This window comes from Oncorhynchus gorbuscha, linkage group LG22 (assembly GCF_021184085.1).
Source record: "Oncorhynchus gorbuscha isolate QuinsamMale2020 ecotype Even-year linkage group LG22, OgorEven_v1.0, whole genome shotgun sequence".
NCBI classification, from domain to species: Eukaryota; Metazoa; Chordata; class Actinopteri; order Salmoniformes; family Salmonidae; genus Oncorhynchus; species Oncorhynchus gorbuscha.
The window spans coordinates 45,040,956-45,112,372 of record NC_060194.1 but is presented as its reverse complement, the minus strand read 5'-3'; the positions used below and the strand labels follow the sequence as shown (position 1 = coordinate 45,112,372).

The 71,417-nt window shown below is 46.2% G+C and overlaps 3 protein-coding genes across 4 annotated transcripts in view; 2 read left to right on the top strand and 1 right to left on the bottom strand.

The window, feature by feature from the left end:
- The first annotated feature begins 14,512 nt into the window (after nt 1–14,512).
- LOC124009996 (cysteine/serine-rich nuclear protein 1-like) lies at nt 14,513–30,981 on the top strand. Its single transcript, XM_046322292.1, has 5 exons — nt 14,513–14,683; nt 19,259–19,477; nt 22,243–22,517; nt 28,280–28,612; nt 28,911–30,981. The coding sequence occupies exons 2-5, from the start codon at nt 19,288–19,290 to the stop codon at nt 30,012–30,014; spliced, it is 1,902 nt and encodes a 633-aa protein (XP_046178248.1). The 5' UTR covers nt 14,513–14,683; nt 19,259–19,287; the 3' UTR covers nt 30,015–30,981.
- Nucleotides 30,982–33,906: 2,925 nt separating this feature from the next.
- gorasp1a (golgi reassembly stacking protein 1a) lies at nt 33,907–47,832 on the top strand. Its single transcript, XM_046321918.1, has 9 exons — nt 33,907–34,102; nt 35,217–35,297; nt 40,555–40,758; nt 40,945–41,031; nt 41,166–41,296; nt 42,305–42,413; nt 42,753–42,882; nt 44,491–44,640; nt 44,889–47,832. The coding sequence occupies exons 1-9, from the start codon at nt 34,040–34,042 to the stop codon at nt 45,383–45,385; spliced, it is 1,452 nt and encodes a 483-aa protein (XP_046177874.1). The 5' UTR covers nt 33,907–34,039; the 3' UTR covers nt 45,386–47,832.
- A 5,615-nt stretch (nt 47,833–53,447) lies between these two features.
- The window catches only part of LOC124009943 (WD repeat-containing protein 48-like), an 18,084-nt gene continuing 114 nt past the window's right edge, over nt 53,448–71,417 (bottom strand). Inside the window, exons 1-18 of one of the 2 annotated variants that reach the window (XM_046322197.1) lie at nt 71,406–71,417; nt 70,413–70,553; nt 70,150–70,228; nt 68,719–68,801; nt 66,579–66,708; nt 66,152–66,240; nt 65,389–65,490; nt 64,931–65,155; nt 64,471–64,545; nt 64,243–64,345; nt 57,828–58,033; nt 57,600–57,696; nt 57,330–57,425; nt 57,027–57,135; nt 55,531–55,618; nt 55,345–55,421; nt 54,184–54,382; nt 53,448–53,818 (exon numbers count right to left, since the gene is read on the bottom strand). The exon at nt 71,406–71,417 is cut by the window's right edge and continues 114 nt beyond it. In XM_046322197.1, the coding sequence (XP_046178153.1) occupies nt 53,723–53,818; nt 54,184–54,382; nt 55,345–55,421; nt 55,531–55,618; nt 57,027–57,135; nt 57,330–57,425; nt 57,600–57,696; nt 57,828–58,033; nt 64,243–64,345; nt 64,471–64,545; nt 64,931–65,155; nt 65,389–65,490; nt 66,152–66,240; nt 66,579–66,708; nt 68,719–68,801; nt 70,150–70,228; nt 70,413–70,553; nt 71,406–71,417 (2,007 nt within the window). In that variant the 3' untranslated portion in view covers nt 53,448–53,722. The remainder of the gene's footprint in view (nt 53,819–54,183; nt 54,383–55,344; nt 55,422–55,530; nt 55,619–57,026; nt 57,136–57,329; nt 57,426–57,599; nt 57,697–57,827; nt 58,034–64,242; nt 64,346–64,470; nt 64,546–64,930; nt 65,156–65,388; nt 65,491–66,151; nt 66,241–66,578; nt 66,709–68,718; nt 68,802–70,149; nt 70,229–70,412; nt 70,554–71,405) is intronic. The other variant, XM_046322198.1, reaches the window with a different exon arrangement.

Below are 71,417 nucleotides of genomic sequence, written 5' to 3'. Positions count from 1 at the left end.
CAATTAATTGCAATTCATCTGATCACTCTTCATAACATTCTGGAATATATGCAAATTGCCATCATACAGACTGTGGCAGCAGACTTTGTGAAAATTAATGTTTGCGTCATTCTCAAAACTTTTGGCCACGACTGTACATAAAAAACTGTATAATTCTTGAATCAGCTGTTATAGACACTTAGAATCCTTTGGATTACACCAATTACAGAAAAAGGTTTTTTATTTTATTTTTTAAGTTCCCTGCAGCTCCACAGGGAACTTCAACCTGCAGCTCCACAGGGAACTCCAACCTGCAGCTCCACAGGGAACTCCAACCTGCAGCTCCACAGGGAACTTCAACCTGCAGCTCCACAGGGAACTCCAACCTGCAGCTCCACAGGGAACTCCAACCTGCAGCTCCACAGGGAACTCCAACCTGCAGCTCCACAGGGAACTTCAAACTGCAGCTCCACAGGGAACTCCAACCTGCAGCTCCACAGGGAACTTCAACCTGCAGCTCTACAGGGAACTCCAACCTGCAGCTCCACAGGGAACTTCAACCTGCAGCTCCACAGGGAACTTCAACCTGCAGCTCCACAGGGAACTCCAACCTGCAGCTCCACAGGGAACTTCAACCTGCAGCTCCACAGGGAACTTCAACCTGCAGCTCCACAGGGAACTTCAACCTGCAGCTCCACAGGGAACTCCAACCTGCAGCTCCACAGGGAACTCCAACCTGCAGCTCCACAGGGAACTCCAACCTGCAGCTCCACAGCTCCAGCTCCACAGGGAACTTCAACCTGTAGCTCCACAGGGCTCCACAGGGAACTTCAACCTGCAGCTCCACAGGGAACTTCAACCTGCAGCTCCACAGGGAACTTCAACCTGCAGCAGCTCCAACAGGGAACTTCAACCTGCAGCTCCACAGGGAACTCCAACCTGCAGCTCCACAGGGAACTTCAACCTGCAGAACTCCACAGGGAACTTCAACCTGCAGCTCCACAGGGAACTTCAACCTGCAGCTCCACAGGGAACTCCAACCTGCAGCTCCACAGGGAACTCCAAAGCTCCACAGGGAACTTCAACCTGCAGCTCCACAGGGAACTTCAACCTGCAGCTCCACAGGGAACTCCAACCTGCAGCTCCACAGGGAACTCCAACCTGCAGCTCCAAAGGGAACTCCAACCTGCAGCTCCACAGGGAACTTCAACCTGCAGCTCCACAGGGAACTTCAACCTGCAGCTCCACAGGGAACTTCAACCTGCAGCTCCACAGGGAACTTCAACCTGCAGCTCCACAGGGAACTCCAACCTGCAGCTCCACAGGGAACTCCAACCTGCAGCTCCACAGGGAACTCCAACCTGAATGAGCTGAAAGACCAGCAGGGAATGCCATTAAACAACTATTCAGCTCCATGAGGGGAACTCCAACCTGCAGCTCCACAGGGAACTTCAACCTGCAGCTCCACAGGGAACTCCAACCTGCAGCTCCACAGGGAACTTCAACCTGCAGCTCCACAGGGAACTTCAATGAATGAACTGAAAGACAAAGCAGGGAGGGCTTTCTATGCCATTAAACAATCTATTCAATTAGACATACCAATGAGGATCTGGCTCATAATATTCTAATCAATAATACATTTACATTTAAGTCATTTAGCAGACGCTCTTATCCAGAGCAACTTACAAATTATAGAACCAATAGCACTATATGGCAGTGAGGTGTAGGGTAAACTATATAGCAGTGGAGTGTGGGGTCCACTATATGGCAGTGGAGTGTGGGGTCCACTACATGGCAGTGGAGTGTGGGATCCACTATATGGCAGTGTGGGGTCCACTACATGGCAGTGGAGTGTGGGGTCCACTATATGGCAGTGGAGTGTGGGGTCCACTATATGGCAGTGGAGTGTGGGGTCCACTATATGGCAGTGGAGTGTGGGGTCCACTATATGGCAGTGTGGGGTCCACTATATGGCAGTGGAGTGTGGGGTTCACTATATGGCAGTGGAGTGTGGGATCCACTATATGGCAGTGGAGTGTGGGGTCCACTACATGGCAGTGGAGTGTGGGATCCACTACGTGGCAGTGGAGTGTGGGGTCCACTACATGGCAGTGGAGTGTGGGGTCCACTACATGGCAGTGGAGTGTGGGGTCCACTATATGGCAGTGGAGTGTGGGGTCCACTATATGGCAGTGTGGGGTCCACTATATGGCAGTGTGGGGTCCACTATGTGGCAGTGTGGGGTCCACTATATGGCAGTGTGGGGTCCACTATATGGCAGTGTGGGGTCCACTATATGGCAGTGTGGGGTCCACTATATGGCAGTGGAGTGTGGGGTCCACTATATGGCAGTGGAGTGTGGGGTCCACTATATGGCAGTGTGGGGTCCACTATATGGCAGTGTGGGGTCCACTATATGGCAGTGTGGGGTCCACTATATGGCAGTGTGGGGTCCACTATATGGCAGTGGAGTGTGGGGTCCACTATATGGCATTGTGGGGTCCACCATGTGGCAGTGTGGGGTCCACTATGTGGAGTGTGGGGTCCACTATATGGCAGTGGAGTGTGGGGTCCACTATATGGCAGTGTGGGGTCCACTATGTGGCAGTGTGGGGTCCACTATGTGGAGTGTGGGGTCCACTATGTGGCAGTGTGGGGTCCACTATGTGGCAGTGTGGGGTCCACTATATGGCAGTGTGGGGTCCACTATGTGGCAGTGTGGGGTCCACTATGTGGCAGTGTGGGGTCCACTATATGGCAGTGGAGTGTGGGGTCCACTATATGGCAGTGTGGGGTCCACTATATGGCAGTGTGGGGTCCACTATATGGCAGTGTGGGGTCCACTATATGGCAGTGTGGGGTCCACTATATGGCAGTGGAGTGTGGGGTCCACTATATGGGGCAGTGGCAGTGAAGTGTGGGGTCCACTATATGGCAGTGTGGGGTCCACTACACGTCAGTGTGGGGTCCACTATATGGCAGTGTGGGGTCCACTATATGGCAGTGTGGGGTCCACTATGTGGCAGTGTGGGGTCCACTATGTGGCAGTGTGGGGTCCACTATATGGCAGTGTGGGGTCCACTATATGGCAGTGTGGGGTCCACTATATGGCAGTGTGGGGTCCACTATATGGCAGTGTGGGGTCCACTATATGGCAGTGGAGTGTGGGGTCCACTATATGGCAGTGTGGGGTCCACTACACGTCAGTGTGGGGTCCACTATATGGCAGTGTGGGGTCCACTATATGGCAGTGTGGGGTCCACTATATGGCAGTGTGGGGTCCACTATGTGGCAGTGTGGGGTCCACTATATGGCAGTGTGGGGTCCACTATATGGCAGTGTGGGGTCCACTATATGGCAGTGTGGGGTCCACTATATGGCAGTGTGGGGTCCACTATATGGCAGTGTGGGGTCCACTATATGGCAGTGTGGGGTCCACTATATGGCAGTGTGGGGTCCACTACACGTCAGTGTGGGGTCCACTATATGGCAGTGTGGGGTCCACTATATGGCAGTGTGGGGTCCACTATATGGCAGTGTGGGGTCCACTATATGGCAGTGGAGTGTGGGGTCCACTATATGGCAGTGTGGGGTCCACTATATGGCAGTGTGGGGTCCACGTCAGTGTGGGGTCCACTATATGGCAGTGTGGGGTCCACTATATGGCAGTGTGGGGTCCACTATATGGCAGTGTGGGGTCCACTATATGGCAGTGTGGGGTCCACTATATGGCAGTGTGGGGTCCACTATATGGCAGTGTGGGGGGTCCACTATATGGCAGTGGGGTGGGGGTCCACTATATGGCAGTGTGGGGTCCACTATATGGCAGTGTGGGGTCCACTATATGGCAGTGTGGGGTCCACTATATGGCAGCGTGGGGTCCACTATATGGCAGTGGAGTGTGGGGTCCACTATATGGCAGTGGAGTGTGGGGTCCACTATATGGCAGTGTGGGGTCCACTACATGGCAGTGTGGGGTCCACTATATGGCAGTGTGGGGTCCACTATATGGCAGTGTGGGGTCCACTATATGGCAGTGTGGGGTCCACTATATGGCAGTGTGGGGTCCACTATATGGCAGTGGAGTGTGGGGTCCACTATATGGCAGTGTGGGGTCCACTATATGGCAGTGTGGGGTCCACTGGGGTCCACACGTCAGTGTGGGGTCCACTATATGGCAGTGTGGGGTCCACTATATGGCAGTGTGGGGTCCACTATATGGCAGTGTGGGGTCCACTATGGCAGTGTGGGGTCCACGTCAGTGTGGGGTCCACTATATGGCAGTGTGGGGTCCACTATATGGCAGTGTGGGGTCCACTACACGTCAGTGTGGGGTCCACTATATGGCAGTGTGGGGTCCACTATATGGCAGCGTGGGGTCCACTATATGGCAGTGGAGTGTGGGGTCCACTATATGGCAGTGTGGGGTCCACTATATGGCAGTGTGGGGTCCACTATATGGCAGTGTGGGGTCCACTATGTGGCAGTGTGGGGTCCACTATGTGGCAGTGTGGGGTCCACTATATGGCAGTGTGGGGTCCACTATATGGCAGTGTGGGGTCCACTATATGGCAGTGTGGGGTCCACTATGTGGCAGTGTGGGGTCCACTATGTGGCAGTGTGGGGTCCACTATGTGGCAGTGGAGTGTGGGGTCCACTTACAAAGCAAGAATTTGCCAAATGGGACAAACATCCAATTGAAATCCTGCATGTGGATTTCTGTAAGAGCATCCAGAGAAAAACTCAAAACAACGCAATGCAGAGCAGAATTAGGCCAATTCTCTCGTCTGATTAATATCTCCCCCCCAAAAAATATATATATATATATCCACCACATGTTATAATAATTTAAAAACAAGTGACCCCACTCCTTTACAAAACCCTCAAATGCCGAGAGTTGACTCTAAAAAAAATAATCCCCTCATACAGCTGGTCCTGAGGCTCAATCCTACCAACCCAATAAAGCATCTGGCCCAACCAAATCATCACAAAACAAAAATGTAAATATATCACCCTATTGGAAAGACACCACAAGAAAAATCGAAGTAAACTTCAATGCTATTTGTCTCTAAACAGACAGTACATGGTGGCAGACTATCTGACCACTGTGACTGATAGAAAACTGAGGAAAACACTGACTAGGTACAGACTCAAGGCCATTGTGACGGGTCATCACAGAGAAAACCTGGCTGTCCAGAGAGGACAGGGCTCGCTCATTCTGCACCCAGGAAGAGATAGAGACAGCTGTATTTTCTGTCAAATTGTGACAGATATAAAAAAAATATAAAGCAATACGAACAATTTGAAAACCTAAATGATGAAGATAACTTCAATATATAGTTGGTGAAAAAACAAAATGGCAGCCAAATGTGTGGCCTCCTGGCACAAACTGAGGAACAGCCAATGAGAAGTAGAGGGTGATTATTCAACCTGAGGGGACAGCCAATGAGAAGTAGAGGGTGATTATTCAACCTGAGGGGACAGCCAATGAGACGTAGAGGGTGATTATTCAACCTGAGGGGACAGCCAATGAGAAGTAGAGGGTGATTATTCAACCTGAGGGGACAGCCAGTGAGAAGTAGAGGGTGATTATTCAACCTGAGGGGACAGCCAGTGAGAAGTGGAGGGTGATTATTCAACCTGAGGGGACAGCCAATGAGAAGTAGAGGGTGATTATTCAACCTGAGGGGACAGCCAATGAGAAGTAGAGGGTGATTATTCAACCTGAGGGGACAGCCAGTGAGAAGTAGAGGGTGATTATTCAACCTGAGGGGACAGCCAATGAGAAGTAGAGTGATCATCAACAGTCTAGTCTTTTCCTGTCTTTGGCCATCCTTGTTATATGTTTACGGAAGTGTTTTACTTTCCACTATTGAATTGAATTAATTTTGACTCTCTCTCTCTCTCTCTCTCTCTCTCTCTCTCTCTCTCTCTCTCTCTCTCTCTCTCTCTCTCTCTCTCTCTCTCTCTCTCTCTCTCCTCTCTCTCTCTCTCTCTCTCTCTCTCTCTCTCTCTCTCCCTCTCTCTCTCTCTCTCTCTCTCTCTCTCTCTCTCTCTCTCTCTCTCTCTCTCTCTCTCTCGCTCCCTCTCTCGCTCTCTCTCTCTCTCTCCCTCTCTCTCTCTCTCTCTCTCTCTCTCTCTCTCTCTCTCTCTCTCTCTCTGTCTCTCTCTCTCTCTCTCTCTCTCTCTCTCTCTCTCTCTCTCTCTCTCTCTCTCTCTCTCTCTCTCTCTCTCTCTCTCTCTCTCTCTCTCCCTCTCTCTCTCTCTCTCTCTCTCTCTCTCTCTCTCTCTCTCTCTCTCTCTCTCTCTCTCTCTCTCTCTCTCTCTCTCTCTCTCTCTCTCTCTCTCCTCTCTCTCTCTCTCTCTCTCTCTCTCTCTCTCTCTCTCTCTCTCTCTCTCTCTCTCTCTCTCTCTCTCTCTCTCTCTCTCTCTCTCTCTCTCTCTCTCTCTCTCTCTCTCTCTCTCTCTCTCTCTCTCTCTCTCTCTCTCTCTCTCTCTCTCTCTCTCTCTCTCTCTCTCTCTCTCTCTCTCTCTCTCTCTCTCTCTCTCTCTCTCTCTCTCTCTCTCTCTCTCTCTCTCTCTCTCTCTCTCTCTCTCTCTCTCTCTCTCTCTCTCTCTCTCTCTCTCTCTCTCTCTCTCTCTCTCTCTCTCTCTCTGTCTCTCTCTCTCTCTCTCTCTCTCTCTCTCTCTCTCTCTCTCTCTCTCTCTCTCTCTCTCTCTCTCTCTCTCTCTCTCTCTCTCTCTCTCGCTCTCTCTCTCTCGCTCTCTCTCTCCTGTGTTGAGGCAACAGGAACTGGGGCAGTGTAGTTTCGCACACATGCCTCCAGCAGCTTTGTAGAAAAAAAACCGTAGTGAGCATCTCCCCGTGCTGTGACTGTGTGGTGCTGTATGTAGGCCACGGTTGGCCCAGCTTGACGAGAGGAAGGAAAGTGGGGTACAAGAGACCGTGGCAGCCAGCTAGGCAGCAACCTGAGAGGACTGGAGAGAGACGGGAGCCTGGCTGCCTGGCTGAATGTAGCTTAACTATGAGTTATGCAACATGGTTACAGCAGTGACCGCATTGGAGAGTAACGATCTAGACTCCAAGACACTGGCTGTCTGGCTAGAGTAGCTGTCCAGAGTAGCTGGATAGAGTATCTACCTGGAGTAGCTGTCCAGAGTAGCTGGATAGAGTATCTACCTGGAGTAGCTGTCCAGAGTAGTTGGATAGAGTATCTACCTGGAGTAGCTGTCCAGAGTAGTTGGATAGAGTATCTACCTGGAGTAGCTGTCCAGAGTAGTTGGATAGAGTATCTACCTGGAGTAGATGGATAGTAGCAGGATAGAGGTTAGAGTAGCTGTCCAGAGTAGCTGGATAGAGTACCCACCTGGAGTAGCTGATAGAGTAGCTGGATAGAGGATAGAGTAGCAGGATAGAGGATAGAGTAGCTGGATAGAGGATAGAGTAGCAGGATAGAGGATAGAGTAGCAGGATAGAGTATCTGCCTGGAGTAGCTGGATAGTAGCAGGATAGAGGATAGAGTAGGTGGATAGAGTAGCAGGATAGAGGATAGAGTAGCTGGATAGCGTATCTACCTGGAGTAGCTGGATAGTAGCAGGATAGAGGATAGAGTAGCTGGATAGAGTATCTACCTGGAGAAGCTGGATAGTAGCAGGATAGAGGATAGAGTATCAGGATAGAGGATAGAGTAGCTGGATAGAGTATCTACCTGGAGTAGCTGGATAGTAGCAGGATAGAGGATAGAGGATAGAGTAGCAGGATAGAGGATAGATTAGCTGGATAGAGGATAGAGTAGCAGGATAGAGGATAGAGTAGCAGGATATAGTAGCAGGATAGAGTAGAAGGATAGAGTAGCAGGATAGAGGATAGAGTAGCAGGATAGAGGATAGAGTAGCTGGATAGTAGCAGGATAGAGGATAGAGTAGCAGGATAGAGGATAGATTAGCTGGATAGAGGATAGAGTAGAAGGATAGAGTAGAAGGATAGAGTAGAAGGATAGAGTATCTACCTGGAGAAGCTGGATAGTAGCAGGATAGAGGATAGAGTAGAAGGAGAGAGGATAGAGTAGCTGGATAGAGTATCTACCTGGAGTAGCTGGATAGTAGCAGGATAGAGAATAGAGTAGCAGGATAGAGGATAGAGTAGCTGGATAGAGGATAGAGTAGCTGGATAGAGTAGCAGGATAGAGGATAGAGTAGCAGGATAGAGGATAGAGTAGCGGGATAGAGCTGGATAGAGTACCTGCTTGGAGTAGTTGGATAAAGCCCCTTGAATAGAGCTGGATAGAGCACAGAATAAAACAGGTGTAGACCTTACTGTGAAATGCTTACTGACAAGCAAGCCCTTAACCAACACTGCAGTTCAAGATGAATTAGTCTGTATGTTCATTGATTGTTGAGAAATGATATGATATTGGGGGAAAAAATAGCTTTTGAAAATCACTTGATGATAATTTTGAGAAATGTGCTGTGAAACACATTAGTATTATAGAAAATTCAGTGGCTATCCTTGACCGGGATTCACAACCTGTTGTTAATTAACCCACTACCTTATTGCCAATTAGACACCCAACCTCTTGATGAGGCCACTAGGTGTTGGGTTAAGGTTGCTAAAGTATTCATACACTATGTGGGCTATTCTTTAGCAGTCGCAACATGTCTTTGTGCTGTACTGTAAAAACAAATACACATTACAGTGTGTAGTCTTGGTGGGCCATCGGCTGGCAGTCAGACAGACAGACCATATGCAACATAACTGTGATTAGCTATAAAAAAAGACAGTGTGCACAGAAGAGAGATGAAGGAGAGAGAGAAATTACTCTCTTTCTTTCTCTTTCCAGCTACGGTTTCAGAAAGGCAGCTTGTAAATGTTTTGTTTTGTTGTCAGTGTTTGAAGTAAAACTGGCCCCTGTGTCGTGTTTGAAGTAGAAATGGCCCTATGTCATGTTATAAGAGTCTATAGCAGATCATATTACATGGGCATCTGGGAGCTCCTCTGCTATGAGTCATCTCCTTCTCCCTCTCCACCCCCCCCCCCACTGCTCTCCACCTACTCCTTCCGCACCTCCCTCTCTCTGTTGCCTCCTGGGCAGCTTCCTCTCTCTGTGGCCTCCTGGACACCTCCCTCTCTCTGTGGCCTCCTGGGCACCTCCCTCTCTCTGTGGCCTCCTGGGCACCTCCCTCTCTCTGTGGCCTCCTGGGCACCTCCCTCTCTCTGTGGCCTCCTGGGCACCTCCCTCTCTCTGTGGCCTCCTGGGCACCTCCCTCTCTCTGTGGCCTCCTGGGCACCTCCCTCTCTCTGTGGCCTCCTGGGCACCTCCCTCTCTCTGTGGCCTCCTGGGCACCTCCCTCTCTCTGTGGCCTCCTGGGCACCTCCCTCTCTCTGTGGCCTCCTGGGCACCTCCCTCTCTCTGTGGCCTCCTGGGCTAAGATACTCTCTGACTAAGGGGAAATCTGAAGCATAAAAGGCTCCTCACTGTAATTGCCCTGCAGCTAAGTATGAGACATACATACTACACTGTGGTGTATTGCACTGTGGTGTATTGCACTGTGGTGTATTGCACTGTGCTGTACTGTACTATGCTGTATGAGTCTAATGAGTCTAAGTGACCTAATGCTGTAGTCATAGTAATTATCCTCATATAACCCTCTGAGTCTAAGTGACCTAATGCTGTAGTCATAGTAATTATCCTCATATAACCCTCTGAGTCTAAGTGACCTAATGCTGTAGTCATAGTAATTATCATCATATAACCCACTGAGTCTAAGTGACCTAATGCTGTAGTCATAGTAATTATCCTCATATAACCCTCTGAGTCTAAGTGACCTAATGCTGTAGTCATAGTAATTATCATCATATAACCCTCTGAGTCTAAGTGACCTAATGCTGTAGTCATAGTAATTATCATCATATAACCCTCTGAGTCTAAGTGACCTAATGCTGTAGTCATAGTAATTATCATCATATAACCCTCTGAGTCTAAGTGACCTAATGCTGTAGTCATAGTAATTATCATCATATAACCCACTGAGTCTAAGTGACCTAATGCTGTATTGGTCTACACGGACATGTCTTATCTGTCGGAAAGATATCAGTTTGTCTCTGTGAATGGTTTGTCCTCTGACAAATCAACTGTAAATTTCGGTGTTCCTCAAGGTTCTGTTTTAGGACCACTATTGTTTTCACTATATATTTTACCTCTTGGGGATGTTATTCAAAAACATAATGTAAACTTCAATGAAACATGGTGAAGCCCCAGAATTGCCCTCGCTAGAAGCATGTGTTTCAGACATAAGGAAGTGGATGGCTGCAAACTTTCTACTATTAAACTCGGACAAAACAGAGATGCTCATATAACCCTCTAAGTGACCTAATGTTGTAGTCACAGTAATTATCCTCATATAACCCTCTAAGTGACCTAATACTGTAGTCACAGTAATTATCCTCATATAACCCTCTGAGTCTAAGTGACCTAATGCTGTAGTCACAGTAATTATCCTCACATAACCCTCTGAGCCTAAGTGACCTAATGCTGTAGTCACAGTAATAATAAAATATGCCATTTAGCAGACGCTTTTATCCAAAGCGACTTACAGTCATGTGTGCATACATTCTACGTATGGGTGGTCCCGGGGATCGAACCCACTACCCTGGCGTTACAAGCGCCATGCTCTACCAACTAGTTACCAGTAGAGAAGGGGAACATCTGAAAATGGATAAACCATATCTGTCTGTCACTCTCCCCCCCCTCTCTCATTTTGCCTTGAGGTCAGGAACAGTACTGTTTCCTATGAGAACCAGAGGATTTGGATGCGCAGGAGATTTCCTAAATGGTGTAGACATTATAGTCTATATGCTCCTTCACCTCACACCTATACTGTGAGGTGAAGACGCACACACACACACACACACACACACACACACACACACACACACACACACACACACACACACACACACACACACACACACACACACACACACACACACACACACACACACACACACACACACACACACACACACACACACACACAAAACCCTCCAGGCACTAGGCGGTCCCTTGTTTTGGGGGGTTGCCGGGCAGACTTTAGTCTGCAGATTTTCCTCTGCTCCCTCCTGTCACAATAGTCCTATTGTCACCTAGAGTCAGGGTGGATGTCTCTCTCTCTCTCTCTCTCTCTCTCTCTCTCTCTCTCTCTCTCTCTCTCTATTTCTCTCTCTCTCTCTATTTCTCTCTCTCCCTCTCTCTCTCTGTCTCTCTCTCTCTCTCTCTCTCTCTCTCTCTATTTCTCTCTCTCTCTCTCTATTTTCTCTCTCTCTCTCTCTCTCTCTCTGTCTCTCTGTCTCTCTGTCTCTCTCTCTCTCTCTCTCTCTCTCTCTCTCTCTCTCTTCTCTCTCTCTCTCTCTCTCTCTCTCTCTCTCTCTCTCTCTCTCTCTCTCTCTCTGTCTCTATGTCTCTCTCTCTCTCTCTGTCTCTCTCTCTCTCTCTCTCTCTCTCTCTCTCTCTCTCTATTTCTCTCTCTCTCTCTATTTCTCTCTCTCTCTCTCTCTCTCTCTCTCTCTCTCTCTCTCTCTCTCTCTCTCTCTCTCTCTCTCTCTCTCTCTCTCTCTCTCTCTCTCTCTCTCTCTCTCTCTCTCTCTCTCTCTCTCTCTCTCTCTCTCTCTCTCTCTCTCTCTCTCTCTCTCTCTCTCTCTCTGTCTCTCTCTCTCTTTCTCTCTCTCTCTCTCTCTCTCTCTCTCTCTCTCTCTCTCTCTCTCTCTCTCTCTCTCTCTCTCTCTCTCTCTCTCTCTCTCTCTCTCTCTCTCCCACCCTCTCTCTCCCCACCAGGTATATAAGCAGTTTATAATCACACCTTTAAGTAAAGTTGATGATGTCATAACAGCACGCCTGCAATCCTCGTGAGCAGTGTGAGCTGTTACTTTGTCAAGCAGCTGGAGGAACATTCTATTCTAGCGTACCAAATTGCACCCTATTCACTATATAGTGCACTACTTTTGACCAGGGTCCATAGGCTCATAGGGCTCGAGTCAAAAGTAGTGCACTATATACTTAATAGGCTACTATTTGGGAGGCATCCTCTGTCTTTGTATCTCTGCCTTACATGTGACCTCTATGGTCGGCTGCTTGGACATGGGGCTCAGCTCACTCCTCTCTGCAGTCAAAACAGGAACATGTTGTACGATTATCCTTAGAAAGCTCAGTGAGCAGGGAGGGAGGGAGGGAGGGAGGGGGAGGGAGGGAGGGAGGGAGGGGGAGGGAGGGAGGGAGGGAGGGAGGGAGGGAGGAGGGAGTGAGGAAGTGAGGAAGGGGGGGAGGGAGGGAGGATGAGAGGCAGGGAGGGAGGAAGGCAGATAGGCAGGGGAAGGGAGGCAGAGAGGCAGGGAGAGAGGGAGAAAGAGAGGGAGGCAGGGAGGGGAGAGGGAGGGAGGCTGAGAGGCAGGGAGGGGAGAGGGGGGCAGAGAGGGAGGCAGAGAGGGAGGCAGAGAGGGAGGGAGGTAGGCAGAGAGAGAGGGGGAGGGAGTCAGAGAGGCAGGGATGGAGGGAGGCAGAGAGACAGGGAGAGAGGGAGACAGAGGGGCAGGGAGGGAGGAAGGCAGATAGGCAGGGGAAGGGAGGCAGAGAGGCAGGGAGAGAGGGAGAAAGAGAGGGAGGCAGGGAGGGGAGAGGGAGGGAGGCAGGCAGGGAGGCTGAGAGGCATGGAGGGGAGAGGGGGGCAGAGAGGGAGGCAGAGAGGCAGGGAGGGGAGATGGAGGGGAGAGAAAGAGAGGGAGGCAGGGAGGCTGAGAGGCAGGGAGGGGAGAGGGAGGGAGGGAGGGAGGCAGAGAGGCAGGAAGGGGAGAGGGAGGCAGAGAGGGAGGGAGGCAGAGAGGGAGGCAGAGAGGCAGAAAGACAGGGGGACTGACAGTGGGACTGACAGGGGGACTGACAGTGGGACTGACAGGGGGACTGACAGAGGGACTGACAGGGGGACTGACAGAGGGACTGACAGGGGGACTGACAGAGGGACTGACAGGGGGACTTACAGGGGGACTGACAGAGGGACTGACAGGGGGACTGACAGAGGGACTGACAGGGGGACTGACAGGGGGACTGACAGGGGGACTGACAGAGGGACTGACGGGGACTGACAGAGGGACTGACAGGGGGACTGACAGAGGGACTGACAGGGGGACTGACAAATGTAAATCCTGTTGTAGTTTCCGTTTGTAGTTCTACAGAAAACAGTGTTACTTCATTTTCCATTATCTAATTTATACTCCATTGTCATGTCTGTGTGGACAACTTTGGTTCTGTACTTAGTTTATTATTATTAATTATTATTATATATTATTATTATATATTATTATTATTATTATTATTACTTAGTTTAGCTTGTTTGTGTACAATAGCTTCATTACACAGTGGTAGACTAAAACATTGTGGCGACGTTTTGGTTATATCCACCACTGTCTGAGATAGTTTCACTTTCTTAATCACTTTTTTCTTAAACATTTATTGTCATGGGAAACATGTGTAAACAAAGCAAGTGACAAAGCAAGTGAAGTAGATAATAAACAAAAGTGAAATAAACAATAAAGATTAACAGTAAACATCACACATGTAGAAGTTACAAACTAATAAAGACATTTCAAATGTCATATTATATATATATACAGGGTTGTAACGATGTGAAAATTGTTAAAGTACAAAAGGGAAAATAAATCAACATAAATATGGGTTGTATTTACAATGGTGTTTGTTCTTCACTGGTTGCCCTTTTCTTGCGGCAACAGGTCACAAATCTCTCTCTCAAGGCAATATGCTGACAGCACCAGCTGAAACTGGTTTGTAAACATGCTGAGGCACAGGGTTAATGACCTTTGAACTCAGAGACAGCAGACCCCTCCCCTCCTTTTACCCCTCAGGAGAGGACTGTCTGCAGAGTATGGGAGTAGAAAAACTACCTAGCAACAAGCTGACTAATCAAGCACAACATAATCTTGGGTAATGGTTTCATAATAACATGCATCAACTAAATTCTAATAGTATGAGTTTATTTAATATCATGACAATGAGAGACAGAGAGACAGAGAGAGAGAGAGAGAGAGAGAGAGAGAGAGAGAGAGAGAGAGAGAGAGGATGAGACATTGTGTGTTGCACCTTTCTTCACAGTGTACTCAATGGCTTTCCCTAACCCAATCCATTACCTACCACAACGGTTTTCTGCTCTATGACCAATCCAACGAGCTGAATATGGAAAATCACAATGTCTACATCTGAGAAGGCAACACACACATCATTAAACAGAACAGTAGGCTACTTGTTATATCTCTCTTATGTGTCGTGGGCAAGGCATGAAGACATAGGTAGTGGCAGAATGTTCTATTATATTCTATCTGGACCGATAAGGTAATGCAGGAAGCTGTAGGCAGTAGCAGAACGTGAACAGCAGCAGGAAGAATTGTGTGTCGCTCCCCTTTCCTGTGCGACCGCCTGCGTCAGCGTCGCGCAGTGGGAGTTTTCCGCTGACGAACACACGGTTGATGTGCGCACTACACTACAGTAGGCAAGTCCAGAGAGACAGATAGAGGGGAAACAAGAGAGCAGGCATCGTCAGCGATCCAGTGCCACGGAGAAACAAAAACCCTTGAAGCTTTTACAAAACCGTCAAGTTAATAACTGATCTATTGAATTTAGGAGATGGTGATCTCATATTCTCGGTGAGTAGCCTAACTAATGACCGCGTCTTTTGATCTATTTAGTGGCAAAGCTAAAACATATTTCAACATCAGCGGTTTTGTAACCAGTCCTTAATGCTGAGTGTTTGATAAGCCTCTTTGTGTGAGAGAAAGTTGTCTTAAAGTTATATAAGAAGTTTTTTTTAATTATTAGACTACACGAATGTTAAAAAGATAAGCATAATAATATATTGTTTTTAGGCTTTAAGTTTGGTTTTGGTTGTATGAAAGCTATTTATATCGATAAAAAAAACCTTTTGATAGTGTTTTCCAGTAGTTGTTTTGCTTGCTGTAGCCTAGTTGGGTCTTGTAATAGAGACCCCAAACAGCAACAGCTGAGTGTGACTAGCTGCTGGGCTGACCAGCACAATGTTTTCATTGTAAAGGCCTAATTACTGACCACATGAAGCTCGCGGAGTGACGAGGTCAGTGGCGGAAGTTGGGTCGCGTTTATAACGGGGTGGAAGCCAAATAGTGAGGCAGTGGGTACTTAGTAGTAGTGGCAATTTGAGTTGAGTAAAATATTGGTTGGTTGGTTAGTGTGTGTGTGTGTGTGTGTGTGTGTGTGTGTGTGTGTGTGTGTGTGTGTGTGTGTGTGTGTGTGTGTGTGTGTGTGTGTGTGTGTGTGTGTGTGTGTGTGTGTGTGTGTGTGTGTGTGTGTGTGTTGCACAGTGCTATGCAACACTGCAATTCAGGTATTTCTGCTGTTGTGAGTCATTGAATTATTTATATTAGTCACCCCCCCCCCCCCACACACACACACACACACACACACACACACACACACACACACACACACACACACACACACACACACACACACACATACACACACACACATGCACACAAGCACACACCCACCTGTACACTCACCATTAAATTTGACCTAAGTGAGAGGGGATGTCAAGGAACAGAATGTCTCTTGGAGAGATTTTCATCAAATTGCAGAAGAAAACCATAACTCGTTCTGAAACAACATGTTGTATTTAGGCAATAAGGCCCGAGGAGGTGTGGTATATGGCCAATATATCACGGCTAAGGATGGTTCTTATGCTCAATGCAACACGGTGTGCCTGGATACAGCCCTTAGCCGTGGTATATTGGCCGGATATCACCATCCCAGAGGTGCCTTATTGCTATTGTAAACTGGTTACCAACATAATTAGAAAAGTAAACAAGTCATTTTATCTCATACCCATGGAATATTGTCTGATATACCACAGCTTTCAGCCAATCAGCATCCAGGACCCAATTTACCCGGTTTATAAATACACATATTGTAGTGCAACTTTTGCAATCACTACAAATGGATAATGCAGTTAGTCATGCAACCAGACATGAGATAGTTCCTTCTCTGTAGAAACTGTGCGTTCTTTCTTTTAACACCAAGACAAATTCCTAGCAACCATGTGTTATATAAATTAGTCTTGACTGCCTTGTCCCGATAGTTATATCTGTGAGTATGACACTGAGTACTGTGTTGTTACCTGGGATACTGTCAGATTTATTTTTTATTTTTTTACCTTTATTTTACTAGGCAAGTCAGTTAAGAACAAATTCTTATTTTCAATGACGGACTAGGAACAGTGGGTTAACTGCCTGTTCAGGGGCAGAACGACAGATTTGTACCTTGTCAGCTCGGGGGTTTGAACTTCCAACCTTCCGGTTACTAGTCCAACGCTAACCACCAGGCTACCCTGCCGTTATATAGTGGACACTGACAGGGCAGTCTGTTCTCGACTTAATTCTTCCTAGTAGTAGATACCTCTTATTCCTTCCTAGTAGTACACTCCTCTTAAACCTCTTAAACCTAGTAACAGATTCCTCCTATTCCTTCCTAGTAACAGATTCCTCCTATTCCTTCCTATTAGTAGAACAGGGGGGGGGGTGGTCAAGAGTTCAAATTACTAGAATAGAGAGCTTTTCTGCGACAACAAGCCTCTACACCAGGTGTATTCAAGCTGAAGTACACAACCCCCCAGGGGTCCTACTGGGGGTTCTACTGGGGGTCCTACTGGGGGTTCTACTGGGGGTCCTACTCTGGGTTCTACTGGGGGTTCTACTGGGGGTTCTACTCTGGGTTCTACTGGGGGTCCTACTGGGGGTTCTACTGGGGGTCCTACTGGGGGTTCTACTGGGGGTTCTACTGGGGGTTCTACTCTGGGTTCTACTGGGGGTCCTACTGGGGGTTCTACTGGGGGTTCTACTCTGGGTTCTACTGGGGGTTCTACTCTGGGTTCTACTGGGGGTTCTGCAAAAATATACAAATATAAAAGCAGGATAAAATATTGTTTTTGTTATTGTCTTTCTGTATATCACTACAAAACCAACAAAATTCAGCTCATTTTGAATGACATATCTATAGTATAGAAGAGGGTCATTTCTTATTTCTAATGGTGATCCAACTTTATTTCTCAACCCCTAATATTAATATGGAGTGAAATAACACTCGCTGGAGTATCTGACAGGCTTTGAAAATGTACCCTTGAGTACCGCTCGTGGCAAGGCGGTAAGTCTCCTTGACTTGGACATGTATGTTTGCCAACACACGGCTAACCGTTGTTTAACCAGCTGAACAGCTACTTGCACAAATGCATTTGGAGTTTATTTTTTTATTTTTTTTATTTTTTTAACTGATAGGCTGATGATGTCTTCTAATTTTAACCATAGGTCAAAAATAATGAGAAAATGATTTACTCAAATCTATTCATTTGAAAATGTTGATTACTTCTCCTTGCCATTATCATTCACAAAAATTAAACATGGGTAAAATAAACGTGCAAAAAAAAAGTTGAAGACCACTGCTCGACTCTCTTGTATTTTACACTTGACGTTAGAGTCCAGTTGAGCCTATTTAAGTATCTATTTACAGTAGTATTCAACACAAGCTAAGTTTGTAATCATTAAACAGACCTGTATGTTGTTTGTTCTGTGTGGGCTTGGTTTCCACTGTACCTCCCTGTTTCACTGGGGCCAAAATAGCCTGCTCTAGACATCATTTTCCCTCAGAAATATTCCTTCCTGGACTCCCTCCCTCCCAGTTTCCCAGCCCTCCCTGTTTCCACGTTTTCTTCCTGATAAACGTCCCTGGAATCATTGGAATGTTAATGACGAGAAGGAAAGAGAGAAAGAGCTATTGACATTTTTAGCCTAGCCTGCAGTTTCCCTTGTCTTTCACTAAAGCAAAAAAAAAAAAAAAATTGGATTGCAATAGTTATTGAGCATGTTTCTGACACAGGTTATCAATATCTCAGCTATGTAAGTTATCAGTGATGGTTGGATAATCTGTAGGGGCGGCTTTCATTAGTTTAAATAAGCAGATGTCCTCCTTTTAAAACCTGTCAAACCGGTACAGGTACCTCAGTCAAGGAATGAGGTTGGAAAACAACGCTCCTAACCGGTGAACAACAAAAGCAGTATCAGATTACTCTGCTGTGGTTTTTTGCCCATTGACAACGAGACATAGATCTAATTTATTGTTGGCGGTTTGTTGAAATGTTATTGGAAAGGAAAGTCCCAGTGATGTTTTTTTTGTTTTTGTTTTTCATATGTATTTTGATGCCTGTTTGACATGTAAATGTTGTGGGTGAAATTGAGCAGTGTGTATGTTACTGAGTAAATACCACACTTTGCATGACTCAACCATGGGTATTGGTAAACTCTGTTTTCACCAGACTGATATTAGCTATAGTAGTCAGAAAATGCATTATAGATAACGTCAGTGTGCCAACAAAGAAGCTTGTGAATCACTGTTACACACGTTCAGTTATTACGGTAGACTACTGATTCACCGAGTGAGTGGGCACGGCATTGTGTATGACTCATGGATATATCGAGGGCTGTGAAAATATTTTTTTTTCTCAAATGTAATCTGACTTAATAGCAGGACTTTCTGTGATTAATCACAAATTTGCTAAAATTGAGCTGTAATTTAAGATTTTATATATAAAAAGTATTACAGGGATATTAGTGTCTTGATTTAGCAAAATCAGATACATTGATAAAGTACAACTTTCTTTTTTTTTTTTTTTACCTCAATGTCAACTTGTTTTGACATCACGTTGTTGTTGTTGTTGTTTTTAGCTAGAAAAGTTATGTATTTGAGATGTTTTCAGACAATTACAATTAATCACGATAAAATAAATTGTGCACAAAAAATTACAAAAAAAGTTAACTTAAGTTAACTTTAACAGTTGTAATTGTTATACCTCAGTTCTCACGAGACATATAGTCAGCAAAATACGGTGCCTTAGAAAAACTATTGCGTCACTATTAAATGTTTTCTTTTAACCTTTATTTAACTAGGCAAGTCAGTTAAGAACCAATTCTTATTTTCCATGACAGCCTAGGAACAGTGGGTTAACTGCCTGTTCAGGGGATTTGAACTTGCAACCTTTCGGTTACTAGTCCAATGCTCTAACCACTAGGCTACCCTGCCGCCCCACTGTTACACATCCATGTACTACAGTTAGTGAGTATTCATTCATCACCATCGCAGAATTAATGTGTATTGTTAATCTATATTCACCATCTTTTAAAAAACTGTTTTGTATCCAGGCAGATCGTCTAACCGCCCTAGAGAAGCCATGAGTGGGGTCCTGAAGAGGAAGTATTCCGAAGTAGAAGAGGAGGACCCTTGCTACTCCTCCCCATCTTCCTCCGCCTCCTCCTCCTCCCCCTCCTCCTCCGCCTCCTCGGAATTGGAGTCAGATGAGGAGAGCCGCAACAGTGACAACCAAGACTTCAACTCTGCCTCACCTACCTCCCATCTACCCAGTAAGTCAATAAGAATGATGTAGCTACATGACCACATCTCAGAATGATGTAGCTACATGACCACGTCTCAGAATGATGTAGCTACATGACCACATCTCAGAATGATGTAGCTACATGACCACATCTCAGAATGATGTAGCTACATGACCACATCTCAGAATGATGTAGCTACATGACCACGTCTCAGAATGATGTAGCTACATGACCACGTCTCAGAATGATGTAGCTACATGACCACACATGACCACGTCTCAGAATGATGTAGCTACATGTAGCTACATGACCACATCTCAGAATGATGTAGCTACATGACCACATCTCAGAATGATGTAGCTACATAGCTACATGACCACATCTCAGAATGATGTAGCAGAATGATGTAGCTACATGACCACATCTCAGAATGATGTAGCTACATGACCACATCTCAGAATGATGTAGCATGACCACATCTCAGAATGATGTAGCTACATGACCACATCTCAGAATGATGTAGCTACATGACCACATCTCAGAATGATGTAGCTACATGACCACATCTCAGAATGATAGCTACATGACCACATCTCAGAATGATGTAGCTACATGACCACATCTCAGAATGATGTAGCTACATGACCACATCTCAGAATGATGTAGCTACATGACCACATCTCAGAATGATGTAGCTACATGACATCTTAGAACATCTACATGAACACATCTCAGAATGATGTAGCTACATGACCACATCTCAGAATGATGACCACATCTCAGAATGATGTAGCTACATGACACATCTCATCTCATGACCACATCTCAGAATGATGTAGCTACATGACCACATCTCAGAATGATGTAGCTACATGACCACATCTCAGAATGATGTAGCTACATGACCACATCTCAGAATGATGTAGCTACATGACCACATCTCAGAATGATGTAGCTACATGACCACATCTCAGAATGATGTAGCTACATGACCACATCTCAGAATGATGTAGCTACATGACCACATCTCAGAATGATGTAGCTACATGACCACATCTCAGAATGATGTAGCTACATGACCACATCTGTTGATGATCCATGTTATTACAATCTTAAAGCAATATTTTGGCCAGTAGATCTCACGAGGAAACCCCCTGAATGTATAGTATGCAGTGTGTTTTATACAGTATGTCTATATACAGTATATGTTAATGTATATAATTTTTATGGTCATTAGTCAATAAACTTGCAATGAATATGTCTTATCTTTCAAATAAATGCAACGCTACACTATTGTTATCAGAGTCACTTGCTAGGGAGTGTATTGAAGGAGTGTCCCATTATCACACTACAGCAGCTAAGTTACAACCTGCTGATAGCAGAGAATAGACTTCTCTTTGAGGCACTGGGCTTTGCCCCTTGCGTTTGACTGAATCATTTGACTAAGCAATATGATGTGAATTACAGTTATCATGCCTAAGCTGCAAATAGGTTCATGTTATTTCATTCAAAGATCACTACAAACTCCAGCGACTCTGTTTTGTACTGTTTTCAATGGACAACACATAGACACACTTCCCTCAGGCTCAACATAGTCTATTAGATTGTGGTTGTTATTTTGATTTCATGGACCAAAAAAACAAAACAAAAAAAACGATTTATATTTCATGTGGTAATAATTTTTTTCTCCAAACCACATTGAGAGTTAGATTCATTACAGAATAGACGTGAAATAGGTCATAAATAGTTAATCAATCATGAAACTACCATTTCTCCCCCACACTACTGAAAACACACTGTGTCCCAGTATGGAATGTCTTTAGCCAAAATAACAGCAGCGGAACTAAGCTGAATCCCAAATGGTACGCTCTTTCCTATGTAGTGCACTTCTTTTGATCAGGGCCCCTATAGGTAATAGGGTGCTATTTGGGACATGGAATAGGTTACTACGTAGCTTGCTGAGCTGTTGTTTACCAACCTCCTCACTTTTGAGTCCCTTCTCCACTCTAGCATGTGAAGGTCAAACGACTCGTTATCATGAGGCCAAACTGTCAAATGTAAACATCGACCTGATGAGTCATCAGTGACCTGATGGCTATTTAACAGTCTCTTAGTAGTAGGGTGGCTACTTCTCACCAAACTGCAGAGAGGTTAGAGGGTCTTACTATAATTATAAGCAGGGTCTCTTTCTGTCTCTGTGTTGAGGGAGACATTGTCTTTCTCTCTCTTCAGTTCTCTCTCATTTGGCTTCGTTTGCATTATTATAAGTACTCCTTGTTGTTTTGTTTCTAGCAGATAAACTCCCCTATGTTCAACTCTGGTGACCCAGTTGACAAAGTTGTTAACACTAGGTTGTAACTTGCAACCATTGACAGTAAGCGAGGTAGTGTAGTCTGCCCCCCAGTGGCGGCTGACAGAACTGCAGGATCAGCACTTTCAGCATACTTATTTTTTAATTTTTTAACATTTATTTAACTCGTAAAGTCAGTTAAGTACAAATTCATATTTACAATGACGGCTTAAGGCAAAAGGCCTCCTGCGGGGACAGGGGCTGGGATTAAAAATACAATAAAACAATTAAAAAAATATATAAATATAGGACAAAACACACATCACGACAAGAGAGACATCAAAACGCTACATTCAGAACTGATATGCAGTAGCTCTAACAAGCTGACATTGACAAAGGCATAGAATACACCAACTTCTTGTCGTGACTCTAAACCCTGTTTCCCCCCCTCCTCCTCCTCCTCCTCCGCCTCCTCCTCCTCCTCCTCCTCCACCACCAACAGTCCGCTCCATCCTGAAGAGCCCAAAACTTTCCCATGACAACAGCGGCCATAGCAACAGCGTTGTCTTCAACCAGGTGACGGTGTTCCTGTTCCAGCGTTGCCAGGGTTTCACCAGCGTTCCGAGACGCGGCGGTGCCACCCTGGGCATGGTGAGGAAGCACAGCGCCCTCCGGAGGTACACACTGGCAGAGCACACCCAGGAGAGACGAAGGAGGCGCAGGGAGAGACTCAGAGATAGACTGAGGGAGGAGAGGCTGGAGACACTCAGACAGAGAGTAAGTATTCTAGACTTCTAATCGACTAGTGAGCACTGTAGACCTCATTGCCCAGGCGGTTTCCCTTGAACCAGATTAAGCCTACCCCTGAAATAAAAAGCATGCTGTCCTGTGTTTGTCCCAGTCGAGTGCAAACGGACCATTCTGGTATAGTTTCTTGCATCCCATTTGCTTAAATTAAAATCAAAATCAAATAATCAAATCAAATGTTATTTGTCACATGCGCCGATTACAACAGGTGTATATTTTACTATGTATATACAGGTGTATATTTGACTATGTATATACAGGTGTATATTTGACTATGTATATACAGGTGTATATTTGACTATGTATATACAGGTGTATATTTGACTATGTATATACAGGTGTATATTTGACTATGTATATACAGGTGTATATTTGACTATGTATATACAGGTGTATATTTTTGACTAGGTGTATATTTGATACAGGTGTATATTTGACTATGTATATACAGGTGTATATTTGACTATGTATATACAGGTGTATATTTGACTATGTATATACAGGTGTATATTTGGTATATACAGGTGTATATTTGACTATGTATATACAGGTGTATATTTGACTATGTATATACAGGTGTATATTTGACTATGTATATACAGGTGTATATTTGACTATGTATATACAGGTGTATATTTTACAGGTGCTGACCTTTAACCAACAACTTAAGAAAAATAAGTGGTAAGAAAGTATTTACTAAATAAACTGAAGTAAGGAATAAATAAAATGTAAAAATGTAAAAATAGTTAAAGAGCAACAATAAAATAACAGTAACGTGGATCTATACAGGGGGTACTGGTACAGAGTCAGTGTGGAGGCTATATACAGGGGGTATCGGTACAGAGTCAATGTGGAGGCAATATACAGGGGGTACCGGTACAGAGTCAATGTGGAGGCTATATACAGGGGGTACCGGTACAGAGTCAATGTGGAGGCTATATACAGGGGGTACCGGTACAGAGTCAATGTGGAGGCTATATACAGGGGTACCGGTACAGAGTCAATGTGGAGGCTATATACAGGGGTACCGGTACAGAGTCAGTGTGGAGGCTATATACAGGGGTACCGGTACAGAGTCAATGTGGAGGCTATATACAGGGGTACCGGTACAGAGTCAATGTGGAGGCTATATACAGGGGTACCGGTACAGAGTCAATGTGGAGGCTATATACAGGGGTACCGGTACAGAGTCAATGTGGAGGCTATATACAGGGGTACCGGTACAGAGTCAGTGTGGAGGCTATATACAGGGGGTACCGGTACAGAGTCAATGTGGAGGCTATATACAGGGGGTACCGGTACAGAGTCAATGTGGAGGTTATATACAGGGGTACCGGTACAGAGTCAATGTGGAGGCTATATACAGGGGTACCGGTACAGAGTCAATGTGGAGGCTATATACAGGGGGTACCGGTACAGAGTCAATGTGGAGGCTATATACAGGGGTACCGGTACAGAGTCAATGTGGAGGCTATATACAGGGGGTACCGGTACAGAGTCAATGTGGAGGTTATATACAGGGTATTGCGGTACAGAGTCAATGTGGAGGCTATATACAGGGTATTACGGTACAGAGTCAATGTGGAGGCTATATACAGGGGGTACCAGTACAGAGTCAATGTGGAGGCTATATACAGGGGGTACTGGTACAGAGTCAATGTGGAGGCTATATACAGGGGGTACTGGTACAGAGTCAATGTGGAGGCTATATACAGGGGGTACCGGTACAGAGTCAATGTGGAGGTTATATACAGGGGGTACCGGTACAGAGTCAATGTGGAGGCTATATACAGGGGGTACCGGTACAGAGTCAATGTGGAGGCTATATACAGGGGGTACCGGTACAGAGTCAATGTGGAGGCTATATACAGGGGGTACCGGTACAGAGTCAATGTGGAGGCTATATACAGGGTGTACCGGTACAGAGTCAGTGTGGAGACTATATACAGGGGGTACCGGTACAGAGTCAATGTGGAGGCTATATACAGGGGGTACCGGTACAGAGTCAGTGTGGAGACTATATACAGGGGGTACCGGTACAGAGTCAATGTGGAGGCTATATACAGGGGGTACCGGTACAGAGTCAATGTGGAGGCTATATACAGGGGGTACCGGTACAGAGTCAATGTGGAGGCTATATACAGGGGTACCGGTACAGAGTCAATGTGGAGACTATATACAGGGGGTACCGGTACAGAGTCAATGTGGAGGCTATATACAGGGGGTACCGGTACAGAGTCAATGTGGAGGCTATATACAGGGGGTACCGGTACAGAGTCAATGTGGAGGCTATATACAGGGGTACCGGTACAGAGTCAATGTGGAGGCTATATACAGGGGGTACCGGTACAGAGTCAATGTGGAGGTTATATACAGGGTATTACGGTACAGAGTCAATGTGGAGGCTATATACAGGGGGTACTGGTACAGAGTCAATGTGGAGGCTATATACAGGGGGTACCGGTACAGAGTCAATGTGGAGGCTATATACAGGGGTACCGGTACAGAGTCAATGTGGAGGCTATATACAGGGGGTACCGGTACAGAGTCAATACAGAGTCAATGTGGAGGCTATATACAGGGGGTACCGGTACAGAGTCAATGTGGAGGCTATATACAGGGTATTACGGTACAGAGTCAATGTGGAGGCTATATACAGGGGGTACTGGTACAGAGTCAATGTGGAGGCTATATACAGGGGGTACCGGTACAGAGTCAATGTGGAGGCTATATACAGGGGGTACCGGTACAGAGTCAATGTGGAGGTTATATACAGGGTATTACGGTACAGAGTCAATGTGGAGGCTATATACAGGGGGTACTGGTACAGAGTCAATGTGGAGGCTATATACAGGGGGTACCGGTACAGAGTCAATGTGGAGGCTATATACAGGGGTACCGGTACAGAGTCAATGTGGAGGCTATATACAGGGGGTACCGGTACAGAGTCAATGTGGAGGCTATATACAGGGGGTACCGGTACAGAGTCAATGTGGAGGCTATATACAGGGTATTACGGTACAGAGTCAATGTGGAGGCTATATACAGGGGGTACCGGTACAGAGTCAATGTGGAGGCTATATACAGGGGGTACCGGTACAGAGTCAATGTGGAGGCTATATACAGGGGTACCGGTACAGAGTCAATGTGGAGGCTATATACAGGGGGTACCGGTACAGAGTCAATGTGGAGGCTATATACAGGGGGTGCCGGTACAGAGTCAATGTGGAGACTATATACAGGGGGTGCCGGTACAGAGTCAATGTGGAGACAATATACAGGGGGCACCGGTACAAAATGTAATTTGGTAATTCAAATTAACTATGCCTTTAACATTGAAATGGAGGAAGAACAGCACCATCTAGTGGTCAGAACAGGACATAGGATGGGACAAAATCCAAACAACTTCAATGACTCCTTTCTGATTTTGGGAGGGGGGGGGGGGGGGGGGGGTCACCAGATTCACTGAGAATGCATAGGGTGAAGAAACAATAGAGTTGCTCCATACTACTGGTCAGTCATAGCAGCCCCATACTACTGGTCAGTCATAGCAGCTCCATACTACTGGTCAGACATAGCAGCTCCATACTACTGGTCAGTCATAGCAGCTCCATACTACTGGTCAGTCATAGCAGCTCCATACTACTGGTCAGTCATAGCAGCTCCATACTACTGGTCAGTCATAGCAGCTAGTCAGTCATAGAGAACTGATACTATATACCACAGGCATCGTGGTAATAGTTGGAGCAGAGTCAGTGGAATCGTATCAAATACATCAAACACATGGTTTCCATGGTTTCCAGGTTCCCATTCCACTGGCTCCATTCCAGTCATTATGGATGAGCTGTCCTCCCCTCAGCAGCCTCCTCTGCTGTATACTCGTTGTTGGAGTAGTTTGGGTATGGGGGGGTCTGTGGGTGGTTGGTGTGTGGGTGGTCTGTGGGTGGTTGGGTGTGGGGGGTCTGTGGGTGGTTAGCGTGTGGGGGTCTGTGGGTGGTTGGGTGTGGGGGGGGTTAGCGTGTGGGGGTCTGTGGGTGGTTGGCGTGTGGGGGGTCTGTGGGTGGTTGGGGTGTGGGGGGTATGTGAGTGTTTGGCGTGTGGGGGGTCTGTGGGTGGTTGGCGTGTGGGGGGTCTGTGGGTGGTTGGGTGTGGGGGGGTCTGTGGGTGGTTGGGTGTGGCCTTCTGAAATGACATGGAACGATCCAGATGGGTTACTGTAATAACATGGAACGACCCAGATGGGTTACTGTAATAACATGGAACGACCCAGATGGGTTACTGTAATAACATGGAACGACCCAGATGGGTTACTGTAATAACATGGAACGATCCAGATGGGTTACTGTAATAACATGGGAACGACCCAGATGGGTTACTGTAAGTCGCTCTGGATAAGAGCGTCTGCTAAATGACTTAAATGTAAATGTAAATAACATGGAACGACCCAGATGGGTTACTGTAATAACATGGGAACGACCCAGATGTGTTACTGTAATAACATGGGAAAGACCCAGATGGGTTACTGTAATAACATGGAACGACCCAGATGGGTTACTGTAATAACATGGAACGACCCAGATGGGTTACTGTAATAACATGGAACGACCCAGATGGGTTACTGTAATAACATGGAACGACCCAGATGGGTTACTGTAATAACATGGAAACGACCCAGATGGGTTACTGTAATAACATGGGAACGACCCAGATGGGTTACTGTAATAACATGGGAACGACCCAGATGGGTTACTGTAATAACATGGGAACGACCCAGATGGGTTACTGTAATAACATGGAACGACCCAGATGGGTTACTGTAATAACATGGAACGACCCAGATGGGTTACTGTAATAACATGGAACGACCCAGATGGGTTACTGTAATAACATGGAACGACCCAGATGGGTTACTGTAATAACATGGGAACGACCCAGATGGGTTACTGTAATAACATGGAACAGTCCAGATGGGTTACTGTAATAACATGGGAACGACCCAGATGGGTTACTGTAATAACATGGGAACGACCCAGATGGGTTGCTGTAATAACATGGAACGACCCAGATGGGTTACTGTAATAACATGGAACGACCCAGATGGGTTACTGTAATAACATGGAACGACCCAGATGGGTTACTGTAATAACATGGAACGACCCAGATGGGTTACTGTAATAACATGGGAACGACCCAGATGGGTTACTGTAATAACATGGGAACGACCCAGATGGGTTACTGTAATAACATGGGAACGACCCAGATGGGTTACTGTAATAACATGGAACGACCCAGATGGGTTACTGTAATAACATGGGAACGACCCAGATGGGTTACTGTAATAACATGGGAACGACCCAGATGGGTTACTGTAATAACATGGGAACGACCCAGATGGGTTACTGTAATAACATGGAACGACCCAGATGGGTTACTGTAATAACATGGAACGACCCAGATGGGTTACTGTAATAACATGGGAACGACCCAGATGGGTTACTGTAATAACATGGGAACGACCCAGATGGGTTACTGTAATAACATGGAACGACCCAGATGGGTTACTGTAATAACATGGAACGATCCAGATGGGTTACTGTAATAACATGGGAACGACCCAGATGGGTTGCATCTTGTTTTCCTTGACTCCCTTGAAAATACTCTAAAAGCATTTCAAAATAAAAGTTAAGGACGATGTGTAAATATTTTATTTGAAGTAACTCTCTTCTCTCCAGCTGACAGCCAGTGGCATTACGGACCAGGAGGAGTTAGATCGCCTCACCATCGATCAGATCGACCAGGTGCCTGACGAAGACATCGAGGCCCACCTCCCTGCGGCTGACCTTGAGGATGGGGAGGAGGATGGGGGTGACGGGGGGCTCCTGTACCCCTACGCTTCCCGCCAGAGACAGGCCCTACTCCGGGCGGCGGGGGCGAGGCACATCGACCGGGAGGAGAAGAGAGAGCTCCATGCTCTGAGGAAATCCCGAGAGGACTGTGGATGTGACTGCCAGGGATTCTGTGAACCTGAAACCTGTGCCTGTAGTCTGAACGGGATCAAGTGCCAGGTGAGAGCCATGCAGATGTGAGGGGTTTGATCCCTGGGCGTCTGATGAACAAAAGCCATTTGGCAAAGAATGAGAATTCTCTCCCACACCTAGATCAGATGCAAACTTTAGTCATATAATGAGCTATGATTTCAGTTATATAATGAGCTATGATTTCAGTTATATAATGAGCTATGATTTCAGTCATATAATGAGCTATGATTTCAGTCATATAATGAGCTATGATTTCAGTTATATAATGAGCTATGATTTCAGTTATATAATGAGCTAAGATGAATGTGATCTCTCCCTGCAACAGATGGATCGCTCCAACTTCCCTTGCGGCTGCACAAAGGATGGCTGTGGGAATACTAACGGTCGCGTGGAGTTCAACTCCAGACGAGTCCAGACCCACTACATACACACTGTCATGAGGCTGGAGCTGGAGAGGAGACTGCAGGATGAGATACTAACCCAGAGGAGAGACCCAGAGGAGAACCAAGACGATCTCCAGGAGCTCCAGGACCAGGGACAGCATCAGCAGGACAGTGCCCAGGAGGGGAGATGCCCCTTCGGGTTCACCCTGGAAGAAGAGGGCCTCCCTCTCTCCATCCCCACCACCCCTACCTTCCACTTCAGCTCTGAACTGTGTGAGGTTGAGAATAGTTGCTGTAGTGACATGACCGACTCGTCCGGCGTCTCTGCCCAGAGCGAGGACTCCGACGTGGGAGGAAGCCCTCGAGAGCACCAGCCTCTCTTGGATGTGGACGATGGAGGTGTGGCTTGTGTCCTCAGCTTCTGCGACTCTGACAATGAGGACTGCTCCATGGGCAGTGAAAGTGGCACAAAGCCAGGGAGACAACCGTCGCCACACCTTCGCCAGTGTGTCACCGGTTTCGACACGTTGTACGGCCTCTGTAAAGACACCACAGCCACCCTCGGCCTGTCCAACGCACCCGGTTCACACACAGACAATACACAGACGTATACAGAGAAGACACACAGACACACAGACAACAGCTACAGCGGCGGTTCTTTCATGGCCGAGTATCAAGACGACAATGCCAACCAAGCGACGGCCCTGTTCACCCACAGTCCCCTCCAGGACTACCCCAACACACCCTCTCCTTCCATAGACTACTCGTCCAGCAGCTACATGGACCTCAGTCTCTCCTCTGACTCGGATTTGGAGCTCTTTGACAACTTCCCTACAGACTATAGCTCAGCCCCTCTACACAACTCATTCAAAGGCCACAAGCACCCTGACAACTTCCTTCATCTGCAAGTGTTGAGTTCTGCAAATGTCCCACAGTTCAATGAGACAGCTGGCACCTGCCTCCTGGAGTCTCTGATTGGCTTATCCGATCCAATAGAAACTCCTTCATCCACAGACAATCAGTTATTGGAGCAGGTAATTCAGTGACCAATGGGCTGAACTGTCAGGGTTCTGTGGGACCTGATTGGCTCATGGACATTAAAATGAGCCTAGAAGAACATTAATATGTACAGTCTACAGTTTGTATTTTAATAAGATATTTGAATGTACAGTATGAGATATTTTATTCAGATTTATTAAATACGATGTTGTTGAAGAAGAAGAGGCACATTATGGTTATTCATGATTTAGACAATATTATACATGAGCAGATATCACAGAACCCTAAATGTCATCACTACGAGACATAACATGTTTCATGTTTCTTGATGTTCACAATTCTTTTATTTTTTAAATGTGCTTTCCAGCAGTTATTTATAAATGATTATTCATTTAAAAAAAAGAACAATGGCTTAATTTATTTATTTACTTGATGTACATTTGTTTTTAGCTGAGGGATTGTATTGCTGGCATCACCACGAGACAGACAGATGGAGACATTCATGAAATTTTATGAATTGTATTCATGTGAAGTTTTGTTTCAATCAAGACTGTGGCACAATATTCAGAATTACAACATCTTGTTATGTATTATTAATTGTAGTACTACTACTGTGTATTGGCCTACATGAAATGATTTAGCTAAATGTATTGCTATTTATTTGTGTCAAAACGCCATAGTTTCATGTATTGGAGATCCATCTCTCTCCTCCTCCATAGGTAACTTATTATTTCTTCTTCGTTTTGGCTTATTTATTTCTTCTTCGTTTTGGCTTATTTATTTCTTCTTCGTTTTGGCTTATTTGGCAAACTGAAATGTCATTGCTTTGCAAAAATATCAATGGAATCTGATATGTGCGCCGTGTATTTAAGAAAGTTTTGCTTTGTCTGTCTTTTTAAGTTATTTTCTATGGAAATATATTAGCATTTACAATGTGTTACTGAATCTTGTATTTTAAAGAAAGTCAAATCTTCTATCAATGAATAAACATAAATCTTTTGGAACAATGTTGAACAGACAGCTATCCTTTATTAGCCTTCTGCATGTATGACAGAACTAGAAACACCAACAATGTGACCAACTAAACAGTCTCCAAAAACATTATCATTGCAGTTAAAATAATAAGGTAATTAGTGGAGGGGAAAAAAACGACTTCTTAAATTCACTTTGTTAATTTACTGTACTCCACAGAGATTCACTAAAGGGTTCTGACTAATAGGTGTCACGTGACTGATGAGATGGAAAGCGTTGCGGTAGCTATTGTTAAAGAAGAAACAACAAGACGAAGCAGCTGCTTTTACAAGTGGGACACATTGTTGACACTAACAGCCCGAGGGGTTCGTGTTGATTGTACGGAGATTGTGACAGCCGGGTTAAAATGGCGTCCCTTGACAGGGCAAGAACAAGATGTATGTCAGGAGAAGTGCAATATTATCATCAGGAGATTTATACTTGGAGTACAGAGGAGGGAATAAGAGAGGCAGAGGAGGTCTAGGAAAGAGAGAGAGGAAGAGGGTGAGCGTGAATTGATTCAAAATGGCAGAAGAAAGGGAGATGATTTGTTGGAACAGAACGGTAGAAAGTATAAACAGAGTGAGTTGAAGACAGGAAGAGAAATGGAAATGAATGAGGGCAAAGTATCTGGCGGTGATAGGTGTGCTGAGTTCTCGGAGCCGATGCTTGCACTGAGAGTCAGGATAAAGATGAGTCTGTGACAGTAGGAGTGAAGTTTGGGGGGGGGAGTGGACCATTTGTGGTTTCAGGGTGGGTGAAAACAGAGTTAGGTGCTGTGGAATCGGTGAGGGTAACCAGAAGTGGTCTTGTGATAATTGTTTGTGTTTCTGCTGGTCAGAGGGAGAAGGCGCTCCGTGTTAAACGAATGGGGACAAGATATGTGAATAGTTTTTCTCTCAAGAAAAGGGTGCCATTGAAAGGAGTGATTACTGGGGTAGCAGTAAATGTTAATGTTGACCAACTGAAGGGCCTAGTGTTTGTGATGCCCGCCGTTTGGTGCGACGCAGACAGGGTGGCGAAACAGAAGAGTCATTGTCTGTTCTTTGAGTTTTGATGTTGAGTCTTTGCCCGTCAAAAGTGATGTTAGGATATATAGGTTTTTCCATAAGAGCTTTTGTGCCAAACACATTCCGCTGTTATAGGTGTCAAGCTTTTGGGCATGTGGCAGCAGTGTGTAGGAGGGAGCTTCCTAGGTGTGACAAGTGTGCAGAAGAGCATGAGACAAAGGAATGTGTCGCATTGGGGAAAGTAGCTGTATGCGTTAATTGTAAGGTTGCCCCTGGGGCTGGGGATCAGAAATGTCCCATGTGAGAGATGCAGGCTGAGGTTCCCAGGATTAGAGTAGTGCAGAAGTTGTCATATGTTGAGGCAGTGAAGAAAGTAGAGGAAGATGGATCAAGGGGCAGAGATCCTGAGAGGAGTGGTGTGAGTAGTAGATCTGTACCAGTACAGAGGGAGGGATCCTGAGAGGAGTGGTGTGAGTAGTAGATCTGTACCAGTACAGAGGGAGGGATCCTGAGAGGAGTGGTGTGAGTAGTAGATCTGTACCAGTACAGAGGGAGGGATCCTGAGAGGAGTGGTCTGAGTAGTAGATCTGTACCAGTACAGAGGGAGGGATCCTGAGAGGAGTGGTGTGAGTAGTAGATCTGTACCAGTACAGAGGGAGGGATCCTGAGAGGAGTGGTGTGAGTAGTAGATCTGTACCAGTACAGAGGGAGGGATCCTGAGAGGAGTGGTCTGAGTAGTAGATCTGTACCAGTACAGAGGGAGGGATCCTGAGAGGAGTGGTGTGAGTAGTAGATCTGTACCAGTACAGAGGGAGGGATCCTGAGAGGAGTGGTCTGAGTAGTAGATCTGTACCAGTACAGAGGGAGGGATCCTGAGAGGAGTGGTCTGAGTAGTAGATCTGTACCAGTACAGAGGGAGGGATCCTGAGAGGAGTGGTCTGAGTAGTAGATCTGTACCAGTACAGAGGGAGGGATCCTGAGAGGAGTGGTGTGAGTAGTAGATCTGTACCAGTACAGAGGGAGGGATCCTGAGAGGAGTGGTGTGAGTAGTAGATCTGTACCAGTACAGAGGGAGGGATCCTGAGAGGAGTGGTGTGAGTAGTAGATCTGTACCAGTACAGAGGGAGGGATCCTGAGAGGAGTGGTGTGAGTAGTAGATCTGTACCAGTACAGAGGGATAAACCAACAAGTGATATATATGTTTCAGAAAGATTGGATTTTTAGCATTTATATCAATGGTTATCAACTGTACTGCAGAGAGGTATTTGGTTGTGCGAGACTTGACGACAGAAGAGTCACTGTTGCAGTGGTGAATATGTGTATGTGACTAATAAACATTTGATTTGAAGAGTTACAGGGTGTGTTAAGTGGTGGTGTACCATCCTTTCAGGCTGTTTGAACTGAAGTATTTTATTTCTTGTTGTATTTATTTCACTTTTATTTAACGAGACAAGTCCGTTAAGAACATATTCTTATTTACAAAAGGCCTCCTGCGGCGACCGGGGTCAGGGATAAAAATAAAAAAATAGGACGAAACACACATAACAACAACAGAGACTCTACATAAAGAGAGACCTAAGACAACAACACAACATGACAACACAACATGGTAGCAGCACAACATGGTACAAACATGATTGGCCATAGACAACAGCACAAAGAGCAAGAAGGTAGAGACAACAAAACATCACGCAAAGCAACCACAACTTTCAGTAAATGTTCTGTAGGACTAAATATATTTAAATAGCGGGGTATGATATGTTTTTTTATTTTTTTAATGATTATTATTTTTGTGCGTGTAGTGTTAGATGGTAGGGTATTTGTTTGATTTATTTATGATTTTGTTCCAGTAAAGTATAAGGGAGTTATACCCCGGTCTAGCAGGGGGCAGGATCGTTGCTCTACATACTGCGTGGTGCTCGGTGTCACCAGTGTGCGACTCGTCTGGTCTGATATAGGAGACCGCCAATGACAAGATGGCCACGGAGCATTAGAGGAATCTGTCAACTCTTTCAGCTACAGTGAAATAACATTTAGTGCTTTCTATAATAATGGGTTTATCACAAAGCACCGGTGCGTCGGAAGGAGGAACAGATGGATACCACGTCCACGGGGTAATAATGAGTCTTTATTTTATTGCACTTATTTTTTTCTGACGCTGCGTGTAGTTCTTGACCAGGAGAATCGACGGGGATATACAGAAGGCATACAGTGGTGTAGGAGCCGGATAAGGCCTACCGAAAGCTGATGAGGTGGCACTTACCCAGCTACCCTTTTTGGCGCACTGATAACACAGCGACCTCACAGTGATTTACGAGCTGAAACAGTCGACCATAATACCTGTGTGTATAGTCTGTATACGATATACGCTTTGTTTTCTTTTGTGTGTGAATGAGCAGCCAATGTAACAACTTAAACCAAGTCGATGTTGCTACTGTAGATATACTTAGGCCTAGCGGTGACCAAATGACAACAACAACATTTTAACGTTGACACCTTTTCATGCATACATTTATATTATACATGTGTGTGTGTATATAGCTACACGAGTTAACTATATAGTAACTTAGTAAAGTCAACTCCATAGGAAGTTGACTTGACTCAACAAACGTTAACTAGACGGCTGTTTTAGTTGTGCCATTACATTCGCTTGAGAGGAACATTGTGACTAAACGGTCTAAATTCTGTTCCATAAATAACACGGTTGCCAACAAATAACGCATACAAAGTTGTATAGCGGCAGAATAAGATACCTGGTAGGGAGCGGGCAATTTAGTTACCACGTTTATTCCCCCCCCCCCCCAAAAAAAAGTCTATCCTCACTCTGGTAACCTATGGACAAATATTAAGAATAAGCTATATGATGGTTTGATACCTATTCGGCAGCTAATCGGCTAGGTGAATTAATCATTCTACTTTCTATTCGTTGTTTGTTGGCATCCTTGTACTTTACGAGGTTTCTGGAACAATATCCTGTTGGAAAGTTCCACCAATTATACCCACCCTTGCTGCTATCTGCAGGAGCCACATGTTGCACAACAGCATAGCTGGAATGCATACAATACTGCACAACACCGCTTAATTAAACCACTATATGACCTACTATTTGTTGATCAACGGTACTTGTTGTGGAATTGTTAGATATTGCTGAACTGTCGGAACTAGAAGCACAAGCATTGGATTAAATGGTTGCGTTTGTCTTCCCATGTCCACGTGGTGATCTGATAGGTGCAGGAGAATTCCCCTGCAGAGAAAGCTGGGCTGGAGCCGTTCTTTGACTTCATCCTCTCTCTGGGAGACCACAGACTGGTGAGTTAGTCAGATTCATCCTCTCTCTCTCTGGGAGACCACAGACTGGTGAGTTAGTCAGACTCATCCCCTCTCTCTGGGAGACCACAGACTGGTGAGTTAGTCAGACTCATCCCCTCTCTCTGGGAGACCACAGACTGGTGAGTTAGTCAGACTCATCCCCTCTCTCTGGGAGACCACAGACTGGTGAGTTAGTCAGACTCATCCCCTCTCTCTGGGAGACCACAGACTGGTGAGTTAGTCAGACTCATCCCCTCTCTCTGGGAGACCACAGACTGGTGAGTTAGTCAGATTCATCCTCTCTCTCTCTCTCTGGGAGACCACAGACTGGTGAGTTAGTCAGACTCATCCTCTCTCTCTCTCTCTCTGGGAGACCACAGACTGGTGAGTTAGTCAGATTCATCCTCTCTCTCTCTCTCTCTCTCTCTGGGAGACCACAGACTGGTGAGTTAGTCAGATTCATCTCTCTCTCTCTCTCTCTCTGGGAGACCACAGACTGGTGAGTTAGTCAGATTCATCCTCTCTCTCTCTCTCTCTCTCTCTGGGAGACCACAGACTGGTGAGTTAGTCAGATTCATCTCTCTCTCTGGGAGACCACAGACTGGTGAGTTAGTCAGATTCATCCTCTCTCTCTCTCTCTGGGAGACCACAGACTGGTGAGTTAGTCAGATTCATCCTCTCTCTCTCTCTCTGGGAGACCACAGACTGGTGAGTTAGTCAGATTCATCCTCTCTCTCTCTCTGGGAGACCACAGACTGGTGAGTTAGTCAGATTCATCCTCTCTCTCTCTCTCTCTCTCTCTCTGGGAGACCACAGACTGGTGAGTTAGTCAGACTCATCCTCTCTCTCTCTGGGAGACCACAGACTGGTGAGTTAGTCAGACATCCCCTCTCTCTCTCTCTCTCTCTCTCTCTCTCTCTCTCTGGGAGACCACAGACTGGTGAGTTAGTCAGATTCATCCTCTCTCTCTCTCTCTCTCTCTCTCTCTCTCTCTGGGAGACCACAGACTGGTGAGTTAGTCAGACTCATCCTCTCTCTCTCTGGGAGACCACAGACTGGTGAGTTAGTCAGATTCATCCTCTCTCTCTCTCTCTCTCTCTCTGGGAGACCACAGACTGGTGAGTTAGTCAGATTCATCCTCTCTCTCTCTCTCTCTCTCTCTCTCTCTCTCTCTCTGGGAGACCACAGACTGGTGAGTTAGTCAGACTCATCTCTCTCTCTCTCTCTCTCTCTCTCTGGGAGACCACAGACTGGTGAGTTAGTCAGACTCATCCCCTCTCTCTCTCTCTCTCTCTCTGGGAGACCACAGACTGGTGAGTTAGTCAGATTCATCCTCTCTCTCTCTCTCTCTCTCTGGGAGACCACAGACTGGTGAGTTAGTCAGACTCATCCTCTCTCTCTCTGGGAGACCACAGACTGGTGAGTTAGTCAGACTCATCCCCTCTCTCTCTCTCTCTCTCTCTGGGAGACCACAGACTGGTGAGTTAGTCAGATTCATCCTCTCTCTCTCTCTCTCTCTCTGGGAGACCACAGACTGGTGAGTTAGTCAGACTCATCCTCTCTCTCTCTGGGAGACCACAGACTGGTGAGTTAGTCAGACTCATCCCCTCTCTCTCTGGGAGACCACAGACTGGTGAGTTAGTCAGACTCATCCCCTCTCTCTGGGAGACCACAGACTGGTGAGTTAGTCAGACTCATCCTCTCTCTCTCTCTCTCTCTGGGAGACCACAGACTGGTGAGTTAGTCAGACTCATCCCCTCTCTCTCTGGGAGACCACAGACTGGTGAGTTAGTCAGACTCATCCTCTCTCTCTGGGAGACCACAGACTGGTGAGTTAGTCAGACTCATCCCCTCTCTCTGGGAGACCACAGACTGGTGAGTTAGTCAGACTCATCCCCTCTCTCTGGGAGACCACAGACTGGTGAGTTAGTCAGACTCATCCCCTCTCTCTGGGAGACCACAGACTGGTGAGTTAGTCAGATTCATCCTCTCTCTCTCTGGGAGACCACAGACTGGTGAGTTAGTGAGACTCATCCCCTCTCTCTCTGGGAGACCACAGACTGGTGTGTTAGTCAGACTCATCCCCTCTCTCTGGGAGACCACAGACTGGTGAGTTAGTCAGATTCATCCTCTCTCTCTCTGGGAGACCACAGACTGGTGAGTTAGTCAGACTCATCCCCTCTCTCTGGGAGACCACAGACTGGTGAGTTAGTCAGATTCATCTCTCTCTCTCTCTCTGGGAGACCACAGACTGGTGAGTTAGTCAGATTCATCCTCTCTCTCTCTCTCTCTGGGAGACCACAGACTGGTGAGTTAGTCAGATTCATCCTCTCTCTCTCTGGGAGACCACAGACTGGTGAGTTAGTCAGATTCATCCTCTCTCTCTCTCTGGGAGACCACAGACTGGTGAGTTAGTCAGATTCATCCTCTCTCTCTCTCTCTCTCTCTCTGGGAGACCACAGACTGGTGAGTTAGTCAGACTCATCCTCTCTCTCTCTGGGAGACCACAGACTGGTGAGTTAGTCAGACATCCCCTCTCTCTCTCTCTCTCTCTCTGGGAGACCACAGACTGGTGAGTTAGTCAGATTCATCCTCTCTCTCTCTCTGGGAGACCACAGACTGGTGAGTTAGTCAGATTCATCCTCTCTCTCTCTCTCTCTCTCTCTGGGAGACCACAGACTGGTGAGTTAGTCAGACTCATCCTCTCTCTCTCTGGGAGACCACAGACTGGTGAGTTAGTCAGACATCCCCTCTCTCTCTCTCTCTCTCTCTGGGAGACCACAGACTGGTGAGTTAGTCAGATTCATCCTCTCTCTCTCTCTCTCTCTCTCTCTCTCTCTCTCTCTGGGAGACCACAGACTGGTGAGTTAGTCAGACTCATCCTCTCTCTCTCTGGGAGACCACAGACTGGTGAGTTAGTCAGATTCATCCCTCTCTCTCTCTCTCTCTCTCTGGGAGACCACAGACTGGTGAGTTAGTCAGATTCATCCTCTCTCTCTCTCTCTCTCTCTCTCTCTCTCTGGGAGACCACAGACTGGTGAGTTAGTCAGACTCATCCTCTCTCTCTCTCTCTCTCTCTCTGGGAGACCACAGACTGGTGAGTTAGTCAGACTCATCCCCTCTCTCTCTCTCTCTCTCTCTGGGAGACCACAGACTGGTGAGTTAGTCAGATTCATCCTCTCTCTCTCTCTCTCTCTCTGGGAGACCACAGACTGGTGAGTTAGTCAGACTCATCCTCTCTCTCTCTGGGAGACCACAGACTGGTGAGTTAGTCAGACTCATCTCTCTCTCTCTCTCTCTCTCTCTCTGGGAGACCACAGACTGGTGAGTTAGTCAGACTCATCCCCTCTCTCTCTCTCTCTCTCTCTGGGAGACCACAGACTGGTGAGTTAGTCAGACTCATCCTCTCTCTCTCTCTCTCTCTCTGGGAGACCACAGACTGGTGAGTTAGTCAGACTCATCCTCTCTCTCTCTGGGAGACCACAGACTGGTGAGTTAGTCAGACTCATCCCCTCTCTCTCTCTCTCTCTCTCTCTGGGAGACCACAGACTGGTGAGTTAGTCAGACTCATCCTCTCTCTCTCTCTCTCTCTGGGAGACCACAGACTGGTGAGTTAGTCAGACTCATCCCCCCTCTCTCTCTCTCTCTCTGGGAGACCACAGACTGGTGAGTTAGTCAGATTCTCTCTCTCTCTCTCTCTCTCTGGGAGACAACAGACTGGTGAGTTAGTCAGACTCATCCTCTCTCTCTCTGGGAGACCACAGACTGGTGAGTTAGTCAGACTCATCCCCTCTCTCTGGGAGACCACAGACTCTCAGACTCATCCCTCTCTCTGGGAGACCACAGACTGGTGAGTTAGTCAGATTCATCTCTCTCTCTCTGGGAGACCACAGACTGGTGAGTTAGTCAGACTCATCCCCTCTCTCTCTGGGAGACCACAGACTGGTGAGTTAGTCAGACTCATCCCCTCTCTCTGGGAGACCACAGACTGGTGAGTTAGTCAGACTCATCCTCTCTCTCTCTCTCTCTCTCTGGGAGACCAGACTGGTGAGTTAGTCAGACTCATCCCCTCTCTCTCTGGGAGACCACAGACTGGTGAGTTAGTCAGACTCATCCTCTCTCTCTGGGAGACCACAGACTGGTGAGTTAGTCAGACTCATCCCCTCTCTCTGGGAGACCACAGACTGGTGAGTTAGTCAGACTCATCCCCTCTCTCTGGGAGACCACAGACTGGTGAGTTAGTCAGACTCATCCCCTCTCTCTGGGAGACCACAGACTGGTGAGTTAGTCAGATTCATCCTCTCTCTCTCTGGGAGACCACAGACTGGTGAGTTAGTGAGACTCATCCCCTCTCTGTCTGGGAGACCACAGACTGGTGTGTTAGTCAGACTCATCCCCTCTCTCTGGGAGACCACAGACTGGTGAGTTAGTCAGATTCATCCTCTCTCTCTCTGGGAGACCACAGACTGGTGAGTTAGTCAGACTCATCCCCTCTCTCTGGGAGACCACAGACTGGTGAGTTAGTCAGACTCATCCTCTCTCTCTCTGGGAGACCACAGACTGGTGAGTTAGTCAGACTCATCCCCTCTCTCTGGGAGACCACAGACTGGTGAGTTAGTCAGACTCATCCTCTCTCTCTCTGGGAGACCACAGACTGGTGAGTTAGTCAGACTCATCCTCTCTCTCTCTGGGAGACCACAGACTGGTGAGTTAGTCAGACTCATCCCCTCTCTCTGGGAGACTACAGACTGGTGAGTTAGTCAGACTCATCCTCTCTCTCTCTGGGAGACCACAGACTGGTGAGTTAGTCAGACTCATCCTCTCTCTCTCTGGGAGACCACAGACTGGTGAGTTAGTCAGACTCATCCTCTCTCTCTCTGGGAGACCACAGACTGGTGAGTTAGTCAGACTCATCCTCTCTCTCTCTGGGAGACCACAGACTGGTGAGTTAGTCAGACTCATCCTCTCTCTCTCTGGGAGACCACAGACTGGTGAGTTAGTCAGACTCATCCCTCTCTCTCTGGGAGACCACAGACTGGTGAGTTAGTCAGACTCATCCCCTCTCTCTCTGGGAGACCACAGACTGGTGAGTTAGTCAGAGCATTGTGATACCATCTTATTTATTTCTACTATAGACCTTTGATTAATATAAAATGCATCTTAGATACTCTGTTCAGTTCCTCTATCACACACAACCCCCACCCATGTATTGCACGTTTCCAACATATTTCCAACTGACAAACTAACTTGTGTCCAGAACCAGGAGAATGACATGCTGAAGGACCTTCTGAAGTCTAACGTGGAGAAGGCAGTGATCATGGAGGTGTACAGCACTAAGACCATGAGGCTGAGGGAGGTGGAGGTGGTGCCCAGTAACATGTGGGGAGGACAGGGCCTGCTGGGGGCGTCTGTCAGGTTCTGTAGCTACCAAGGAGCCAATGAGAACGTCTGGCATGTACTGGTGAGGACTCACCTGCCTGTCGATGAGGCTATGATTAGGTAGTAATAGTAGATCAACGTACACACGGCTACAATTTCAAACAACTAGGTATTGTTTTATCTGTGGTGTGATCAGTTGTCTGTCTTGTCTGGGGGGGGTCCTAGATGTTGTTTCACATCATGCTATTCTGTGTGTTATTTTCCATAGGATGTGGATGTGAACTCACCAGCTGCGTTGGCCGGCCTTCAGGCCCACAGTGACTTCATCGTTGGAGCAGACCAGGTGTTGCAGGATGTAAGCTTCATTATTATCATTCACATTCTTAACATTTGATCTCTGTTGACGAGGTCGTTGCCTTTTTAATTTAGTGGGAAAATAACCCATTGCAATAAACAATTTGGCTCTGTGATCTCGGTGTCTGTCCTCAGTCGGAGGACTTCTTCTCGCTGATCGAGGCCCACGAGGGGAAACCTCTGAAACTGCTGATCTACAACACAGAGACAAACGCCTGCAGAGAGGTGGTGGTCACACCCAACGGGGCCTGGGGAGGAGAGGGGAGGTGAGTGGTCTTACCTGGGGTTTACCTTGACTTTACCTGGGGAGGTGAGTGGTCTTACCTGGGGTTTACCTTGACTTTACCTGGGGAGGTGAGTGGTCTTACCTGGGGTTTACCTTGACTTTACCTGGGGAGGTGAGTGGTCTTACCTGGGGTTTACCTTGACTTTACCTGGGGAGGTGAGTGGTCTTACCTGGGGTTTACCTTGACTTTACCTGGGGAGGTGAGTGGTCTTACCTGGGGTTTACCTTGACCTTACCCGGGGAGGTGAGTGAGCCACTAGGTCTTACCTGGGGTTTACCTTGACCTTACCCGGGGAGGTGAGTGAGCCACTAGGTCTTACCTGGGGTTTACCTTGACCTTACCCGGGAGGTGAGTGGTCTTACCTGGGGTTTACCTTACCCGGGAGTGAGCCACTAGGTCTTACCTGGGGTTTACCTGGGGAGGTGAGTGGTCTTACCTGGGGTTTACCTTGACCTTACCCGGGGAGGTGAGTGGGCCACTAGGTCTTACCTGGGGTTTACCTTGACCTTACCCGGGGAGGTGAGTGGTCTTACCTGGGGTTTACCTTGACTTTACCTGGGGAGGTGAGTGGTCTTACCTGGGGTTTACCTTGACCTTACCCGGGGAGGTGAGTGAGCCACTAGGTCTTACCTGGGGTTTACCTTGACCTTACCCGGGGAGGTGAGTGAGCCACTAGGTCTTACCTGGGGTTTACCTTGACCTTACCCGGGGAGGTGAGTGAGCCACTAGGTCTTACCTGGGGTTTACCTTGACCTTACCCGGGGAGGTGAGTGAGCCACTAGGTCTTACCTGGGGTTTACCTTGACCTTACCCGGGGAGGTGAGTGAGCCACTAGGTCTTACCTGGGGTTTACCTTGACCTTACCCGGGGAGGTGAGTGAGCCACTAGGTCTTACCTGGGCTCTCTCTCTGAGGTTATTCTGTACTGCCTAAATGTCAAGGCTCTGAAACATCAGCAGTCTAACTGATATCTGTTTGTTTTTTTTAGTTTGGGTTGCGGTATCGGATACGGCTACTTGCACAGGATCCCATCCATGTTTCCCTCTGTCCCCGACGAGGGATCCACGCCAGAGATACACGCCAATGGACACCAAGAGGTGTGGATGGGCTCCTTGTGTTTCACTACAACGACTTGTATGGGAATAAGACCGAGGGAATGCCGCTATGTCCGTCACTTGTACAGTAATGACACATGAATTTACAGGCCTGCTAGTGACAAGGCTGACCGTTACCCCCCCCCATTACAAGGCTATCATACATGCTTATGACATCATAATGCATTATACTGATCGGCAGCATTAAACTTGGAACTACAGATGACAACAGCAAACATGTCGCCCCGTCGCCCCCCCAGGCAAATTTCCAGAAATGTTCATTGATGTGCATTGTCCCTGTGAAATAAATGAATCAACTGTTGTGGGCTGTGTGATCCACAGGCGTCTCTGATGGTGGGTCAGTCCGGCCTGGGACAGGGAACAGAGATGACAGACCAAGATAACAGACTGGAACAGATCACTCTGCAGAAAGAGGACAGTCATCCACCTCTACAGGGAATCATGGATCCAGGTGGGTTGACTGATTGGTTGGTTACAGGGAAGTCATGGATCCAGGTGGGTTGACTGATTGGTTGGTTACAGGGAAGTCATGGATCCAGGTGGGTTGACTGATTGGTTGGTTACAGGGAAGTCATGGATCCAGGTGGGTTGACTGATTGGTTGGTTACAGGGAAGTCATGGATCCAGGTGGGTTGACTGATTGGTTGGTTACAGGGAAGTCATGGATCCAGGTGGGTTGACTGACTGATTGGTTGGTTACAGGGAATCACGGATCCAGGTGAGTTGACTGAATGCTCGGATCAACCATCCTCCTCTGCCAGAGCATCCATTGTGTGCTCTGAAAGCTAAGAGGGCGAAACACTCTGAATTTACGAACAGACAATCTGACGAACGCCCAGGGCGCGCTCTGGCACCCAGAGTGAATATACAAACGCACCCTAGATCATTATAAAACACATTCAGCCAACACGCATAAAGCCATTAATGAAGTAGGAGTTCATTAAAATGTTTGTCTATTTTTTTGGGGGGGGGGGGGGTGTAATAGCTACTCGTCCTTTTTGGTCCACACAACGCATTTACACACAGAAACCAGAAACCAAGACTGTCTGTCTTTACTGTTCATCTTCCATGACCCTCTTTTGTTTGGCCGTTCAGTTAATACATCTGTCTTTCTGTGTTCCTCTGGGTGTCCGAGGTTAGGTTCTGAATCTGTCTTTCTGTGTTCCTCTGGGTGTCCGAGGTTAGGTTCTGAATCTGTCTTTCTGTGTTCCTCTGGGTGTCCGAGGTTAGGTTCTGAATCTGTCTTTCTGTGTTCCTCTGGGTGTCCGAGGTTAGGTTCTGAATCTGTCTTTCTGTGTTCCTCTGGGTGTCGAGGTTAGGTTCTGAATCTGTCTTTCTGTGTTCCTCTGGGTGTCCGAGGTTAGGTTCTGAATCTGTCTTTCTGTGTTCCTCTGGGTGTCCGAGGTTAGGTTCTGAATCTGTCTTTCTGTGTTCCTCTGGGTGTCCGAGGTTAGGTTCTGAATCTGTCTTTCTGTGTTCCTCTGGGTGTCCGAGGTTAGGTTCTGAATCTGTCTTTCTGTGTTCCTCTGGGTGTCCGAGGTTAGGTTCTGAATCTGTCTTTCTGTGTTCCTCTGGGTGTCCGAGGTTAGGTTCTGAATCTGTCTTTCTGTGTTCCTCTGGGTGTCCGAGGTTAGGTTCTGAATCTGTCTTTCTGTGTTCCTCTGGGTGTCCGAGGTTTGGTTCTGAATCTGTCTTTCTGTGTTCCTCTGGGTGTCCGAGGTTAGGTTCTGAATCTGTCTTTCTGTGTTCCTCTGGGTGTCCGAGGTTAGGTTCTGAATCTGTCTTTCTGTGTTCCTCTGGGTGTCCGAGGTTAGGTTTTGAATCTGTCTTTCTGTGTTCTGAGGTTAGGTTTTGAATCTGTCTTTCTGTGTTCCTCTGGGTGTCCGAGGTTAGGTTTTGAATCTGTGAAACTGTTATATTGATGCAGTCTCTTTGTCGTTGTCTGTTTTTATTTTATCTTGAACTACCTCTGTGCTCTGCCAATGCTTTGTCTTTTTGCCTGTTAAAGGAAGTGAACATTTTTTTTAGGTTCTGAATCTGTGACTCTGTGTTCCTCCAGGCTTCTCTGAGTCGGAGGTGGCTATGATGGCCCCTGACCCTTCAGAAGACATGGCTGATCGACTGGACCTGTCCGTCTCGTCCATCGACATGACTGGCACCTCTCTGGCCGTGCACGAGGAAAAGGACAGCAACAACATCTCCGGCATCGGTAAGTTGACTATAACTTGGAGCTTATTGAAAGGGAAATGAGCTGTTGATTTGGTAGTGTTTTGTATTTTCAATTGGTTGCCGTGTCATAACAAGACAAGCAAACTGTTGATATTTATTATCACAATGTGGAACGGTACACCCTTATCTGTCAAACACTATTTATTTTATACCGCTGCAACCAATTTGTCCAACAATGAATCTCCGTAGTCCCGACGTTGACTGTGTCTCTCTTCTCTGTTTGTACAGACGAGCTGGGTGACAGTGAGCTTCCTGAGACGCCACCAGAGAACTGGATGGAGACTGAACATCGGGAGTCTCTTATCATGTCCACCGAATCACAAGACCAAGCGTCCGAATCCGCTGGATCCCCTGACACAGTTGTGGAGGCTCCATTCGCCCCCCCTCCTGTCGTTGAGTCCCTCGCCCCTCTTGTTGATGCTGAAGCTTCTCTCCCGGAGCCAGACATCACCTATTTCTCCCCCTCCCCTCCCCTGGACCTCCTGCCCCAGGACCAGCTCCTGCTTCAGTCCCAGGTCAGTGACATCTCACTCACTCAGGACAACGTCACATTGGATGGAACACCACCAGAGCCAATGGTAGAGCCTGACGTCATCAGCTCACTGGAGCAACTCTCTGTGGAGCAGTCTGAAACCGCCGCGGCGGAACACCACCATGACGACCACGAGTGTTGCCATGACCACCACGAGCATGAGGTCAGCAACCAGGAAGTGGAGGAAGGGTAGGTTTGTGTGTTTTCTTTCCGGGTCTGGTCACTGCCTGAAGAAACACTAGCAGAGATACTGAGCAGTCAAACAACATGGGAAATGTTCAGGACACTGGTGAAAAGACCTGGGGTGACGTATTGAGATGCAACACTAATAGAACCAGATAGAAATGTAATGAATTTAACTGACACGCTTCCCCAATTTTATATGATGACAATGGATGTCTGTTCTATCTGAACGTGCTGAACAGGCCTCTGGTATATGAGTGATGGCGAGCGTACAGTCTATGGTCCAACAGAACGTTGTACAGTTTTTATTTTTATTTTTTTAAATTTGAACGACTGTTTGGATGGGTCACGAGAGAGATCATGGTAGAAATGTATAACAATAGCTCTCTTGTATTTTTGGGGTGTAGGATCCTATGTTACAAGTTCAGCTTAATGTTCCGATTAGCCGTAAGGTTTGCAATGTTATGAACATTTTGTAGTTTGTTTTCGTGTAAAAAAAAATATATATTTTTTTTGGGGATTAAAAAAAAAACAAATCAATTAATGGAATGGTGAAAGATCCAAAGATAATACCACACACAGATAAATACATTCATTATATATTGTTGAACTACTTTATAGAATTCACTACGACAAACCAGTGATGTATAAACTTAAAGCACCTTTTGAATATTTGATTTGTGACGACGACAACTTTTTTTTCTTTTTTTTTTGGTCCTGTAATTTGACTTCCTGTTGAAATACACTACTTGACATACATTTACATTACATTTAAGTCATTTAGCAGACGCTCTTATCCAGAGCGACTTACAACATACGAGTGGACCTCATAGGCCTGGGTCTAATACATTCAAATACTTGAGCCGCGCTTGATTTAGTTTGCCAGTAGGCTTGCATGGCCCTCCTTCCAAATCCCGTCTCGTTGACTCGAACGTGAGAAGCCTGGGCTTCCGAGGTTAGTTTGCCAGGTACCATGGAAAAGTCTCAAAAGTGCAAACTTCAAGTTAAATTAAGCGCATCTCAAAAAAAAATTGGGACATTTTGACCTACATACTTGACCCAGGTTCAGTACCTGAACGGTACCATTTATATAATCAATCGGGCACAGCTTTTTTTTGCTCTCATCATTTGGAAGTGTTCAAGGCGTCGTTGTAAATAAGAATTTGTTCCTAACTGACTTGCCTAGTTAAATAAAGTTTTAATAAATAACCTTCACACTTCAGCAAACAAAATGATTAGAAACCATGTGAAGGACTTACCAAGACAAACAGACTAGGGAGAAAGGAGTTGGAGTACTCTACACACAAGGCTGAATTTGTATTTTAATTTAGGTCACTTTTAATCCATTGTACAGGATGAGAACAGGTGACGTCTTCCTTGATTACTGTTATAGGAATCCATGTTTTTAAATTACGTGAAACGGTCGTTGTTTTTAATGCATCAAATATAGAAATTGTTGTTAGTTCTGTGTTCACAAAAAGAGACATTTTTAATGTGGGATCAGGTTGTAGTTTTAGTTCTTTAAAAACTCAAGAAAGTTGAATCGGTACTTAAGAGGTAGACCTGTTCTCAAGTTACAGTGCATTTATTTGTTAGACTAATATTTTCTGGATTTCTGTAGCGTAAGGGCCAGATTCAATCCGATCACGTTTGGTCGGCGAAGCACCTTTTTTATAAAGTCAATGTTCCTGTGTTCGCAGAGACCACATTCACCAACGCTGCATATGTTGGCTCAATAGTAAATTTACCTTTGAATGTAAAGCGTGCTAAATCTCAAATCTACCGAATGATCGGATTGAATCCCAGCCTTTGTTGCTGGGCAATTTTATTTGTCATTTTATGGGTTTCTGTACACCCTAGGTGAAAGGTCATTATTTTGTAAACATACAGTAGGGAAAGTCTCATTCCTCCATGTTACCTCTTATCTGTGTCATTTTTGATCTATGCAATTGTCAGCCATGTTTGTATTTTTTTTAAATAAAGCTGTAGGCAACATACTGTAGCCATCATGGAAGTCATCTGTAAGCTGGAACCACAGACAATACTGTATCAGGGTTGATCATTTAAATTCCATTTAAATTAGTCAGTTCAGGAAGTACACTGAAATTTCCAATTCTCTTAAATACTTTCTGAATTGACTTGACCACAACCCTGTGCAGTAGCTTCTGATTTAAATAGTGACACTACTGTTGTTAGTTTAATATAAATGTTTTGAGCAAATGCTTTTCTGTAAGAGAAGTTTCTTTTGAAGTTTCTTTTTTGATTTAGGCTAGGCACTTAGTTGTGAGAAATGAGGGGAGGGGAAATATTTTATCAATGGATGGAGAGTTTATTGTTAATGAGTGCAAATTAAATTCTAATTGTGAAAAATTGATTATTATTCTCTGTAAAGCTTCTGATGCAAAAATGGAGTCGCTTCTAGTCACTGGAACAAAAAAAAATAAAAATGGTCAATTTGATTTTTGCCTTTGTTTTTCTCAATTTTATTTGTGTCATGATCCTGGACGGGGGTAGGTTTATGACAGTCATAAATACTTAATGAATACAATGGCCGTTCGGTTGTCATCTGAGACATTCTCAATGATGGGATGACAAGCTGTACAGTGGAAAGTCTACACATTTATAGTTGTGCAATTTAAATGTTTGAGAATGAAATGTGAGAATTGGGTTTTCATGAGTGAATTAGGCCTGACTCAGTGGCCCGCCCACGTGAAGAGACATTGGTTTTAACCAATGAAACACGCCCTCCTCTCCCTTCTTATAGAAAGCCTTGACGACAATAGAACTTCCTGTTCCGGGGACATTAGGATGACAATCCGATGTCAGGGTTCAAATAACTACAGAACGAAGCCAACCTCGCGTGAGCTTTGGTTGCGATTGGCATGAACTTTGAACTCTTATTCACTACAGAAGTGATACCTCCTAGCTGTTGAGTTAGCAGCGGCCGCTGTAAACGTGGGCTAGGAAAGGACGAACAGAGTATCCCGTCTACCACCGACGACACTACGTTTCCCGTTCCTTACCAAAGACACTCTTCACAGGACAACACGGCCATCAATCTACCACCAACCTATTGAAGCGCAGCTCAGTAAATATTTATTGCATTTTCCTTTTCCAAATGGGTGGTAAATTAGAATGCATAAGATTCTGTATTTACGATAGAGTAGCTGCCTACGGCCCGATAAGGACATCGCTTCTACCTTTGTTCTTCAGTCTTCCCACTCTATCACTCAAACCCAGCCCCCTTTTCTTTGTGTAACAAGCTGTCATATCTGTTCCCTCCGCAAGGGACGTTTTATCCTTTATGACATTTGTAATCAAGGTATTCATTCTGCGTATATGTAATTGTGTGATTAGTTAGGTATTTAGTAAAATAATTAACCCAATTTTGCCGATTCAACTTGTTAGCCAGCATTCGTGAAGATTTTACCATTTTCAGATGAGACTGAAATAAGGTGACGATTAATATTGACGTAAAATATTACTAGGTCTTTAAGAGTTAATTCGGAAGATAACAGCTCTATAAATACTCTTTCGTGGTGCCCCCCAACTTTCTAGTTAATTACATTTACATGATTAGCTCAATCAGGTAATATTAATTACAGAGAAAGGATTTTATAGAATAGCATGTCATATCACTTAATTCGGCATAGCCAAAGACACGACAATAGCATAACTACGTTAAGCTGTGTTAGCATGATATTAATGCATTCTAAGATGATATAGCAGAAACAACTGGCAAGTGTCTTCACTGACATTTTCAACCTCTCTCCCTGACCAGAGTCTGTAATACCTACATGTTCCAAACAGACCACCATAGTCCCTGTACCCAAGAAAGCAACCTGCCTAAATGAAAGGCTGGTCATGGCTCACATCATCAACACCATCATGCCGGGAAACCCGGGAAACCCTCGACGCACTCCAATTCACATACCGCGCCAACAGATCCACAGATGACACAATCAAACTCCACACGACCCTTTACCACATGAACAAAAGGAACACCTATGTATATAGCCTCCACATTGACTCCACATTGACTCTGTACCAGTACCCCCTGTATATAGCCTCCACATTGACTCTGTACCGGTAACCCCTGTATATAGCCTCCACATTGACTCTGTACCGGTACCCCCTGTATATAGCCTCCACATTGACTCTGTACCGGTACCCCCTGTATATAGCCTCCACATTGACTCTGTACCGGTACCCCTGTATATAGCCTCCACATTGACTCTGTACCGGTACCCCCTGTATATAGCCTCCACATTGACTCTGTACCGGTACCCCCTGTATATAGCCTCCACATTGACTCTGTACCGGTACCCCCTGTATATAGCCTCCACATTGACTGTACCGGTACCACCTGTATATAGTCTCCACATTGACTCTGTACCGGTACCCCCTGTATATTAGCCTCCACATTGACTCTGTACCGGTACCCCCTGTATATAGCCTCCACATTGACTCTGTACCGGTACCCCCTGTATATAGCCTCCACATTGACTCTGTACCGGTACCCCTGTATATAGCCTCCACATTGACTCTGTACCGGTACCCCCTGTATATAGCCTCCACATTGACTCTGTACCGGTACCCCCTGTATATAGCCTCCACATTGACTCTGTACCGGTACCCCCTGTATATAGCCTCCACATTGACTCTGTACCGGTACCCCCTGTATATAGCCTCCACATTGACTCTGTACCGGTACCCCCTGTATATAGCCTCCACATTGACTCTGTACCGGTACCCCCTGTATATAGCCTCCACATTGTAATTTTCTTATTACTTTTAGATTTTTATTTTGTAAATATTTTCTTAACTTTCTTGAACTGCATTGTTAAGGGCTTGTAAGTAAGCATTTCACGGTATGGTATGCACCTGTTGTATTCAGCGCACGTAACGATTTTATTTTACATGAATGATATTAATACGTTATAATCAGTTGTAGCATGATACGTTAGTGTTATGGCATGACAATAATACATTCTAAAATTATATTCATACATTATTGCATGATATTGATATGTAGAGAATCTGAATGATCGGCTATGAAAAACAACTGACATTTACTCCTGAGGTGCTGACCTGTTGCACCCTCGACAACCACTGTGATTATTATCGGACCCTGCTGGTCATCTATGAACGTTTGAACATCTTGGCCATGTTCTGTTATAATCTCCACCCGGCACAGCCAGAAGAGGACTGGCCCACCCCTCATAGCCTGGTTCCTCTCTCGGTTTCTTCCTAGGTTTTTGGCCTTTCTAGGGAGTTGTGACTAGCCACTGTGCCTCTACACCTGCATTGCTTGCTGTTTGGGGTTTTAGGCTGGGTTTCTGTACAGCACTTTGAGATATCAGCTGATGTCAAAAGAAGGGCTTTATAAATACATTTGATTGATAGATGTTATTCATATGACATCAGCAGGAGAATGGTGAGAGAGTGTGAGAGAGACTGTTAACAAATACAATACATTTCAGTATTTTAAAACCATTCAAATTTAATATGTTGTTGAAAGCCCAAAATACACTTCATCATCCAACGATAAATATTGTAAGACTGAGGATACAGCGTCTTGCTGTCCACACCATAGAAAGTCATTATATTTCTATGACGTGGCCCCTATACTGGAGCTTCCTCTTAACACTCATCACCATAGTAATGGGGGGGGGGACAAGTCAATAACAACCTAAAAATAAAGACAATTTACTCAAACTAGTTATTTCACTCGTCACAAGTGTGCATCCCATCCAATCTATGATTTTACATACGCAGTTAAATGTAGAAACCCTGTAGTTTTGAGATCTTTGTGTTGTTTTAAACTAACATCCTAGAACCAATTACTGTCTAACTATATGAAACATTATACAGCACAATAGCCCTCTTGGAAGATGTGAATATTGGTTCATGATTATAAAACAAGTCTGTAGGAGGAGATTTCACTTTAAAATGTGTAAACGTTGTCCACCAGATGCCCGGATGTTACAATGTGTGATTTAAGAAAAAAAAATCTTGATTGCTTAAGACAACTACAAACATACTTGAAAATCTGTAGCCTGGTCCCAGATCATTGGTCGACAATGACAGTTATGAGTTGGGCTAGACAGCTGGGACCGGGACCAGGCTTGATATCGTGTGCTTTTCTCGGGAAGAAGAAAAAACAACATTGAATCAAAAAACCCTTTGAATTTGTCTGACTTGTTAAAACTGTACAAAAGAATAATAATTAAACATAATGAAAAATAAAGAGAACATTAATTCACATAAAGCAATGTTATTTACAAAACAAATATTAAAATCTCTCAAGTCAGTCAGTCCTAATTCGGGTTGGCTCTGTCATAACCTCACATGGTCTCTCTTATCATTGCTATGCAGACGACACACAATTAATCTTCTCCTTTCCCCCTTCTGATGACCAGGTGGCGAATCGCATCTCTGCATGTCTGGCAGACATATCAGTGTGGATGACGGATCACCACCTCAAGCTGAACTTCGGCAAGACGGAGCTGCTCTTCCTCCCGGGGAAGGACTGCCCGTTCCATGATCTCGCCATCACGGTTGACAACTCCATTGTGTCCTCCTCCCAGAGCGCTAAGAACCTTGGCGTGATCCTGGACAACACCCTGTCGTTCTCAACTAACATCGAGGCGGTGGCCCATTCCTGTAGGTTCATGCTCTACAACATCCGCAGAGTACGACCCTGCCTCACACAGGAAGCGGCGCAGGTCCTAATCCAGGCACTTGTCATCTCCCGTCTGGATTACTGCAACTCGCTGTTGGCTGGGCTCCCTGCCTGTGCCATTAAACCCCTACAACTCATCCAGAACGCCGCAGCCCGTCTAGTGTTCAACCTTCCCAAGTTCTCTCACGTCACCCCGCTCCTCCGTTCTCTCCACTGGCTTCCAGTTGAAGCTCGCATCCGCTACAAGACCATGGTGCTTGCCTACGGAGCTGTGAGGGGAACGGCACCTCAGTACCTCCAGGCTCTGATCAGGCCCTACACCCAAATAAGGGCACTGCGTTCATCCACCTCTGGCCTGCTCGCCTCCCTACCACTGAGGAAGTACAGTTCCCGCTCAGCCCAGTCAAAACTGTTCGCTGCTCTGGCTCCCCAATGGTGGAACAAACTCCCTCACGACGCCAGGACAGCGGACTCAATCACCACCTTCCGGAGACACCTGAAACCCCACCTCTTTAAGGAATACTTAGAATAGGATAAAGTAATCCTTCTCACCCCCCCCCTTAAAATATTTAGATGCACTATTGTAAAGTGGCTGTTCCACTGGATGTCATAAGGTGAATGCACCAATTTGTAAGTCGCTCTGGATAAGAGTGTCTGCTAAATGACTTAAATGTAAATGTAAATGGGTTGACAGAATTAAGCCACGAACAACAATATAGTCAGGGACGAACATTGATCGGCTTGAATAGTTGGTCAGGCTGTCCAGGTATACTGTAGGTGGAGTTAGGGCCGGGAATCGCTCCTGGTTAAGTCACATGGTAAGGAAGAACTCCAGGTCCTGGAGAATCGGGATGTACCATTCTCTTTCCCAAGAAATATACACTTGCATAGTCCCTATCCTGGATCTAAAAGCGTAGGATTAGGGAAAAGCAATGGCTGGAAGAAGTTTCCTCCATTGTAAAAACACATGCGAGAAAGTGTACAAGTCCAGAAGGATTGAGAACCGGGACTAAGTCATAGTATTGGTGAAGGAAGGAGCAACGGGCTGTTTCTGGAATGTACAACAACAAACAGCGCATATACATGAAGACATACTCCCATTGCACCAGAACTATTCCTTTTAACTATGACATCACAAAGCAAAAGGACAACAACAAAATGTTTTTTTTTTAAATATTTTTTTTTAAAACTACAGTGCTAGATAAAATATTTGATTCATTTTTTTCCTCCATTCCGTTATAGCACAGTCTGCAGAAAGAACCGCATTCATCATGAATCTCTTGACTAGCCTCCGGGCTTCACCGGGCTGTCCGGTTGAGTTTCCTATTAATACGAAAGTCACCCGCATCCCTCAAATTGGCCAGAGAAAACGTCTCTAACGTCTGGGTTGTATTTTTATGATTATTTTATTACCCAACGTAGCAAAAAATTCTGCAACGGCAAAATGGAAAAAAAAAAAAAAAAGTGATTCTTATTGAATAAATTCAGATTCAGTCCATGGTTTCTCCCATATGGTGTCTAATGAATATACGACCCTGATAAACATAGTGGGCGGGGTGATAAGCCTACCCTCTCTCGGCCAGCCAATCATTGGACCTGAAGATGGAGGATGGTAGTGTGTGAAGAAACTGTCTCTTTATGCCTTAAAATGAGGTGTCTGCCTCACGTAGATTTCTGCCTATAGTGAAGCGTCAAGTCTCCTCCACTTTTCCAGATAAAATGCTTGACAGTTCGCAGGTCCATGTTTGGGTCCAGGACCTGTGTGAGAACAAAGAAGACCGACCAAGAATGTGAATATGTATTTCAGTCATCGCTGTCATTATTACGCTGTAATATGACTTAACTAAACCAAAATGAGCATCCTGGCAATCTGTAATATGACATGTTATACTAAAACAAAATAACTTCAACATCGAAGCAACAAACCTCATTGCCCAAACCAGCATCAAAAGTGAAGCTGTCAAGTAGTGGACTTTTTCAAAAAATACTTATGAATCACAACAGATACACTCTCCTTCAACCATCAACAACTGAGGTCCATAATCTTTACTAAAAAAAAAGCAAAGATTGTTCCTCATTCCTCCCGAAACTACAGGAGAATGAAGATTAGGGAGGGTTCCCACCTGGTCTTGACATATCAGTTCAATCTTCTCCTCGGCTATGAGGGCCACGTCCTCGTCCTTCTCCGTCTCTCCTGGCTTGTCATTGGCTGCCAAGGAGGAAGCAGTGGTCTGGGACTCAGTGTCCAGGTTAATGGTCTTCTCATAGACGTGTTCCATCACCTTCCTCACCTGCAGCATGTCACTGGCAGACAGACGGTCCCTACAGAGAGAGACACATACACACACACACACACACAGTGGAATAAAAGGATGTGTGTCAGGGGAAGTAGGATCTTGATCTCCGACGGGAAATGTCGACGGTGCATTTATATGTAGACGTCAAATCGTGCGTGTGCGTGGGTGTGGGTGTGTGCGTGTGGGTGTGTGCGTGTGGGGGTGTGCGTGTGTGTGTGTGCGGGTGCGTGGGTGTGTGCGTGCGGGTGCGTGGGTGTGTGCGTGCGGGTGCGTGGGTTACTTCTTCAGTGTCTTGGGTGCGTGGGTGTGTGCGTGCGGGTGCGTGGGTGTTCTTCTGGGGTGCGTGGGCAAAAATTTAAAAATGAAGTAAAGTGCGTGCGGGTGCGTGGGTGTGTGCGTGCGGGTGCGTGGGTGACTGTGCAGTACAGAGGTGCGTGGACAGTGTGTGGGTGCGTGCAAGGTGTGATTCATTGCGGGTGCGTGAATGTGTGCATGTGTGGGTGCGTGGGTGTGTGACAAACACATGTGCGGGTGCGTAGTAGGTGTGTGCGTACCCAGGGTCCCTTGTGCGTGCGGGTGCAGATGGGTGTGTGCACATCAGGTGTGCGTCAGTGTGTGTGCGGCGCTGGTGTGTGCGTGCGGGTGCGTGGGTGTGTGCGTGCGGGTGCGTGGGTGTGTGCGTGCGGGTGCGTGGGTGTGTGCGTGAGGGTGCGTGGGTGTGTGCGTGCGGGTGCGTGGGTGTGTGCGGGTGCGTGGGTGTGTGCGGGTGCGTGGGTGTGTGGGTGTGCGGGTGTGTGGGTGTGTGGGTGTGCGGGTGTGTGGGTGTGTGGGTGTGTGGCTGTGCGGGTGTGCGGGTGTGTGGGTGTGTGGGTGTGGGGGTGTGCGTGCGGGTGCGTGGGTGCGTGGGATTTATTCAGGTAAGAACATCAAAGCCGAATATTAATCGAAGGGACTTGGAACGGAGAAAATCAAAAACCAAAATGTTACTTCTTCAGTGTCTTGGCTCCAGAAGAAGAGTGGGGTTGGAGGTAGAACGGGATCTTGTTGAATTTCGGCATGTTCTTCTGGAGGACATAGAAAAAGGAGGGCAAAAATTTTAAAAAATTTAAAAAATGAAGTAAAGTCCGAGGCAAGAAGAGTAAAAGCAAAAAGGAAGACTGAAAAGGTACTTACGTCCACGGTGATGTCTATGACCCACTGTGGGACTGTCTCATTCAGTAACATAGACTCCGTCTCCCCACCCGAGTCCCTACACAACAGTCTGAAACAGGAGACTCAACATTAGAACAGTACAGAGAAGTAAACAAACGTTGCAAACAGGACAGTTTTTTTTTTGTGTGTCCAACTGGTAATGCAAGACAAGTAGTGATTCTTTCTCAGATTCATGAATGATCGCATGCATGATATAGACTCGGGGGCTGGTAGTGTTAGACAAACACATGATAGCTAGCCTGGACTACCCAGGTTACACTTCACTCCCTTCCTCCAGGGGAGCAGCAGCAAAAAAAAAAAAATTTGCTCCCAAAATTCTCTATAATCCCTCAATCAAATGTATTTATATAATAGTAGTGTTAGGTCATAGACAAACACACTACCCAGGTTACACTTCACTCCCTTCCTCCAGGGAGCAGCAGCAACCTTGTCCAGATGCTGAGCCTAGTTGATAAGCACATCAGGTGATTGTCAGTCAGTGTCCCAGAGCTGCGAGGCCGCTGGTCGGTTTGGTGGCCGCGAGGCCGCTGGTCGGTTTGGTGGCCGCAAGGCTGCTGGTCGGTTTGGTGGTCGCGAGGCTGCTGGTCGGTTTGGTGGTCGCGAGGCTGCTGGTCGGTTTGGTGGTCGCGAGGCTGCTGGTCGGTTTGGTGGTCGCGAGGCTGCTGGTCGGTTTGGTGGCTGCTGGTCGGTTTGGTGGTCGCGAGGCTGCTGGTCGGTTTGGTGGCTGCTGGTCGGTTTGGTGGTCGCGAGGCTGCTGGTCGGTTTGGTGGTCATGAGGCTGCTGGTTGGTTTGGTGGTCATGAGGCTGCTGGTTGGTTTGGTGGTCATGAGGCTGCTGGTCGGTTTGGTGGTCATGAGGCTGCTGGTCGGTTTGGTGGTCATGAGGCTGCTGGTTGGTTTGGTGGTCATGAGGCTGCTGGTCGGTTTGTTGGTCATGAGGCTTTCCATTTGGAATCTTTAGTTTAGACATGCCTGTCTGTAGTTTTCCTTTCTGTATCGATCTGTTTCTGTGACCACATGATAATCCACTTGGGCTCACTGACCCAAAGGGGTCAAGACAGAGCCCTGGACCTAAGGTAAGATTGTCGTCTCCCTGGGCACACCTGCATCCAACGCAGTCCCCATACACTGATTTCTCACAAATTCACACATTCATTCAGCTTAAGGACCATGTAGCTAGGACCCTTAGACATGAGTCAGGTTACAGACCATGTAGCTAGGACCCCTAGACATGAGTCAGGTTACAGACCATGTAGCTAGGACCCCTAGACATGAGTCAGGTTACAGACCATGTAGCTAGGACCCTTCGACATGAGTCAGGTTACAGACCATGTAGCTAGGACCCTTAGACATGAGTCAGGTTACAGACCATGTAGCTTAGCCTAAGACCCCTAGACGTAGCGAGTCTAACAATATTAGCAGGCTTGCTATGGGTTTCGTAAAATTTAAATATGTACCGGAACAGAGTCCTCCCTCCTGCCTCTCCGAAGATGACTGGAGTGTGTGGAGGCACCTGGAAGTACCCATTCCCCTTCTGCACCCGCGTCTCCTGCTCCCCATTCACTGCTGCGGGGGTTTGGACAAGGTCAAAAGTCACTAGAATCTTTTTTACTGCTCGTATACCATGATGAAATAGTGAGTCTATGGACATTTTTTTTCTGGGCCTAACCCTGCGACATGGGATGTCTAACACTATAGCCGTCTACAGCCAATATCTCAGGTGAACACTGTTTTTGACAACAACAACAAGGCCCGTTTACCATGGTTGACCTCGTTCTCCTCCTCATCCGTGGGGTTGATGTGCGTCCTGGGCCAGAACTCTAGCAGGGCCTGAAGTAGCAGTCCACCAAGGTTCACTACACGCACGCACGCACGCACGCACGCACGCACGCACGCACGCACACACACACACACACACGCACACGCACACGCACACACACAAACATTGCAAAGCTAAAGGATACAAATAAAAAAAATGCAGTATGAAGAAGTTATATTAAAAATGAAAACCTAAAAAAAGAAAATCGTACACTTTGGGTCCGATCCATCGGAGCTTGAGAAGCCAGCATCCTTAGCAGACACCCAGGCAGCGAAGCAGTCACTCTCATCCAATGTGACGGTCAGCATCTGTCCAGCAACACACAGGAGGGAGAGAGAGACCAACAACATCAACCAATCTTATCTAGCTAGCTTCACCTTTTCAAAAAAAAAACACTGAATAACTATAGTATTACTAAGTTATAAAACGAGAAACTTACCCCTGTCTTGAGGTCGACAGAGAACCAGTTTGGGACGTAGACCTGCTTGAACCTCTTCTTGATCTCTTCATCAAACTCTACTTTCCCCAGGTCTTCTCCCTTACAGGCTTTCAGCACGTCCCAGAATGCAACATTGTTGTTGGTGTCTTTGGTGACTATGTGCCTCTTGTCGTTCAGAATGTGACACTGAATTATACTGGCCCCTCCTACAACAGCAAATATGTACAGTAGTTATCGTTTGACCAGAGCAAGACTAGGTTTGGGCGGTATTAAGATTTTCATACCATTTCTGTACCATAACGGGATACACGATATTACCAAATGTGCACACAAGGGGCACTATTTTTTAAATTTTAAATACAGTGCCATTGGAAAGCACTCAGACCCCTTGACATTATCCATGGTTTGTTAGGTTTTAATTTTTCAGATTGAATAACTCACGGACACTAGAGAAGCTAGTATATATATATATATATCCACTCTGGACACTCCTCCTCTCCAATCCTTACATCTTATGGTTCCACAGGAACCTTATTACTCCCTTCAGGGGACCTGACCTGACCTCCTCCTCTCCAATCCTTACATTTTATGGTTCCACAGGAACCTTATAACTCCCTTCAGGGGATCGGACCTCACCACCTGACCTCCTCCCCTCCTTCGCCTAATCCACAGATTGCTCAGTTTGGCCGTGCGGGCCAGCTCTAGATAGAAGTTTAGAGCCACCAAGACTCTTTCATTTAACAATGATGGAGGCCACTGTGTTCTTGGGGACCTTCAATGCTGCAGAAATTGTTTGGGTACCCTTCCCCAGATAGGATTGTGTCGAGGCACAGATCTGTCTCTGAGCTCTACGGATAATTATTTTGACCTAGTTTTTTGCTCTGACATTCTCTGTCAACTGTGGCACCTTATAGACAGGTGTGTTATATAGACAGGTGTGTTATATAGACAGGTGTGTTATATAGACAGGTGTGTTATATAGACAGGTGTGTTATATAGACAGGTGTGTTATATAGACAGGTGTGTTATATAGACAGGTGTGTTATATAGACAGGTGTGTTATATAGACAGGTGTGTTATATAGACAGGTGTGTGCCTTTCCAAATCATGTCCAATCAATTGAATTTACCACAGGTGGACTCCAATTAAGTTGTAGAAACATCTCAAGGATGATCAATGGAAACAGGATGCACCTGAGCTCAATTTTTAGTCTCATATCAAAGGGTCTGAATACTTATGTAAATATGGTATTTGTTTTTAATATATTTGCCCATTTTTTTTTGCAAATGATAATAATTTTTGCTTTGTCATTATGGGGTATCGCGTGTAGATTAATGAGGGAAAAATTATAATTTAATCAATTTTAGAATAAGGCTTTGACGTAAATAATTTTTTGTAAAGGGTCAAGTGATATTTAAGCAATAAAGCCCGAGGTGTGATATATGGCCAATATACCACGGCTAAGAGCATTTTTTATGTACGACGCAACGCAGAGTGCCTGGACACAGCCCTTAGCTGTGGTATATTGTCCATACATCAAATCCCCAAGGCGCCTTTATTGCCATTATAAACTGGTTACCAAAGTAATTACAGCAGTACAAATAAATGTTTCGTCATACAACTGAGCAAGAGGACAAGTACATTAAGAGTGTCTAGTTTGAGAAACAGACGCCTCACAAGTCCTCAACTGGCAGCTTCATTAAATAGTACCTGCAAAACACCAGTCTCAACATCAACAATGAAGAGGCGACTCCGGGAGGCTGGCCTTCTAGGCAGAGTTCCTCTGTCCAGTCTCAACATCAACAGTGAAGAGGCGACTCCGGGAGGCTGGCCTTCTAGGCAGAGTTCCTCTGTCCAGTCTCAACATCAACAGTGAAGAGGCGACTCCGGGAGGCTGGCCTTCTAGGCAGAGTTCCTCTGTCCAGTCTCAACATCAACAGTGAAGAGGCGACTCCGGGAGGCTGTCCTTCTAGGCAGAGTTCCTCTGTCCAGTCTCAACATCAACAATGAAGAGGCGACTCCGGGAGGCTGGCCCTCTAGGCAGAGTTCCTCTGTCCAGTCTCATCATCACCCAAGAAGAGGCGACTCCGGGAGGCTGGCCTTCTAGGCAGAGTTCCTCTGTCCAGTCTCAACATCAACAGTGAAGAGGCGACTCCGGGAGGCTGGCCTTCTAGGCAGAGTTCCTCTGTCCAGTCTCAACATCAACAGTGAAGAGGCGACTCCGGGAGGCTGGCCTTCTAGGCAGAGTTCCTCTGTCCAGTCTCAACATCAACAGTGAAGAGGCGACTCCGGGAGGCTGGCCTTCTAGGCAGAGTTCCTCTGTCCAGTCTCAACATCAACAGTGAAGAGGCGACTCCGGGAGGCTGGCCTTCTAGGCAGAGTTCCTCTGTCCAGTCTCAACATCAACAGTGAAGAGGCGACTCCGGGAGGCTGGCCTTCTAGGCAGAGTTCCTCTGTCCAGTCTCAACATCAACAGTGAAGAGGCGACTCCGGGAGGCTGGCCTTCTAGGCAGAGTTCCTCTGTCCAGTCTCAACATCAACAGTGAAGAGGCGACTCCGGGAGGCTGGCCTTCTAGGCAGAGTTCCTCTGTCCAGTCTCAACATCAACAGTGAAGAGGCGACTCCGGGAGGCTGGCCCTCTAGGCAGAGTTCCTCTGTCCAGTCTCAACATCAACAGTGAAGAGGCGACTCCGGGAGGCTGGCCTTCTAGGCAGAGTTCCTCTGTCCAGTCTCAACATCATCAGTGAAGAGGCGACTCCGGGAGGCTGGCCCTCTAGGCAGAGTTCCTCTGTCCAGTCTCAACATCAACAGTGAAGAGGCGACTCCGGGAGGCTGGCCCTCTAGGCAGAGTTCCTCTGTCCAGTCTCAACATCAACAGTGAAGAGGCGACTCCGGGAGGCTGGCCTTCTAGGCAGAGTTCCTCTGTCCAGTCTCAACATCAACAGTGAAGAGGCGACTCCGGGAGGCTGGCCCTCTAGGCAGAGTTCCTCTGTCCAGTCTCAACATCAACAGTGAAGAGGCGACTCCGGGAGGCTGGCCTTCTAGGCAGAGTTCCTCTGTCCAGTCTCAACATCAACAGTGAAGAGGCGACTCCGGGAGGCTGGCCTTCTAGGCAGAGTTCCTCTGTCCAGTCTCAACATCAACAGTGAAGAGGCGACTCCGGGAGGCTGGCCTTCTAGGCAGAGTTCCTCTGTCCAGTCTCAACATCAACAGTGAAGAGGCGACTCCGGGAGGCTGGCCTTCTAGGCAGAGTTCCTCTGTCCAGTCTCAACATCAACAGTGAAGAGGCGACTCCGGGAGGCTGGCCTTCTAGGCAGAGTTCCTCTGTCCAGTCTCAACATCAACAGTGAAGAGGCGACTCCGGGAGGCTGGCCTTCTAGGCAGAGTTCCTCTGTCCAGTCTCAACATCAACAGTGAAGAGGCGACTCCGGGAGGCTGGCCTTCTAGGCAGAGTTCCTCTGTCCAGTCTCAACATCAACAGTGAAGAGGCGACTCCGGGAGGCTGGCCTTCTAGGCAGAGTTCCTCTGTCCAGTCTCAACATCAACAGTGAAGAGGCGACTCCGGGAGGCTGGCCTTCTAGGCAGAGTTCCTCTGTCCAGTCTCAACATCAACAGTGAAGAGGCGACTCCGGGAGGCTGGCCTTCTAGGCAGAGTTCCTCTGTCCAGTCTCAACATCAACAGTGAAGAGGCGACTCCGGGAGGCTGGCCTTCTAGGCAGAGTTCCTCTGTCCAGTCTCAACATCAACAGTGAAGAGGCGACTCTGGGATGCTGGCCTTCTAGGCAGAGTTCCTCTGTCCAGTCTCAACATCAACAGTGAAGAGGCGACTCCGGGAGGCTGGCCCTCTAGGCAGAGTTCCTCTGTCCAGTGTCTGTGTTCTTTTGGTCATATTTTCTTTTTATTGGCCAGTCTGAGATATGGCTTTTTCTTTGCAACTCTTTCTAGAAGGCCAGCATCCCGGAGTCGCCTCTTCAGTGTTGACGTTGAGACTGGTGTCAGCAGAGGGAACACCCCCCTATCCACGTCGATGGAACAGTAGTGGAGAGGGTGGTAAGTTAAGTTCCTGGGCGTACACATCACAGACAAACTGAATTGGTCCACCCACACAGACAGCATCGTGAAGAAGGCGCAGCAGCGCCTCTTCAACCTCGGGAGGCTGAAGAAATTTGGCTTGTCACCAAAAGCACTCACAAACTTCTATAGATGCACAATCGAGAGCATCCTGGCGGGCTGTATCACCGCCTGGTACGGCAACTGCTCCGCCCACAACCGTAAGGTTCTCCAGAGGGTAGTGAGGTCTGCACAACGCATCACCGGGGGCAAACTACCTGCCCTCCAGGACACCTACACCACCCGATGTTACAGGAAAGGCCAAAAAGATCATCAAGGACAACAACCACCCGAGCCACTGCCTGTTCACCCCGCTATCATCCAGAAGCCGAGGTCAGTACAGGTGCATCAAAGCTGGGAGCGAGAGACTGAAAAACAGCTTCTATCTCAAGGCCATCAGACTGTTAAACAGCCACCACTAACATTGAGTGGCTGCTGCCAACACACTGACTCAACTCCAGCCACTTTAATAATAAAACGAGGACATTTCTAATTGACCCTTTGGAACGGAACTGTGTGTGTAAATACAAATGAAGTCGGATTTTTATTTATTATTATTTTTAACCTTTATTTAACCAGGCAAGTCAGTTAAGAACACATTCTTATTTTCAATGACGGCCTGGGAACAGTGGGTTAACTGCCTGTTCAGGGGCAGAACGACAGATTTGTACCTTGTCAGCTCGGGGATATGAACTTGCAACCTTTCGGTTACTAGTCCACTTAGGTTGGAGTCATTAAAACTCGTTATTCAACCACTCCACAAATTTCTTGTTAACAAATTATAGTTTTGGCAAGTCAGTTAGGACATCTACTGTGTGCATGACACAATTAATTTTTCCAACAATTGTTTACAGACAGATTATTTCACTGTATTACAATTCCAGTGGGACAGAAGTTTAGTATAAACACCATGGGACCACGCAGCCATCATACAGCTCAGGAAGGAGACGCGTTCTGTCTCCTAGAGATGAACGTACTTTGTTGTGAAAAGTGCAAATCAATCCCAGAACAACAGCAAAGGACCTTGTGAAGATGCTGGAGGAAATAGGTACAAAAGTATCTCTATCCACAGTAAAACGAGTCCTATATAACATAACCTGAAAGGCCGCTCAGCAAGGAAGAAGCCACTGCTCCAAAACCACCATAAAAAAAGCCAGACTACAGTTTGCAACTACACATGGGGACAAAGATCGTACTTTTTGGAGAAATGTCCTCTGTTCTGATGAAACAAAAATAGAACTGTTTGGCCATAATGACCATCGTTATGTTTGCAGGAAAAAGGGGGAGGCTTGCAAGCTGAAGAATTACCATCCCAACCGTGAAGCACGGGGGTGGCAGCATCATGTTGTGGGGGTGCTTTGCTGCAAGAGGGACTGGTGAACTTCACAAAATAGATGGCATCACATCATGAGGACGGAAAAGGATGTGGATATATTGAAGCAACATTGCAGAAGATCCTAAGTTAAAGCTTGGTAGCAAATGGGTCTTCCAAATGGACAATGACCCCAAGCATACTTCCAAAATTGTGGCAAAATGGCTTAAGGACAACCAAGTCAGGGTATTGGAGTGGCCATCACAAAGCCCTGGCCTCAATCCTATAGAAAATTTGTAGGCAGAACTGAAAAAGCGTGTGCGAGCAAGGAGGCCTACAACCTGACTCAGTTCCACCAGCTCTGTCATGAGGAATGTGTTAAAATTCACCCAACTTATTGTGGGAATCTTGTGGAAGACTACCTGAAACGTTTGACCCAAGTTAAATAATTTAAAAGGCAATGCTACCAAATACTAATTGAGTGTATGTAGACTTCTGACCCACTGGGAATGTGATGAAATAAATAAAAGCTGAAATAAATCATTCTCTCTTCTATTATTCTGACATTTCACATTCTTAAAATAAAGTGGTGATCCTAACTGACCTAAGACAGGATTTTTTTTTATTACTAGCATTAAATGTCAGGAATTGTGAAAAACTGAGTTTAAATATATTTGGCTAAGGTGTATGTAGTAAACTTATATAGACACACACTTATTTTTGGGGGGGTATTGAAAATCATACCGTCGGTATTCCGGAATACCCTGCTATATACTATAGACGATACATCGCCCAAGCCTAGTTCATGGTTAGAAACTAGGGTCACGTCTGCCTCTCCTCACAACCACTGCATTCAGGAAGAGATATAGTTTAAAAAAACAAACCAATGAGGATCTATTTGAGTGAGGACAACAAAAAGAGGTTGCACTAAGATTCATGTGAAAACTACACCCAGTTAGGTGGATCACTGCACACCCACTAACGTAGCCGTACCTTTGATGACCTGTTCAGGCGCTGTACACAACGGGGTCAGGGGGGCGATGATGTCATTGTCATAATCCCCAGACGCCCGGAAGTTGTGGATTCCCTTTAGACACTGCAACAAAAACAGAAAAAAAAAAAAATGTTGATAAAAACTGAATTGACCCCAACCCTGACACATAGAAAGCACTAGAATGATCTCTGAGGGCATCGGAAGACATGGCATGCTTATTTGTTTACCCATTTGTTAACAGATGACTTGGTGGTAGAGACCCAGATAACAGGAGGAGGGTCAGCTGTCCTGTCCAGTTCCATCTGAGGAGGAGAGGGACAGCCCATGTCAGACCCAGGTTAATACACACACACCCCCACTCACATCCCTCCCTCCCTCACCCTCAGTAACTCAGCACCCCCCCCCTTCCTCACCCTCAGTAGCTCAGCACCCCCCTTCCTCACCCTCAGTAGCTCAGCACCCCCCTTCCTCACCCTCAGTAGCTCAGCACCCCCCTTCCTCACCCTCAGTAGCTCAGCACCCCCCTTCCTCACCCTCAGTAGCTCAGCACCCCCCGCTACCCCACACCTGCTTGCAACACCAGGATACTGGGTTAAATTCCCGGGACCACCCGTATGTACAAATGTACGTATTTAGCATCTGCTAAATGGCAGATATAATGAACCACAACCAGTCCCATGCCCTTACCTTCAGTACAGGGGCCTTCTCCTCACATATGAGTACTCTGATATCAGGGTTCCTCAGGTCGGTGCAGAAGATCTTCTTGTCTCTGCCTCCAGAGTAGATGTGTGTGAAGGCTTCGTTCACCTGCAGGGCCCACACTCCCTCGTCGTGGACCCGATACGTAGCGATACACCTCTGCTGCCCCAGAGACCACAACCTGATGGTTCCATCTGAGCTGCCTGACAGACACTGGGAACCACAGAGAGAGGAGAGTTCGACTGATGGACAACCAAACAGAAAAGGTTCATGTAATAGAGGGTCAGATGCAATGTAGGAAAAATGCTGAGACGGAAAAGGAAAATACTCATTATTTTAGGACCAAGTTCTGGAAGAACCTCTCACTTCATTTTCTTTATAACCATTTTCTTAAAATGTATTATCTAGTATTATCTATTATTTAGCTGAATCAAGATATACCTTACCTGCGTGCCGTCCCGGTTCAGCAACAGTGACTTGACGTTGTCGGAGTGGCCTTTCAGCTTCATCAGTTTAGCACATGTCCTAGGGTCCCATACTCTCAGGACCTGAAGAACCGTCAACAGATTAAAGAGACAACAACCTCTAAAACCCAACAACGGTCTACAGATTAAAGAGACAACCACCCCTAAAACCCAACAACGGCCTACAGATTAAAGAGACAACCACCTTTAAAACCCAACAACGGTCTACAGATTAAAGAGACAACCACCTTTAAAACCCAACAACGGTCTACAGATTAAAGAGACAACCACCTTTAAAACCCAACAACGGTCTACAGATTAAAGAGACAACCACCTTTAAAACCCAACAACGGTCTACAGATTAAAGAGACAACCACCTTTAAAACCCAACAACGGTCTACAGATTAAAGAGACAACCACCTTTAAAACCCAACGGTCTACAGATTAAAGAGACAACCACCTTTAAAACCCAACAACGGTCTACAGATTAAAGAGACAACCACCTTTAAAACCCAACAACGGCCTACAGATTAAAGAGACAACCACCTTTAAAACCCAACAACGGTCTACAGATATGCAACAGAACTTGTGCTTTGGTAAATAAAGGTGACCTTTCAAAAGGCAGCCAAACAACTTCTGTCAAAAACTGAAGACAAAATTAAATTGTATTCGTTTAAATAAAAACATTAACTTTGACCTGGCAAAAAAAAAAAAAAAAAATCGACTAGAAATGTTGCCCTCTAACCTTTTCAGTGGAGCCAGATACGATGACTGTCCCCATCTGGTTCATTGCCAAGCTGTAGATGGAGTCTTTGTTCCCACTGAGGGACGACGCTGTCACACACACGCACAACGGTTAAGATTCCAACGGTCGGCGCACAGGTTTGTGTTAGGTAAAAACATCATTTTAAGGACACGTACTTGCATCGGAAAACAATAGGCTTTGCGGTATGAAAGATTGATTTCTGCTTCAACAAATACCTGTTCTCCAGACACAAATTAAGTCTAGTCCTGGATCGAAAACGTCTTTCAATGGCGAATCTTCATTGAGAATGCTATTTAGACCTGGACTAGGCTTCATCTGTGTCTACGAAACCAGCCTGTGGAGATGTTTTTAAACTCAATGGGACTCAACTTGTAAATATTGTAGAAATCAATAAAATGACATTTACTGGTGACAGTGTTGTTGGAGGCAGTCAGTGCTGTTAGTGTGTTGACGTCCCACAGGAAGATCTGTCTGTCTAACCCTGCTGACGCCACCAGCTCCTTGTCTTTAGCATATGCCAATGCCTTCACATAGTCCTGCCAGGGGAATACAAACTCAACATCACTTTGTGGCCTTCACATAGTCCTGCCAGGGGAATACAAACTCAACATCACTTTGTGGTCTTCACATAGTCCTGCCAGGGGAATACAAACTCAACATCACTTTGTGGTCTTCACATAGTCCTGCCAGGGGAATACAAACTCAACATCACTTTGTGGTCTTCACATAGTCCTGCCAGAGGAATACAAACTCAACATCACTTTGTGGCCTTCACATAGTCCTGCCAGGGGAATACAAACTCAACATCACTTTGTGGTCTTCACATAGTCCTGCCAGGGGAATACAAACTCAACATCACTTTGTGGTCTTCACATAGTCCTGCCAGGGGGGAATACAACATCACTTTGTGGTCTTCACATAGTCCTGCCAGGGGAATACAAACTCAACATCACTTTGTGGTCTTCACATAGTCCTGCCAGGGGAATACAAACTCAACATCACTTTGTGGTCTTCACATAGTCCTGCCAGGGGAATACAAACTCAACATCACTTTGTGGCCTTCACATAGTCCTGCCAGGGGAATACAAACTCAACATCACTTTGTGGTCTTCACATAGTCCTGCCAGGGGGGAATACAACATCACTTTGTGGTCTTCACATAGTCCTGCCAGGGGAATACAAACTCAACATCACTTTGTGGTCTTCACATAGTCCTGCCAGGGGAATACAAACTCAACATCACTTTGTGGTCTTCACATAGTCCTGCCAGGGGAATACAAACTCAACATCACTTTGTGGCCTTCACATAGTCCTGCCAGGGGAATACAAACTCAACATCACTTTGTGGTCTTCACATAGTCCTGCCAGGGGAATACAAACTCAACATCACTTTGTGGCCTTCAACATAGTCCTGCCAGGGAAAATACAACATCACTTGGTGGTCTTCACATAGTCCTGCCAGGGAATACAAACTCAACATCACTTTGTGGCCTTCACATAGTCCTGCCAGGGGAATACAAACTCAACATCACTTTGTGGCCTTCACATAGTCCTGCCAGGGGAATACAAACTCAACATCACTTTGTGGTCTTCACATAGTCCTGCCAGGGGAATACAAACTCAACATCACTTTGTGGTCTTCACATAGTCCTGCCAGGGGGGAATACAACATCACTTTGTGGTCTTCACATAGTCCTGCCAGGGGAATACAAACTCAACATCACTTTGTGGCCTTCACATAGTCCTGCCAGGGGAATACAAACTCAACATCACTTTGTGGTCTTCACATAGTCCTGCCAGGGGAATACAAACTCAACATCACTTTGTGGTCTTCACATAGTCCTGCCAGGGGGGAATACAACATCACTTTGTGGCCTTCACATAGTCCTGCCAGGGGAAATACAACATCACTTTGTGGCCTTCAACATAGTCCTGCCAGGGAAAATACAACATCACTTGGTGGCCTTCACATAGTCCTGCCAGGGGAAATACAACATCACTTTGTGGCCTTCACATAGTCCTGCCAGGGGAAATACAACATCACTTTGTGGCCTTCACATAGTCCTGCCAGGGGAAATACAACATCACTTTGTGGCCTTCACATAGTCCTGCCAGGGGAAATACAACATCACTTTGTGGCCTTCACATAGTCCTGCCAGGGGAAATACAACATCACTTTGTGGCCTTCACATAGTCCTGCCAGGGAAATACAACATCACTTTGTGGCCTTCACATAGTCCTGCCAGGGGAAATACAACATCACTTTGTGGCCTTCACATAGTCCTGCCAGGGGAAATACAACATCACTTTGTGGCCTTCACATAGTCCTGCCAGGGGAATACAACATCACTTTGTGGCCTTCACATAGTCCTGCCAGGGGGAATACAAACTCAACATCACTTTTTCCTTCTTCTTTCAAATAGGAAATCTCTATTATACTGTTTTAAAAAATACACAATTCCACAGCAGAACAGTATTCTGTAAATGGACATCATATTTCTGAACCACAAAGCCCAAATATCGAGTGTAAAAAGAAGAAACAGCACCTTGTGAGTCCGTAACGTTGACATGCAGAATCCTTTCTGTGCGTTCCACACTTTCACTGTCGTGTCTGACGAAGCAGATATCACTGGAAAGAAATAATTCGATAAAATTATTAAATTTGATGAATTATAAAAACAGAATGTTTCTAATACATTAGATAATAATACTACTGATGTGGCTCCAACCGATGTTCAATACGGTTATAGGCTTTGGGGGTATTTCTATTTTAAGGTTGGACGTCAGCACGTGGGGCGCACCGATTGGTTCCACCTCGTTAGTCCGTAGGGACCACCCATACGTAGAATGTATGCACACATGACTGTAAGTCGCTTTGGATAAAAGCGTCTGCTAAATGGCATATATTATTATTATTATTATATTACACCTGTGCTGGTTGAAGTGTACCTATGAAATTACAGACCTCCACATGCTTTTTAAGTAGGGAAAACCTGCAAAAACCGCAGAGTATCAAATACTTGTTCTCCCCATTGTATTACCTCAACTAACCTTTGCCCCTGCGCACTGACTCGGTACCGGTACCCCCTGTATATAGCCTCCACACTGACTCTGTACCGGTGCCCCCTGTATATAGTCTCCACACTGACTCTGTACCGGTGCCCCCTGTATATAGCCTCCAATTGACTCTGTACCGGTGCCCCCTGTATATAGCCTCCACATTGACTCTGTACCTGTACCCCCTGTATATAGCCTCCAATTGACTCTGTACCGGTGCCCCCTGTATATAGCCTCCACATTGACTCAGTACCGGTACCCCCTGTATATAGCCTCCACATTGACTCTGTACCAGTACCCCCTGTATATAGCCTCCACATTGACTCTGTACCGGTACCCCCTGTATATAGCCTCCACATTGACTCTGCCTCCACATTGACTCAGTACCGGTACCCCCTGTATATAGCCTCCACATTGACTCAGTACCGGTACCCCCTGTATATAGCCTCCACATTGACTCAGTACCGGTACCCCCTGTATATAGCCTCCACATTGACTCTGACTCATATAGCCTCCACATTGACTCTGTACCCCCTGTATATAGCCTCCACATTGACTCTGTACCGTAATACCCTGTATATAGCCTCCACATTGACTCTGTACCGTAATACCCTGTATATAGCCTCCACATTGACTCTGTACCGTAATACCCTGTATATAGCCTCCACATTGTACCGTAACACCCTGCTCCTGTGAGCTGTTCTGGTTCACTCTACAGAAACAGGAGATGCGCTCCTGTGAGCTGTTCTGGTTCACTCTACAGAAACAGGAGATGGGCTCCTATGAGCTGTTCCGGCTCGCTCATGCAAGGCTACCTACTTACTTAGAACCCCACCTGTTTTGGTTGTTAGTCTGTTAGTTCCCCCTTCTGTTTGAGTGACAATTTTGGGTTTCTCGCCGGGGAACATAACAATACTCACATGTCTTTCCATTGCAACAGAGGACGATGTCATTGACCCAGTCTGTATGGTGCTCCATGGAAGCGATGTAAGGGTCCTGCTATGGTAAAATAACATTCACTTAACATAAGTGGTGACGGGGGGGGGTTCCCAAACACATATTAAGCCTAATCGTGTTCTTAAAACACATTCAATTGAGATGATACAGGAAACCAGCTCACAGAGGGTTAGGGTAGGGCTATGCTCATATTAAGATTTATCAAAGGGTGCCTGGGACGCAATACCTTGTGCTGGTTGACACTCCATATCCTGATGATAGAGTCTCTTCCAGCCGTGAAGAGCCGGTTCAGTGCAGGGTCCAGCTGAAGAGCATTCACCCCATTGCGATTGTGCTTCTCCGCCTCGTCTCTTATCACATAAGATACCTGCAAATAAAGATAGAGGGGGATGGTCCATAATAGCCTGAACACACCCCTTCTATAGCATTGACGCATGCGTGACTAAAGCTTTGGCCAAACGTTTTTTTTATTTCACCTTTATTTAACCAGGTAAACTAGTTGAGAACAAGTTTCTCATTTACAACTGCGACCTGGCCAAGATAAAGCAAAGCAGTGCGACACAAACAGCACATAGATACACATGGAATTAACAAACACAGTCTATAACACAATAGAAAAATATATATACAGTATGTGTTTAAGTTGGCTGAGGCTCCATGACTACATTACATTCACTTATGCATTACATGAACATACCTATCTAGTTCACCGCATCATTTGCTAGCTAGCAAGCTACAGGTTAAGGTTTCAAAATCATAGCTAACGTTAGCTAGCTGACACAGCTGCTTAAAAAATTAAAAATAAACTTTATTTAACTAGGCAAGTCAGTTAAGAACAAATTTGTATTTACAAGTGGCCTTAAGACCACTGCGCCACTTGGGAGTCAGCTAACATGTTAGAATAGCAATTATCAATTCAATGACAATGTACACATACCCTAAGAAATGCAACAATGGTTAAATAAAATTGTCGCACAACTCGGGTTCATTTTAGGTTAACTTTGTTCGAGCAAATCATGCTTCAAATAGTGTGTTTAGCATGCTAGCTAACTAGCATGTACGTTAGCTAGCTTGAGCTGAGTTAACAGTAACGAGATGAGCATTCTTGGATTGCAATTTGCATCGTCTTTCCAAGATTAGCGGTGCACATTGTCACACTATTTGGAATAGTGTGCATTTTCATGTATACAGAGTTGTAATTACAGAAATATCAATTGACCTGTACTTTCCT

Coding starts and splice junctions, on each gene's coding strand:
- LOC124009996 (XM_046322292.1), top strand. CDS start 19,288: ATGAGTGGGGTCCTGAAGAGGAAGTATTCCGAAGTAGAAGAGGAGGAC. Junction 22,518..28,279: donor TGGAGACACTCAGACAGAGA/GTAAGTATTCTA, acceptor TCTTCTCTCCAG/CTGACAGCCAGTGGCATTAC. Junction 28,613..28,910: donor TGAACGGGATCAAGTGCCAG/GTGAGAGCCATG, acceptor TCCCTGCAACAG/ATGGATCGCTCCAACTTCCC.
- gorasp1a (XM_046321918.1), top strand. CDS start 34,040: ATGGGTTTATCACAAAGCACCGGTGCGTCGGAAGGAGGAACAGATGGA. Junction 35,298..40,554: donor CTCTGGGAGACCACAGACTG/GTGAGTTAGTCA, acceptor ACTTGTGTCCAG/AACCAGGAGAATGACATGCT. Junction 42,414..42,752: donor ACGCCAATGGACACCAAGAG/GTGTGGATGGGC, acceptor TGTGATCCACAG/GCGTCTCTGATGGTGGGTCA.